Genomic DNA, 72,089 nt, shown 5'->3' with positions numbered 1-72,089 from the left:
TTACATTTGACCCCCTAAGGTTTGCAATGGTTGTCAACTTCTAGCGTGGTGGCATTGTGGGTACAACCATTGTAACATGAGGTACAAACGATTTAAGCATGATAAGTTACTATTCATAAGCTCTTTATCTTTTAGATAAAGGGTAAATCCCTCAAAAAAATTACATTTGACCCCTAACGTTTGCAATGGTTGTCAACTTCTAGTGTGGTGACATTGTGGATTTGTTGGTACAACCATTATAACGCGATTTAAGCATGAAAAGTTACTACGGAGTATTAATAAACTCTTTGTCTTTTAGATAAAGAGGTTGTATTGTGGATATAAACATTTTAATGCGAGGTACAAACGATATTTTTAGTAAAGAGGTGGTATTGTGAGTACAATCATTTTAACGCAAGGTACAAACAACTTAAGCATGAAAAGTTAGTATTCATAAGCTCTTTGTGTTTTAGATAAAGAGTAAATAAATAAATGCGTAAGCAAATGTTACAAATATGTTAAAAATGTTACAAACTAGTTGTTGAACCATTCGCTTCGCGCCGGGGGTTTGATTTTCAATGTATTTTATTGCGTTTAGTTTGTAAAATTATTTCGTGGCTAAAGAATGATGTCGTTGAAGCGCAACTCGAGTCGAATTAAAAGGTATAATTCGTGAAAGATTTAAATGTTATTTTAAATTAACAATATATGTCTATCTCCGCGTTTAGCTATGTAATTATCGACTTTTAAAAATTTAACGCAAAATCAACCTGTATGAAAAGTACCCCAAATATTTAGCGTTTTTAAAAAAAGCGTCCGTTTTGCGTATAGTTAGTGACATTGTGTTCCTAATATTATTTCGAGTTTAACGATGGTGTGAAAAAATTTAACTCGTTGCGAGCGAGAAAATATGACCCGTTGAATATTTGGGTGAAGTTTATTTAAGATTTTTTTATGAAAATGGTTATTTGACACTTTACTCCCTATTTGTAGGGTCGATTTAAATATTTGAAAAAAGTGTGAGGATCTTTGTTGGTATACTGAAATTTAATTAGAATTAAAAAAAGGTGAAAGAAAGAAAATGCCCCTAATTACTATTCACCATTTTTGTCTATTAAATAATATAGTAATATGTTAAATGTTACTATTCATATTTTTTGTGATAAAGGTTAATAATTATATTATTATTATTATTATTATTATATATTATATTATATTATATTATAATAGTAATTATAACAAGCATATGGTCGGCCGCGCGCTGCAGTGGCGGCCAACCATATAAGTGGTATGTGTAAATTCAGTCAAGTAAGGCATTCAAAAGAGAGATACGTAGGCTACATAGCTAATTTGCATCAGCCTATTATACATCAGGGGCTTACATATATGGGGAAAAAATATTTTTATGATTCATAAACAACAACATATATGGGAATAAATATTCTACCACTGATGTTAAAACATTTTCACAATACCAACCTTAAAAACAATAGACAGAAAAATGAAATACACTTAGGCAAATACATACTTACGTAACAACGTGTTGCACGGGAAATGTAGACGCACGCAACAATCACGAAGCTGAAACGTCACATGATTATAAACACACGCAAACCGTTAATAATAACTTGAAACCTCTCGCAAAATGGAAGGCGAAAATGGCAGACGAAATGAACAAATATATACTTGTGCGTTTAAGTTTCGTTGTAGAATATTATACATTAAACAACATCGTTTACAAACTACGTGATACAACACGTTAAAAGGAAAAAGTGTATAGTCAAAAATTTAGTCATTTACGTGTGTAAGTTTGTGTTTGGTAAAAAATTTAGCCAACAACCACTCCACCTGCAGTAGCACAACACCACCACTGTAGGCCTGTAGCAGTAGCAGAACGGCTCTCAGGAGCAGCTGCAAAAACATTAGCAGCAGCAGCAGCAGCAGCAGCAGCAGCAGGTAGATACAATGTGGTAGCTTGTGTATGTTGAGAAAAGTAAACAGTTAACATAAGAAACAGAGAAATCCATTTTGCCAAAAAGAAATCGGCAAACTGATAAAAGTAGAAAGTTCACGATGTTTGTTTTTTAACACCTCAATCAGTTCTACTTGTCGATTTTGCCACAACGCAGGAATAACGCCCTACTACGATTACAACAACATCATGCACTAATCCTACGTCATTGGCACAATCTGCATAAGAAAATAAATATTCGGTAAAAGTATTCCATCTTTAACTCTATATAGCTTTTACACGTCATAACATGGACTCATTAAAGCTAGAACATTAAGTAAATTTGCCACTTTTAACCTATCACGAAAATCAAAAAAATAACTAAAATCACTAAAATCACTAAAACTTGAGTAAAAGAATTTGTTGTGAATTCATCATAATAATGCAACAAAATCATTAGAAAATAAACATTAAAACTGAACAAAACCTAATAACAGAAAAATGAATATAAAAATTTTAACGCTTAATTTACCAAACATTATATATGACGAACATTTATGAATCATAAATGACGAAGCAGGGAGATATTCGGATACTTTTATGGTACTATATCCGCAATAGTTTACGCATCTCGTAATCCTCTTCTAAACCAAAATTTGACCCATCTGAAACAACCCAACCCGTATTTAATCCGGCCCATATTTTTTTTTCTTTTTAACGTATTAATATTAACAACATTTAGGTTCCAATTATGTTTCCAAAAATATATTTAATACAATAATAAGTTCAATAACTTTAAAACATTTAATACATAAGTTTAAATAGCCAAACGAGCGTACGCGACCCGACTATTTTTATTTCCAACAAAATCGAGCATGGTGATTGGGGATACGCTACCCAATCCTAATCAATACAAAAGCACGTCTTCTAAAGTAACCTATGCAAGTCCACTAGTTCTCACGCTTACCCGAGCCACCACCTCCACGCGAATCTATAAATATGTAAACAACGAGAGGGTAAGCTATGAAAGCTTAGTGAGTATAAACATACTATATACATACATATGCATAAAATGAATACGAACAACCAAACACAATAAGTAAACACATACCGCATACCGAGTGTAACTAAGCAAACTATACCTCACGTACCACCAAACCAAATACACAAGGTTAGCTACAACATACAACAAGTATATATATACATATACAATAATACAGCTGATAGTACAACAAGTTAACCCCTTAACCCTAAACCCATGAAGGTTGGCCGAACAACCCGAGCCTTAGTGAATTCGCACTACCCGAGATTCACTTCCTTCACCACTCCAACAACCGAGGTTGGCCGAACTACCCGTGTCTTAGTGAATTCGAACTACCCGAGATTCACTACCTCATCAATAAGATAACCGAACAACCCGAGTCATCATGAATCAGCACTACCCGAGATTCATCTCCTCAACATCATTAACAACGACGGGATTGGCCCGACATGCCAACGTGAATCCATATACACCAAAGATTCACTACCCCAAGGGTGGTAACCCTAAACGCACAAACATACCATCATGGACTCAAACTCCAAGAATCCATTTCCCCATCACATGTAGAGTGAATCCGAGCAAGGATCACTCTACCCACCCGCACCCATCCTATGCATACATACGCATATAATATATTTACACTCACCTTGAAGTCTTGATGGATGCCAAACCAAAATCCGAAATCATCAATGAAACGTACCTATTCCATTTATCACATAACAAACAACACAATTAGGGTGGATTACAAACCAACCCATATTGACAACTAGTGCAAATTTCGACCCAATTGCACTTCCAAGCTCAAACCACGTCCAAACCAACAAATAATCACTATCACAAGTGAGAATGATCCTAATACGCCAATTAAACCCAATCATAAGTGTTAAACACGTATCTTGCCCAAATTGACACGTAACCCTAATTTTGACCCAAATTCAAAATTAGTCAACCAAAACGCCCAAAATGGTTCCAACGCTTCCATAATCACTAGCACTAGTGAAAATTGTTCCAACAATGTCAACTTAACAAAACCATAAGTTTTAAACACTTGTCTTCACCAAAATCAACTTACAACTCTTATTTTGACCCAATATTCAAAATCTAGTTTCCAACAACACCCATTTGGGTTCTTTCAACAATATAATCACTAATCATAGTGATTACACTCAAATTAAAGCCTTAATCATGGCTAAATCACCAACCAACCCAAAATCCACCAACAACAACAATCACTTGCTACAAATAACCCATTTCATCATCCAAATGGGTTTTACAACTAACTAGCTCAAAACCCTAACATTGAATCTCAAATCAAACAATGAAACTCAGAGTTAGAACTTATCAATACCGCCAAAATGATGCCGTTGACAAGTAGAACAACTTTAATACTTGAGGTTTGACCCGAAACACCCTTCTTCTTCTCCAAATGGAGCTCTCTCTCTCTCTCTCTCTCTCTCTCTCTCTCTCCTCTCTCTCTAGGGTTTGAAGGTGAGAGTGTTGGTGTGTGAAAATGGGGATAAGATAAGCCTTGAATCAGTCTTATGGCTCCAAAACCGTCCATAGGTGAAATTACCAAACTACCTCTTTTTAAATTACAAAATAAGAAGTATGCTGAATCAGGGGTGTGCGCGTCGCGCACACTATAATACGTGCCCCGCGCACCAAGTGTAATTTGTGTGAGCCGCGCACATAAAAGCGTGCCCCTTACAAATGCGTTTGTGAGCCGCGCACATAAAAGCGCGCCCCTCACACCAAGTGCAAATTTTGACTGGTTGCTTTTTCTTCATACGTGCGCGCCTCACACCATAACTAGCGCGCCTCACACATTCCAAACTTCAATTTATGGACATTTTCTTGCACTTTTAACCAATCGAAATTATACCCACAACTTTTATAATCCACGATAACATACGAGCTTCAAAATATAGGAAAATAACACAATTTGCTCGATAAACACTTTAAACCCAAATCCTCCAACTTTAATCGTTATACAATTGCACTTTTGGATTTAGGGTCTTACAAATCTCCCCCACTTGATTCGAATTGCGTACTAAAGATTAAACACCTATCCTTGGACTCCGTATGACGCCCCGAGCGTCATGTTTAGAAAAACGGGGTGTTACACCATCAGATAGGAAAAAAATGATATGATAAGTAGTAAGCTTACCATGTTGTGAAAACACCTATTAACTTTCCTGCACTTCCATCTTTCACACACACCATCAAAGTATCCATCACCACTTCCTATATCTTCACATAGACAAATTCAATTGGCAAAAATATTCAATAAAAGCAAATAATGAAGCCAATAAATTTGAATCGTAGGTACTGGCAAAGGCAATAAATAGTCTAGAGAAACAATTAAGGTGTACGTTTTTACAGAATACTCACCACCCTTGCTAAAACAAAAGCAGATAAAATTTCAACCACCACCACAATTGGAAATCATATTCACCCGAAAATGACATTAAAATGGTGCAAGTGTATGTGTAAAGATTGAAGAAACATACCTTGTTTAACTTTTGTGGCCAAGCATAACAAATTGGGTAGGCTGAGTAATCACTAAACACAGGTTAAGCTTAAAATATAAGCAATTGAACCTAAATCATACAAACATAACCCTAAAGTGTGTCATATCCCGTCCAAATCCCTATGGACGAATACAATAACATCTGGTCCCATTGCGATGTACGACTCCAAGTAATGTCTTTAAAATGAGCAAATGCACAGCGGAAGATTTCTTTCATACCTGAGAATAAACATGCTTAAAAGTGTCAACCAAAAGGTTGGTGAGTTCATAGGTTTATCATAACAATCATTTCAATATTTTAATAGACCACAAGATTTCCGTTTATAAATATATGTACACTCGCAAGTGTATAAAAGTATTCTATAAGTTATTGAACGCTTCGGTAACCATACTTAACAATTAATGTGGCATATTTCCTTTATTATGAAATCTCCCTACACTGTACCAAGTGTAGTAAAAACGAAGTACTATGCAACCGTTTACGATACTAGAGCGACTAGCCCGGTTGAGGTGGTCAAACTCGATAGATCTATCAATATGATTCACGCTTACATGTTCTTACAACATGTAAATATTAGTTACCAAGCTATTAGGGAAGATATGTGTAGCGACCCGACAAAATCATCATTGACGGCGCCGTCTACTTAGGTCCCGTTACGTGGTCATAAGTCTTTAAAACAACGTTTGACCAAAAGTATGTCGCATTCATTTCAAAAGTAAAGATGTTTCAAGGTTTACAAAGTAGTTCGACAACTAGTTACATAACAAAGTTTAAAGTACAATTGAAACATATGCGACACAATTTGAAAGTAGCCAAAAGACGCTCCACGTATGCATGTATACTCGACATCCAAGCAAGTATCAAAAGAAATGAGCGGAAGCATGTATCACGAAACGTTCAAGGACCTGAGAAAAACATAAAAATCTGTCAACGAAAACGTTGGTGAAATCATAGGTTTAAGTAAGTAAGTACAAGTGAACCACAAGATATAACATTGATATAATAGTAATACATTCCAAAAGTTTGTTTCACGAGCACCCAATTATCAATGCTTAACATTCCTTCCATAGAACCCCATCACAATAGTGTTAGAACATACACTGTTTTTCGAAAATATATTCCATTCGTAAACGGTAGCGAACCGTTTGAATGAGGGTTTGTCAAACCCATATGGCCATATAACATAAGTTCTCGCTTACACCCGGCAAGTGTAACTAATGATAATCGAATTGAGGATTTTTTTTCAAACTCGTATGTAGAATGTTTGTTTTCCTGTACTTGTGTTCACTTAGTAAAAAGAAACGTTTATGTTTTCTCATCCCAAATGTAAGTTCAAAAGAGTAAAAGTGGGACTATGATCTCACCTTGAGTGCACGTATGTAAAAGTACTTCAACAAGTAAACGTGTGCAATAACGAATGCTAGTCTTGACCTAAACAAATAGGTTTGTATCAATAACGGTAAACACGATAGGTCAAAGATGTTCAATTAGTCCTATGGCTCGTTACGACTCGATTATGTAGCATGTGAATCAAATTGTCAAGTTTCATGCAAGATACAAGTATAGAAACAAGTTAGAAAGATTGCATAATCATTTGGTTAAGTTTGACAAAAAGTCAAACTTTGGTCGGTCAAAGTCAACGAAAAAGTCAACAAGTTCGGGTCGGGTCCCGAACTATTTTTCTGTGCTAGTTATTCATATATAAGCATATTAGAACAAGTTTCATGTGAATCGGAGGTCCCTAGCATAGCAAACATTTTTCCTCTAAATGACAAGTTGGTCAGCCCACTTTGGCGCGCCGCGCGGGGTTATGGCACGCCGCGCCATTACCTGTGCAGAAATTCTGGCAGTTTTCAAGTTTAATGCACGAACCTAACTTCAAACAATCACCATTTATGACCCGCAAACAACCAAAACATGTATCTTATATCATCGGAAAGGTAATTTGACAAGGAAAACAACTAAACACATTTCATCAATCACATTTACCTTTACAACAACCAAAATCACATTCAAAGCTCCTCATTTAATGCATTCAAGTTCATAAATGTCATTCGATGATTCGGCAACCAATTTACATGAATGATATGCCGTTTCGAAGGTAATCAAGCATACCATACAACCTAACACTTACAAATAATATTTCATGTCATTCAAAGCATCAAAAGTCCATTTCAAGTTCATCAAACCCTAACCCAATTTCACCAAAATCACTAATCAAGTTCATGAAGTTTTCTAAAGCAACCTACACATCAAATTGAAGCTAGTGATACTAGGAACACATTTAATACTTGCACTTTATCATAAGAATAACATTTAAGCAACCAAATCAATAATCAAACACACCAAACTTTCAAGTTCATGCTAGTTACTAAAAATAACAAGATCGAACATATAAATCATATATTCATGTTAGACTTGAGCCATAGACACTAATTAACAACTTTATAAGTTAAAAATATCAAGAACACGAAATCTAGTGATTTTAGAAAGTTACCCAAATGTAATGAAATCGGTATGGAATCGAAGAGGAAGTTGCAAGGATTTCAAATATGTAATTTGTTTGGATTGAAGCTTGCTAGATTTGATTTGGATGATGAATCTTTGTAATGGAGAATTGAAAGAAAATGTGGAAGTGTTAAAAGAAAATGGAAATGGAAAATAAAAATGAAAGGAGATGGGTGTTGACTAGTCAAAAGCTAGTCACATCTTTACTCCCTTGGCGAAACTAGTCCCTCGAGTTCGGTTGCGGTTGCGTGAATTACCTAAACGAGATATTTTTAAAACGCGTATTAACGAAGGATGTTATAATCATATAACGTACTTTAAATAATTAAACGGAAAAGTAAACGAAAAAAGGCGGGATGTTACATTACCTACTCCTTAAAAGAAATTTCGTCTCAAAATTTAAGTAGGCGTAGTAGTCGTTGTTTCTTCCTCGGAATCTTGTGTTTTCGGAACCGGGAATAAGTGAGGGTATTTCTTTTGCATTTGATATTGCCTTTCCCAAGTAAACTCGGGTCCTCTTTTGGCATTCCAACGAACCTTGACAATCGGGATTCGACTTTGTTTCAACGTCTTGACGGAGGTGTCCACAATTTCAACCGGTTCTTCCACAAAATGAAGTTTGTCATCAATAGTAAGTTCCTCGAGAGGGATGATGATATCGGGTTTGGCAAGACACTTTTTCAAGTTAGATACATGGAAGGTAGGATGAACGGAGCTCAATTGAGATGGAAGATCTAAACGATAAGCAACGGTTCCAATACGCTCCAAGATTTCGAAAGAACCAGTATACCGCGGATTTAGCTTCCTGCATTTCCCAAAACGGATTACACCTTTCCAAGGTGCGACTTTTAACATTACGCGATCACCGACTTGAAATTCGAGGTCGTTGTGTCGTTTGTCGCTATAGCTCTTTTGACAACTTCGGGCTGTCCTAAGCCTATCTCGGATTTGAACGATTTTCTCGGTTGTTTCATGAATGAGTTCGGGTCCGGTGATTGGTGTGTCGCCTACTTCGGCCCAACAAAGAGGTGAACGACATTTTCGGCCATATAAAGCTTCGAATGGTGCGGCGTTAATACTCGTGTGATAACTATTATTGTAGGAGAATTCGGCGAGAGGCAAGTGCTTATCCCAAGCTTTTCCAAAGTCGACAACGCAAGCTCATAGCATGTCTTCCAAGGTTTGAATTGTGCGTTCGCTTTGTCCGTCGGTTTGCGGATGGTATGCGGTGCTCATGTCTAAACGTGTTCCCAACGCTTCTTGTAAAGTACGCCAAAATCTAGAAACAAAACGGCCATCTCGGTCGGAGATAATCGATAAGGGTACACCGTGTCGGGCTACGATTTCTTTAATGTAAAGTTGTGCGAGTTTCTCCATGTTGTCGGTTTCCTTCATGGCTAGGAAATGCGCGGATTTAGTGAGACGGTCAACAATAACCCAAATAGTATCATATCCGCCAACCGTCTTTGGTAGTTTGATGATAAAATCCATCGTTATCCTTTCCCACTTCCATTGCGGGATTTCGGGTTGTTGAAGTAGTCCGGACGGTCTTTGATGTTCGGCTTTGACTTTGGAGCAAGTTAGGCACCTTCCAACATAAGTAGCAACGTCCTTTTTAATGTTCGGCCACCAATATTGTTCTTTAAGGTCATGGTACATCTTATTGGCACCGGGGTAAATCGAGTATCGTGACTTATGGGTTTCGTCTAAAATAAGGCTTCGCAAGTCCCCATAACTAGGCACCCAAATTCTTCCGGCGAAATATCGGAGTCCGGTTTCTTTAACTTCGAATCGAGAGGTGAGGACGTTCAAGTGTTCGAGAGAGATGTTTTCATCCTTGAGAGCCTCGTCTTGGGCTATACAAATTTGACTATTTAGGTTGGTGTGAATGGTGATGTTTAAAGCTCGAACACGAAGAGGCACAACTCTTTCTTTTCGACTAAAGGCATCGGCTACTACGTTTGCCTTTCCCGGATGGTAACGAAGCTCACAATCATAATCGTTTAAAGTTTCAATCCACCGTCGTTGTCTCATGTTTAGTTGCTTTTGATCGAAGATGTGTTGAAGGCTTTTGTGATCGGTGAAGATGGTACTTTTGGTTCCATAAAGATAGTGTCTCCACATTTTAAGTGCAAAGACAACGGCTCTGAGTTCGAGATCATGTGTCGTATAGTTTCGTTCATGGATTTTCAATTGTCGAGAGGCATAAGCAATGACTTTCTTTCGTTGCATCAATACACACCCAAAACCATGTTTCGAGGCATCGCAGTATACAACAAAATCGCCATTGCCTTCGGAAAGTGACAAGATAGGAGCGGTGGTTAGCTTTGTTTTCAAGATTTGAAATGCGGATTCTTGTTCGGTCGCCCAAATGAATTTCTTTACCTTGTGAGTTAACGCAGTTAGAGGATGAGAAACCAAAGAGAAATCCTTGATGAATCTACGATAGTATCCGGCGAGACCCAAAAATTGACGAATGTGAGTAGGAGTAGTAGGAGTCTCCCATTTACTAATGGCTTCGATCTTCGTTGGATCGACTTTAATACCTTGATCACTTACAACATGACCAAGAAATTGAACTTCCTTCAACAAAAATTCACACTTGGAGAATTTGGCATATAGTCGTTCTTGTCTCAAGAGTTCGAGCACAAGTCGGAGATGTTGTTCGTGCTCTTCTTCGCTTTTAGAATAGACCAAGATGTCATCGATGAACACTATGACGAATTTATCGAGATACGGTTTGCACACGCGGTTCATAAGGTCCATGAACACCGCCGGTGCGTTAGTGAGACCAAATGGCATGACAAGGAATTCATAACTACCATAACGAGTTCGAAAAGCGGTTTTGGAGACATCTTCCCCCTTAACCCTTAATTGATGATAACCCGAGCGGAGATTGATTTTTGAATATACACGTGATCCTTGTAATTGATCAAAGAGGTCATCGATGCGCGGAAGAGGATATCGGTTCTTAACCGTCAATTTGTTTAGTTCACGGTAGTCAATGCACATTCGTAGGGATCCATCTTTCTTCTTAACGAATAAAATCGGAGCACCCCAAGGTGAATGGCTAGGTTAGATAAAACCACGATCAAGTAGTTCTTGGATTTGACTTTGCAATTCTTGCATTTTAGATGGAGCGAGTCTATATGGTGTACGTGCTACGGGTGTGGCTCCCGAAACAAGATCGATTTGGAATTCAACCGGTCGATGAGGTGGAAGACCCGGTAATTCGTCGGGAAATACATCGAAAAAGTCACTAACAATTGGCACATCATCGATATGCTTCTCATCGGACTCGACTTTCTTAACATGGGCAAGGATTGCAAAACAACCCTTACGGAGTAGTTTTCTAACTTTAAGGAACGAAACAAGGTTGAGTCCGGTGCAACTCTTATCGCCATAAACAATCAAGGGTTCACCATTTTTTATAGGAATTCGGATTGCGTTAAGATCACAAAGGATGTGAGATTTCATTTTGGCTAACCAATTCATACCAATTATTACATCGAAGCTTCCTAGTTCCATGGGTATCAAGTCAATTTCAAACTCATTACCCAAAATATTTAACGTACACCCCCGGTAATATGTGTCGGCACTCAATAGTTTCCCGTTGGCCACTTCAATGGTATAAGTGGTATCTAGTGGGAGTGGTGGAGTGCTAAAAGAATGAATCAAAGTCTTAGATACAAAGCATTTATCGGCACCCGAATCGAATAAACAAGTAACATAAGTGTTGTTGAGAAGAAACGTACCCGTGACTAATTCATTGTCATCTCGGGCTTCCTCGGTGTTGATGTTGAAAGCTCGGCCGCACGTATTGGGGTTATCTTTCTTCTTCGGGCATGCATTTCTATAATGGCCCGTTTGGCCACATTCGTAACAAGTGCCCGTTTTTGGTGCATTGGGCCCCTTTCGAGCGATGGGGGCGACACTTTTACATTCGTTGGCCTTATGACCAGCTCCTTGGCACCGATGGCAAATTAGCTTGCCACATTCACCAAAGTGGTGCTTGTTGCATTTGTTGCAAAGAGGTAGGTTTCCGGCATAACCTTTCTTGCCGTCGGAGGTGTAAGGCTTCTTGGCAAAGTTGTTGTTGCTTGATTGAGGGGCTTCCCATTTTCTTTTGTTGTTATCCGACTTATCCTCGACTTTAGGTGCCGGCACTATAATTTCGTTCGCCGTTTCTATCAACTTGTGGGCCATGTTCAAAGCTTCTTGATGATTAGTGGGTGTAACGACCCGTCAAAATCGCTATTGACGCAGCACGTTAATCATTGATTCCACAGTGAGGTTTTGACCTCTATATGATACGTTTTGATAAAATATTGCATTCATTAAAAGAAGTGACTTTCTAAACATAGAAAGTTATAAACATGTGGGCGAGTGCTTAGGTATAAGCAAAACCCCAAAATACATAAGTCTTTAATTTACAGGTTGACTTCACAGTCCAATTATTTATTACACAACGCAGTTTTATTTTGAATGCAATAAACTTTGTACAAAGCATGAGAGACTCCATGCAGGCAACAAGCACATCACAGCGGAAGCATTCTAAGGACCTGAGAATAAAACATGCTAAAAAGTCAACACGAATGTTGGTGAGTTATAGGTTTAATTGCTCGAGTCATAAACATATATAAAGATAGACCACAAGGTTTCATCAAAAGTTTATCAATAGATTCTACGTAACAGAGCACCCTGGTAACTAAACTTAACGCTATAGTGATAATTACCCCATTCGTTTTAATACACGCAAACCAACGTGTCTTAAACTCAAATAACATACGTCCGTTAAAAGGCTAGCGCTCTAGCTCGGACGGGGATGTCAAGCCCTATGGATCCATATACAATTATTCGCGCCCACCAGTCCATATCCTATGTACTGGCAGCTACTAGTTACCAAAGCTAAGGGATTTTCGGTTTAACTCAGTGTAGAATTTTGTATGTACTTGTGTCTTATTGCGTTTAAAATAAATTGCATGTATTCTCAGCCCAAAAATATTTAAAGCATTTAAAAAGGGAGACTATAACTCACAGTTCAATATTGCGATTCAATATTGTAGGCAAATTGCGTAGACGTAATGATGGTAGACGACTGTATGATTGGTCTTGGATTCAAGAACAATACCCCGAACAATACCCAATATTTCCTTATTTTAAAACGGTTTGAAACCCGAATTAAAAATACCCTCGAATATACTTTATTATTATTAAACTTAAAATTAAAATTATAATTATAATTATAAATATAAAATTTACGTACTTAAATTATTATGAAAATTCGTCGAGCAAAACAGACCTTTTATAGTACTTTTCGATTTACTGTAGCTCATGCGATCGCATGAGTTTTCAGTGTTTTTGCCATGCGATCGCATGGCCGCCTTTTCTGTTTTTGTTTGCTAGTTCATCGACATCAAATAGTGCTACTGTAGCAAATAGTGTTACTGTAGCAAATAGTGTTTACTGTAGCAAATAGTGTTTACTGTAGCAAATAGTGTTTTACTGTAGCAAATCATTGTAGCAAACTCGGTTTCACTGTAGCACTGTAGCAAAATACGGTTCACTGTAGCAAATAGTGTTTTACTGTAGCAAAGTAATTTTTACTGTAGCAAATAGGGTTTTACTGTAGGAAAGTCGTTTTTACTTGTACATATATATATATATATACATACATATAATAGTTCATGAATCGTCGAGAGTAGTCAAAGGTAATTGTATATATGAAACAGTTCTAATATTTTGAGACTCAATCTAACAGACTTTGTTTAACGTGTTAAAATAATAAATCGTATAGAGAATTGGTTTAAATAAGTCAAAAATTTTCGGGTCATCACAGTACCTCCCCGTTAAAGAAAATTTCGTCCCGAAATTTTGAGTAGTACCTGTTTCATGAGCGATATCAGTGAACAAATGTGGATACTTTTGCTTCATCTGATCTTCACGTTCCCAAGTAAACTCGGGTCCTCGTCTTGCGTTCCAACGAACCCTAACTATCGGTATTTTGCTTTGTTTTAATTGTTTGACCTCACGGTCCATGATTTCAACAGGTTCTTCGATAAAATGGAGTTTATTATTGATTCGTATTTCGTCAAGAGGAATTACGACATCCTCTTCAGCTAAACATTTCTTCAAATTTGACACGTGAAATGTGTTGTGAACACTACTAAGTTCTTGCGGTAGCTTTAATCGATAAGCAATTGTTCCAATTCTTTCGGTGATTTCAAAGGGTCCTACGTACCTAGGACTTAGCTTTCCTCGTTTACCGAATCGTACAACGCCTTTCCAGGGTGACACTTTCAACATGACTTTGTCGCCCACTTGAAATTCTAGCGGTTTTCTTCTTACATCAGCATAACTCTTTTGGCGACTCATGGCCGTTTTCAATCGCTGTTGTATTTGAATGATCTTTTCGGTGGTTTCATGAATAATTTCTGGTCCAGTAAGTTGTCTTTCTCCTACTTCACTCCAACAGATAGGAGATCTGCACTTTCTACCGTAAAGTGCTTCAAATGGTGCTGCGTTGATGCTCGTATGATAGCTGTTATTGTATGAAAATTCTGCCAACGGTAAGTGTCGATCCCAACTGGTTCCAAAGTCAATCACGCATGCCCGTAACATGTCTTCCAATGTTTGTATTGTTCTTTCACTTTGACCATCTGTCTGTGGGTGATAAGCGGTGCTCATATCTAATCGAGTTCCCAATGTTTTTTGTAATGATTGCCAAAAACGTGATGTGAATCGGGTGTCGCGATCAGATATGATGGAGATGGGTACACCATGCCTGGAAACTACTTCCTTCAAATATAGGCGTGCTAATTTCTCCATACTGTCTGTCTCCTTTATTGGTAAGAAGTGAGCTGATTTAGTTAGACGATCAACTATCACCCAAATAGTATCATGACTACTTGCAGTCCTTGGCAATTTCGTAATGAAATCCATGGTTATTCTTTCCCATTTCCACTGCGGAATTTCTGGTTGTTGCAGTAATCCTGATGGCTTTTGGTGCTCAGCTTTGACCTTTGCACACGTTAAACATTTGCTTACATAAGTAGCAATTTCTGTTTTCATATTAGGCCACCAATAAAACTTCTTGAGATCGTGGTACATTTTTCCGTTTCCTGGGTGAATTGAGTACCTCGTTTTGTGTGCTTCATCCAGTACTAGTTGCCTTAGGTTACCATGTTTTGGTACCCATATCCTACCAGCAAAATACAGGGTTCCATCGGCTTTTTCTTCAAGTTGTTTTTCTAACCCTTTGCTTATTTCGCCTTTTTCGTTTTCTTCTTTTAAAGCTTCTAACTGTGCTGCTTGAATTTGCTTTGTGAGATCAGTACGAATTGTAATATTCAAAGCTCGGACCCTAAGAGGTTTTACTCTTTCTTTTCGACTTAGGGCATCAGCTACAACATTAGCTTTTCCGGGGTGGTAACGGATTTCACAATCGTAATCGTTTAACAACTCTACCCAGCGATGTTGCCTCATATTGAGTTGTTTTTGATCAAAAATATGCTGAAGACTCTTATGGTCGGTGTACACTGTACACTTGGTGCCATATAGATAGTGTCTCCATATTTTGAGTGCAAAAACTACTGCTCCAAGTTCCAAATCGTGCGTCGTATAGTTCTTTTCATGAATTTTTAGTTGTCGTGAGGCATATGCGATAACTTTTGTGCGTTGCATTAATACACATCCTAAACCTTGGCGCGAAGCGTCACAATAGATCACGAAATCATCATTTCCTTCCGGTAATGACAAAATGGGTGCAGACGTTAACTTCTTCTTTAATAACTGGAATGAGGATTCCTGTTCCGTGGACCAATCATACTTCTTTCCCTTTTGAGTCAATGCAGTTAAGGGTTTGGCGATTCTAGAGAAATCTTGAATGAATCTTCGGTAGTAACCAGCAAGACCTAAGAATTGGCGGATTTGTGTTGGAGTCTTCGGTGTTTCCCATTTACTAATGGCTTCGATCTTGGCGGGGTCAACTTTAATTCCATGTTTACTGACAACATGGCCCAAAAATTGTACTTCTTGTAACCAGAAATCACACTTCAAAAATTTTGCGTACAATTCTTCTTTCTTGAGTATCTCTAGTACCAGTCTTAAGTGTTGCTCATGTTCTTCCTTGTTCTTCGAGTAAATCAATATGTCGTCGATAAAAACAATGACAAATTTGTCTAAATACGGTCTACAGATGCGATTCATTAGATCCATGAATACTGCTGGAGCATTAGTCAATCCAAAAGGCATGACTAAAAATTCATAGTGACCGTAACGGGTTCTGAACGCTGTTTTAGGAACATCTTCTTCCTTCACTCTCAGCTGATGATACCCGGAGCGTAGATCAATCTTAGAATAAACACTTGATCCTTGCAATTGATCAAACAAATCATCAATCCTCGGTAATGGGTACCGATTCTTGATCATTAATTTATTTAATTCTCGGTAATCTATGCACATTCTCATAGATCCATCCTTCTTCTTGACGAATAGAATAGGAGCACCCCAAGGTGAAAAACTAGGACGAATAAATCCACGGTCCGATAATTCTTGCAACTGGTCTTGTAATTCTTGCATTTCTGAAGGTGCAAGTCTATATGGAGATCGGGCTACAGGTGCAGCTCCTGGTATGAGATCAATCTGGAATTCTACACATCTGTGTGGAGGTAGCCCCGGTAATTCTTCTGGAAATACTCCGGGATATTCTCTTACAACCGGCATGTCATTAATGCTTCTTTCTTCAGTATCGATCTTCTTTACGTGTGCCAGAATAGCATAACAACCTTTTCTTATAAGTTTCTGGGCCTTCATACAGCTGATAAAGTTCAGCTTTGAGTTGCTCTTCTCCCCATAAATCATTAATGACGTTTCATCCTTACGAGGGATGCGGATTGCTTTCTCAGCGCAAACAACTTCCGCTCTTGTTTTGGACATCCAGTCCATGCCAACGATTACGTCAAAACTTCCTAGTTCTACGGGTATCAAATCGATTTTGAAGGTTTCACCAGCGAGATTCATTTCGCAACCATGGCAAATTTTATCGGCTTTTATCAGTTTACCATTAGCTAATTCAATAGTATATTTATCGTCTAGAGGTAATGATGCACATTTTAGTTTAAAACTAAAGTCTTTACACATATAACTTCTATCAGCACCCGTATCAAACATAATAGAAGCTAGTTGATTATTAACGGTAAACGTACCCGTGACAAGATTAGGATCCTCACGTGCTTTACTGGCACTAACATTAAATGCCCTCCCACGTGCGGGTTCTTTGTTCTTCTCCTTATCAGGGCATTGATTTATAAAGTGACCAGACTTCCCGCATCCATAACATTTCTTGACATCGGTCAATTTTGTCTTTACTTCAGAAACGGTGGCATAACAATCTTTCGCCACATGTCCTTTCTTGTTGCACTTATCACAGACCACTTGGCAATAGCCTGCATGATGTGTGTAACACCTTTTGCAGAACGGATGAGGTCCCTTATAGTTTGGACTTGCAGTTGCCCCATCTTGTTTACCTTTAAAAGTTTCTTGTTTCTTCAGGTGAGTACTTTTGCCCTTATAGTCTTCCCATTTCCTCTTTCCTTCAGTTGTCTTGACTTCAGTAATTGGTGCCTTAATCGAACTCTCTGTGATCTGGTCCATGAGTTGGTGTGCCATTGTCATGGCTTCCTGCATCGTATTTGGTTTGGACGATGTAACATTTCCTTTGATATTGATCGATAAACCGTCAATATACATTTCTATCTTTCGTTTCTCGTTTGGCACCAATTCGGGACACAACAAGGCTAGTTCCATGAAACGCTTTTCATAGTTATTGAGATTCGCGCCGATAACCTTCAGATTACGTAACTTAGATTCCATTTTTCTGATCTCGTTTCGAGGACAGTACTCCTCGATTAGCATCTTTTTCAGTTCTTCCCAAGAGATATCATATGCCGTATCTATTCCTTCTGCTTTAGCATAATTGTTCCACCAAATAAGTGCACCGTCTTGCAACGTACACGAAGCATACTTTGACTTGTCTCCGTTCGCACAATTACTGATTTTGAAAACGGACTCCATCTTTTCAAACCATCGGGTTAAACCGACTGGTCCCTCGGTTCCACTAAACGTCTGTGGTTTGCATCCTTGAAAAGTTTTGTATGAGCATCCGTTTCGTGAGTTTGTGTTTACGGCTGCTGCTTTGGCTGCTGCTTCGGCTGTTGCTTTTGCTGCCTCGGCTGCAGCAATTCTTTCATTCACACGTTTCTCGACTAGTTGCTCAAACTCAGCATCCGACATTTGAGACATGTTTCTTCAATAAACACAACAGATATAATTTAATCATATAGAATATTATAGGTAAAATGAGTTGTCAATAGTTAATCGTAGCATATTAATAATATGAACCGATTATTATAAAAGCATTTTCTTCTTATTAGCATTTTATAATTATTTCTAGGGTGTTACCTACCCGTTAAGTTCATACATAATAGCTAGTACAAGGAATTAACTACTAAAATCCTAATAATATTCCACTATGAAAAATTATAGCGAGTTACTACATTATTATGTAATAATAATAATAAGAAGTAGTAATAATACAAATAATCATTCCATGCATTTATTATTAATAAACCAAAATAATACAATACCATACAATACTGATATTTTACATATGCTTATTTTACATAACAAGATAGAGTAGCACACATAAGCAATAAAATAGCGCATGGAAGATTTATGGTTGCGAGGTCGTTTATTCAGAACTATCAGAAATTTCTTCCCATTTGGTTCTCTCTGCCAATTGTTTGTGTGCACATGGTCCGACAGACATTCTGGCAGTGTATTTTATTTTTGGTTGGGGTTTTGAGGTACCCGTTGCCTCAGTGGGTTTAATACAATAAGGGTGGTTACGAATCGAATGGTCCTGTTCTTTTTTAATAATTAAGGACATTTTATTATTGTGGTTGTTTTTATTATCTATAGCAAGTTGGAATTTCTCCTTAGTGATCTCTTTTATTTCATTAGCGAAATCCTCCTCCTTACTGATCTCGTCTGATGACGAACTGTCTGAGTCATGTGTAGGAGAATATGATGACGAACTGCAAGAATATGTACCGGTGGTCATGAACCGAAATCTGCCAGGCGTAATCGGCACAACCCGCCCGTCGACGGTATATCTGGACCAATGTCCATATTTGTTTAGAAATGGATGATCCTCGTTTACTCCAGGGATCATGGGTCCATGCCAACAATACTGTGGCTCCGGAAAACTAAAGCTGGGTGGAGCTGGAACCTCCTCTGGGTTTAGCGGGAGTTGAGATTCCCCGGCTAACACAATTTCTTCTTTAATAGGTATTGGAACGCCCTTTTCAGTTGTGGATAGAATAGATTCAGTGTCCGATTCCGAGTCGTACAAAATGATAGGATTAGAAGAAGTCATCTATCACATAATTAAAACAACAATTACGTTAGCATATAAATATATCACATATAATGTTTTTGACCAAATGATAAGCAAAAATCAGTAAAAACAAATATGGTCATAGTCCAGACTCACTAATGCATCTTAACAATTACCAGTTAAACACACTAATGTAATTTCTGGTTCCCTATGACCTCAAGCTCTGATACCAACTGTAACGACCCGTCAAAATCGCTATTGACGCAGCACGTTAATCATTGATTCCACAGTGAGGTTTTGACCTCTATATGATACGTTTTGATAAAATATTGCATTCATTAAAAGAAGTGACTTTCTAAACATAGAAAGTTATAAACATGTGGGCGAGTGCTTAGGTATAAGCAAAACCCCAAAATACATAAGTCTTTAATTTACAGGTTGACTTCACAGTCCAATTATTTATTACACAACGCAGTTTTATTTTGAATGCAATAAACTTTGTACAAAGCATGAGAGACTCCATGCAGGCAACAAGCACATCACAGCGGAAGCATTCTAAGGACCTGAGAATAAAACATGCTAAAAAGTCAACACGAATGTTGGTGAGTTATAGGTTTAATTGCTCGAGTCATAAACATATATAAAGATAGACCACAAGGTTTCATCAAAGTTTATCAATAGATTCTACGTAACAGAGCACCCTGGTAACTAAACTTAACGCTATAGTGATAATTACCCCATTCGTTTTAATACACGCAAACCAACGTGTCTTAAACTCAAATAACATACGTCCGTTAAAAGGCTAGCGCTCTAGCTCGGACGGGGATGTCAAGCCCTATGGATCCATATACAATTATTCGCGCCCACCAGTCCATATCCTATGTACTGGCAGCTACTAGTTACCAAAGCTAAGGGATTTTCGGTTTAACTCAGTGTAGAATTTTGTATGTACTTGTGTCTTATTGCGTTTAAAATAAATTGCATGTATTCTCAGCCCAAAAATATTTAAAGCATTTAAAAAGGGAGACTATAACTCACAGTTCAATATTGCGATTCAATATTGTAGGCAAATTGCGTAGACGTAATGATGGTAGACGACTGTATGATTGGTCTTGGATTCAAGAACAATACCCCGAACAATACTCAATATTTCCTTATTTTAAAACGGTTTGAAACCCGAATTAAAAATACCCTCGAATATACTTTATTATTATTAAACTTAAAATTAAAATTATAATTATAATTATAAATATAAAATTTACGTACTTAAATTATTATGAAAATTCGTCGAGCAAAACAGACCTTTTATAGTACTTTTCGATTTACTGTAGCTCATGCGATCGCATTAGTTTTCAGTGTTTTTGCCATGCGATCGCATGGCCGCCTTTTCTGTTTTTGTTTGCTAGTTCGTCGACATCAAATAGTGCTACTGTAGCAAATAGTGTTTACTGTAGCAATAGTGTTTACTGTAGCAAATAGTGTTTGCTGTAGCAAATAGTGTTTTACTGTAGCAAATCACTGTAGCAAACTCGTTTTCACTGTAGCACTGTAGCAAAATACGGTTCACTGTAGCAAATAGTGTTTTACTGTAGCAAAGTAATTTTTACTGTAGCAAATAGGGTTTTACTGTAGGAAAGTCGTTTTTACTTGTACATATATATATATATATACATACATATAATTGTTCATGAATCGTCGAGAGTAGTCAAAGGTAATTGTATATATGAAACAGTTCTAATATTTTGAGACTCAATCTAACAGACTTTGTTTAACGTGTTAAAATAATAAATCGTATAGAGAATTGGTTTAAATAAGTCAAAAATTTTCGGGTCATCACAGTGGGTTTGGATGACATTACCCCGTGTTTGATGCTCTTTGGGAGACCATCCATGTAAAGTTCAACCCTTAAAGCTTCGGGGTTCACAAGGTTTGGGCACATCAAGGCTAGTTCGGAAAATCGTTGATTATAAGCCTTGAGATCGTTTCCGACCGCCTTCAAAGTTCTTAGCTCTTGTTCGAGCCTTCGGGTTTCTTCACGAGGGAAATATTCGACGATCATCTTTTCCCTTAAGTCAGCCCAAGAGAGGGCTTGAGCTTCATCGGTACCCACCGATTGTACATAGGTGTTCCACCATGTGAGGGCGACACCGGCGAAAGTGTGAGTGGAGTATTTGACCTTATCTTGGTCCCGACAACCGCTTATGCTAAAAACGGCTTCCGTTTGCTCAAACCATCGGGTGAGCACAACCGGTCCTCCGGTTCCATCGAAAGTGTGAGGTTTGCACCCCATGAAGGCTTTGTAGGAGCACCCTTCGCTTGAGTTACCGGCTCCTTGATTGTTGTTGTTGTGGTTGTTGTTATTGTTGTTGTTGGAGGAGTGACCGGCCATGGCGGCATCCACAGCGGTGGCTATCATTCGTTGTAGAGCTTGTTCGGGAGTCTCATGGCGTGGCACACGACGAGGAGGCATTGTTCCTTCAAAACACAAGAATACCATTGATTAGTATTCTCAATAATACTAATCATGATATGGAATTAGGATAGAGAGAAAAATTTTCCTTGACTCGCCTTAAATTCTTTATGCCAAAATGTCGGAACGTTCATATGAGTCACCGTAATATAATCCCGGAAATTATATTACCCTAATTCATATGTGCATTCGACATTATTTCACTAAGTCAAGGTGGCGTGTCAATCAAATTAAACAACGTGAGATTAAGATGAAATAAGAGTAGATATGAGTAGAAACGTTCGAGTATAAATGCACAAGTAGTCAAGTAATTCCTACTTCAAGTCTATATGCCGGTTATAGTCTAGACACACTAATGTACCCTATAACTCGGGGTTGACACCAATGAACTCTAAATCCCTACAACCATCGCTCTGATACCATCTGTAGCGACCCGACAAAATCGTCATTGACGGCGCCGTCTACTTAGGTCCCGTTACGTGGTCATAAGTCTTTAAAACAACGTTTGACCAAAAGTATGTTGCATTCATTTCAAAAGTAAAGATGTTTGAAGGTTTACAAAGTAGTTCGACAACTAGTTACATAACAAAGTTTAAAGTACAATTGAAACATATGCGCCACAATTTGAAAGTAGCCAAAAGACGCTCCATGTATGCATGTATACTCGACATCCAAGCAAGTATCAAAAGAAATGAGCGGAAGCATGTGTCACAAAACGTTCAAGGACCTGAGAAAAACATAGAAATCTGTCAACGAAAACGTTGGTGAAATCATAGGTTTAAGTAAGTAAGTACAAGTGAACCACAAGATGTAACATTGATATAATAGTAATACATTCCAAAAGTTTATTTCACGAGCACCCAATTATCAATGCTTAACATTCCTTCCATAGAACCCCATCACAATAGTGTTAGAACATATACTATTTCTCGAAAATATATTCCATTCGTAAACGGTAGCGAACCGTTTGAATGAGGGTTTGTCAAACCCATATGGCCATATAACATAAGTTCTCGCTTACACCCGGCAAGTGTAACTAATGATAATCGAATTGAGGATTTTTGTTCAAACTCGTATGTAGAATGTTTGTTTTCCTGTACTTGTGTTCACTTAGTAAAAAGAAACGTTTATATTTTCTCATCCCAAATGTAAGTTCAAAAGAGTAAAAGTGGGACTATGATCTCACCTTGAGTGCACGTATGTAAAAGTACTTCAATAAGTAAACGTGTGCAAGAATGAATGCTAGTCTTGACCTAAACAAATAGGTTTGTATCAATAACGGTAAACACGATAGGTCAAAGATGTTCAATTAGTCCTATGGCTCGTTACGACTCGATTATGTAGCATGTGAATCAAATTGTCAAGTTTCATGCAAGATACAAGTATAGAAACAAGTTAGAAAAGATTGCATAATCATTTGGTTAAGTTTGACAAAAAGTCAAACTTTGGTCGGTCAAAGTCAACGAAAAAGTCAACACGTTCGGGTTGGGTCCCGAACTATTTTTCTGTGCTAGTTATTCATATATAAGCATATTAGAACAAGTTTCATGTGAATCGGAGGTCCCTAGCATAGCAAACATTTTTTCTCTAAATGACAAGTTGGTCAGCCCACTTTGGCGCGCCGCGCGGGGTTATGGCGCGCCGCGCCATTACCTGTGCAGAAATTCTGGCAGTTTTCAAGTTTAATGCACGAACCTTAACTTCAAACAATCACCATTTATGACCCGAAAATAACCAAAACATGTATCTTATATCATCGGAAAGGTAATTTGACACGGAAAACAACTAAACACATTTCATCAATCACATTTACCTTTACAACAACCAAAATCACATTCAAAGCTCCTCATTTAATGCATTCAAGTTCATAAATGTCATTCGATGATTCGACAACCAATTTACATGAATGATATGCCGTTTCGAAGGTAATGAAGCATACAATACAACCTAACACTTACAAATAACATTTCATGTCATTCAAAGCATCAAAAGTCCATTTCAAGTTCATCAAACCCTAACCCAATTTCACCAAAATCACTAATCAAGTTCATGAAGTTTTCTAAAGCAACCTACACATCAAATTGAAGCTAGTGATACTAGGAACACATTTAATACTTGCACTTTATCATAACAACAACATTTAAGCAACCAAATCAACAATCAAACACACCAAACTTTCAAGTTCATGCTAGTTACTAAAAATAACAAGATCGAACATATAAATCATATATTCATGTTAGACTTGAGCCATAGACACTAATTAACAACTTTATAAGTTAAAAACATCAAGAACACGAAATCTAGTGATTTTAGAAAGTTACTCAAATGTAATGAAATCGGTATGGAATCGAAGAGGAAGTTGCAAGGATTCCAAATATGTAATTTGTTTGGATTGAAGCTTGCTAGATTTGATTTGGATGATGAATCTTTGTAATGGAGAATTGAAAGAAAATGTGGAAGTGTTAAAAGAAAATGGAAATGGGAAATAGAAATGAAAGGAGATGGGTGTTGACTAGTCAAAAGCTAGTCACATCTTTGCTCCCTTGGCGAAACTAGTCTCTCGAGTTCGGTTGCGGTTGCGTGAATTACCTAAACGAGATATTTTTAAAACGCGTATTAACGAAGGATGTTATAATCATATAACGGACTTTAAATAATTAAACGGATAAGTAAACGGAAAAAGGCGGGATGTTACAATATGCAAGGTGGTACAACTCAATGTAGAATATATTTTAAGTACTTATGTCTATTTCGTCAAACATAAAAGCAGCGCATGTATTCTCAGTTCCAAAAATATATATTGCAAAAACAATTAAAAAGGGAGCTAATGAAACTCACCTTGGTATGAGTGATGAAAGCTAATGGATAAACGAGACATCGATCGGAAAAGAGTATGCCCTAAATTATTTAGAATAGATTAAGTACACGACAAACTCTAAAATGATGTAACTAATCTTAGTGAATACTAGCTTTCATTTTACGTCTTATTGTTTCCGTTTTATTTTTTATTTTTATTTTTTGTATATATATTATATATATTATTATAAAGTTGTATATAGTCCATGGTGTGTTTTGTTATTATAAAATCTTTGAATCTGTTGTGTAGTAGCCTTCTTTAAATTCAGGGATTAAAACGTAATATTACATTACACAGTACCATTACGACTTCACATTTCAACTTAGAATTTTTAGAATTATTCTCAATATCTATTAAATATTATATCGATTAGTTTGTTTGTAGTATATTCGAATAAATTAAATCTTAAGCGATTTGCATGCTACTCAATCTAGAAGCTAATTCTCATTTTCCATACATTTCCATTTTAGAATTTATAAAATCCTTTACAACTGAAACGAAGTTAAGCTAAGAAAATATTTTTTTTTTTAAAGTCCGATTAAGTCACCGTACATCATGAAACTAACAAAAACTCATAAAAACTCAAAACTTATTAAAACTGTAACTCTATTTGGCATAAGTCATATATGTATATATATACGTACCTTTTTTTGGTTAGGATAGTGTGACGATTGCTCCAAATCCATATGGATGAACACGTCATTCATTGATTTTATTGCGAGGTATTTGACCTCTATATGATATATTTTGTAAACATTGCATTCTTTTGAAAAGGCACACCATAAATGAATATTTAAATCAAAAGTTTTCGACATCTGATGATTTCTACATATAGACAATCACCATAAATAATATTTTACAACAGTATTTCCGTTGACAATGCAGTCAAAATAAGATACATGGTGATGATTTGGTGAATGCAACGTCTCCTTGAAAAATATGTCATGTAAGACTCCATGCACATAGTTTGTTTAACATCTAAGCAAACAGCAGAAGACTTCTAGGAAACCTGAGAATAAACATGCTAACAAGTGTCAACACAAAGGTTGGTGAGTTCATAGTTTTAATGTTGCGCATAATCTGTATATAAAGGTGGATCACAAGATTTCAGTTGTTTCATCCAGAAACGTTTATCAAAATATTCTACGAAATTAAGCACCCTGGTAACTAAACTTAACGTATATATAATTTGTACCCTTTGTATAATCATCTTAATAATACACGCAAACCAACGTGTACGCTTCTCAAATAGCATACGTCCGTTAAAAGGCTAGTGCTCTAGCTCGGACGGGGATATCAAACCCTATGGATCCATATACTACTACTCGCGCCCACCAGTTCTTATAACTGGCAGTTAACAGTTACCAAAGCTAAGGGATTTTCGGTTCAAACTCAGTGTAGAATTTAGTATGTACTTGTATCCATTGCGTTTAAAATAAAATGCATGTATTCTCAGCCCAAAAATATAGATTGCAAAAGCAATTAAAAAGGGAGCAAATGAAACTCACCTTGGCAGCATATAAAGGCGTTCACCAAAATGTGATCGAAACACGGATTACCAAATAACCGTAGATCTCAACATATCAATATTGAGATTCAATATTGTAGAAAAGTACGTAGACGTAACGGAGATGATAACACTAGGTTTGACTTGCAAATAATACCCATGAATATTACCCATAACCTCCTTGGCAATAACCCATAATTTCCTTAGCTCTATCCCGCTTGAAAACCATTTTGAAAGTGACACGCTCATAACCTCGTCGTAGTATTTTATGTATAATACTAATTAATAATATTAATAATAATAAGATTAATAATAATATTAATCTTAATAATAATAATAATAAATAAAATAAATACGGAGTAATATATGATTTAGAGAAAGAGTGTGAAAACTGAGCAATTTATAGAACATTTTCTGAAAAAGTACCCCATGCGATCGCATGGGATTTGTGCTTCAAGGCCATGCGATCGCATGGCACCCTGGGACAGCTCACAAATTTTTAACTTCTTGTTTGTCGACATAATTTTATATTATATATATATAATATATTTAATTTATATAATTAATTATATATTATATTAAATTCACATGCATAGTTGACTTGTAATTTTTGTTCTGATAAGTCGTACGTCATCACTCGACTTATGTTCCGATTCCGGTTTTTCAAATGTCCTTTCGTACGCTGAGAAAACTTGCATTTTACGTTTCGTGTCACGTACCTTTGTCAAAATATAGCCTTAAATTATCCCTAAACTATACCACTCAAAGTATATCTTAAACTTTCGAGTGTTTTGGTCATTTACTTCTATAAATCATTGTCTCGCTATTTGTTGATATATATATAATAACAAATCGTTTTATGACCAAGTTAATATATATTTTCAACATTCATAAACACGTTTTAAATATATGTCGCAAGTTATTCATACAATTAATATTCCAACTTATCATATATATTCAAATAAATATTTAAACCAATAAGTTTAATGTACGGTATTAAAAAAATTAATACATTGTTATGTTTTCAAGTTATAGTATATATATGTATCTATATACATATAATTGTTCGCGAATCGTCGAGAACAACCGAAAGGTATTTGAATAGTTCAAAAATTTTGAGATTCAGTTTTACATACTTTGCTAATCGTGTCGGAAATGTTAATCATACAAAGATTAAGTTTAAATTTGGTCAGAAATTTTCGGTCATCACAGTACCTACCCGTTAAAGAAATTTCGTCCCGAAATTTGAGTGAGGTCGTCATGACTAGCAATAAAAATGTTTTCATGTCGTATATGTGTTGATAAATAGAGTTTTATCACCGTTAAATAATATGGATAAAACAATCCGATTTTTCGAAGCGTATGAGAGAAGTTATCGTAAAAAAGTGAAATGAAGAATAGAGATTCGTCTTAACTCTTGACATATTAACGATTGATTTCCGTAATTTATGGAATAGAAAATCTTCATAATCTAAATAAGATTTGATTCTTCGAAATTTAAGGAAATTAAGATTTCTTTTGATTAAATGCGTAATTTGCCTCGATTGCTATGTTTGATATTTCGCTATAAATTGACCTCTTCCGTTTCATTATTTTCATCACTCTTACATCTTCTTCCTCATTTCCTATTTTTAAAAGATTGTAAAAATGCTTCATCCAGTTCTGATTCTTGATATACTCCTAACTTTCATATCTGTCATTCTTCTTTTTCATCTACCACAGGAGGAAGTTATTTTCTTCTACCATTACCTTGGGGTTATAGTGTTTTTCATTCTCCCGTGTCTTTATATTGCTATACGCATTGATATACACGGTTTGTAATTTCAGGGTGGTTGTTGGGTTTTATATCTTTCCTTATATTTCGATGTCTCTGCTTCTGTATTTCCATAATCATTGACATCCACAGTTAATACTCTCTCCAATTTACTGTGATTTATACTCCCATTGATATTTTGAAGCTTCATGCTTTTGTTTTATCTTCCCGACTTTAAATCAAGCGAATAATGGTCCAGAATTCGTAGGTATGAAGTTTCAGATGAACATAACTAATGTTCTAAGAAAGAAATGGTAATAGTACAATCTGACTTGTCAAATTACCAGAATACCTCGAAAAAGACCGAATCATTAAGAAAAATTTTCTTGATATTTTTAGAGATTATATAGAATGAAAGAGTTATGTAACATGGTTCATGATGAGGGTATGATATGTGAACCTTTATCACGTTCCATTAGAAACTCAGAATGACTTACTGTAATATAATTACGTTGATCAAGTGTCATTATATTATATTAACTCATGCTTCAATTCCCAACATTACTTCAAAACATTTATATTTTAAACTTGAAAGTTTCAGAATTTAGAAACTAAAATAGTTTCTTTTATGGTGTAACACAGATATCGTGAAGAGAAAATTGATTTTCGATAAAAATGATTATGAAATTATCTCCAGAAATATGGAGGATATTTATAATGAAAGATACGATGATATCTTAGAATTTATAATATCAGAGGATGATGAAGAATATTGTCCGCAAGGGTTTAGATTCGGAAGCAAGGTATTCGTTAATGGCTTCAGCAGATACTGAATCATTTGGATTCTTTGAAGACAGGTTTCGTCCTTGTAATTTATCCACAGCCTCTTTCATACTTTGCTCAATCCGTTTTCCAGTTCCAAACTTTTTCTTTTTCTCAGCTTTACCACCATACTATTCTTTATCATCAAACTTTTGACTGTTAAGGTCGTTTACAGTTTTTGCTGCTTCATCAACATTTTTCCAAAATTCGGATAACTAGTTTCGTAGTTTGGGGTGTTTTTTGGAAACTTCACATTCGAAGTATGTAAGTCCAGGAGGTAGACGTTATATGTACACATATAACTGTTGGCGTAGACGTGCTACAAGATTTCAAAATACTGATTGCTAATTCCCGATAGTTGGTATGGCAATTGCCGTTACAAGATGTGGATGAGTACATGATACGGTTTCAATGAGTATAAAGATTTTTCGGAAGGTCAAAAATCAATGAAGTTGTTGGTAAATTTACTGCTAATGTGGTGGAACATGAAAGGTTCCCCAGTAACGAAAACGTATATGCCAAAATTACAAGTCTGAAAGGTCGTCGTTGACTGGTTGAATGGTTGATAATACTGGATACTTTGAAAAGGAATTGCAAGGTTATTTTCGGTAAAAACAATGCTAAAGGATCTTGCATAGTTTTGAAGTCAAAGTATAGCTTTGAAAGATGTAGAGATCTAAGAATGATGTCACCGGTTCAGAGTTATGGCTTGGATTCTGATCCGTCGATATCAGAATATGTGATTGAATTTGTATGAAATGATTGTATATCATTGTGAAGATAGTGAGTATAGTTAATGATTTTTGAATCAAAATTGAAGAATGTACAGTGTAACATATTAATTGTGAACTTAAATATTTCTCGAGTAGTACCTACCCGTTAAAGATTTCACAATTAATACTTTGTACAAAAGAATTTTTTTTTTTTACCGTCTTTATGAAAATATATGTATGTATATTTTTTTTTCCTTCAAATCTAATACAGATTTAATGAGTTAATATCATATTAAGCTCATTTGATTTTCGACTTGACTTAGAAATGATTAATCTCTAAAACATTAAAGATTACATAATCTTTGCGGAGTATTTCGCTAATGTAATCGATACTCCATTATTTATTCTTATTTCTCGGTGAAGGATGTTGATGCTTGTGGAATCTTTGTGAACCTTACAAGGTACAAATGATGTTTTCTGGAAAGTTTCGAGTACATCGAAAATGAAAATGTAAAATCAATTATGTAATTGAATAATACACTTGGTTTATTATGAAATGGAATTCATTAAGTTGAAACAGAGATTGTAGTTAACAATGGTTAAGTTGTTAAGGAAGGATGTACATCATTGCATATTAGTAATATGAACTAACCGAGTAGTACCTACCAGTTAAGATTCACACGTAATAGCTTAGTACGAAAAGATTTATTTTGATTTCAAAATTCATATATATTAAATATACATAAAATTTCTTCAGGGGAAATAAGTTAATACTTCATCGGTTATTGTTGCTGGTATTTCTTGGTAACTACGATGCGTATGACGTTGATGTTCAAGGTACATATTGTGATGTTGAGGCTTGCGGTGCGGATGTTGTTGGTGGTGGTAATGGTACTGTTGGTGTTGTTGTTGGTGGTACTGTTGATGCCGGAGATTCTGCTGGTGCTTGTAACCTTTGCACCATATTCTCCACAGCCACTACCTGAGCGCGAAGCTCGTTGACTTCTTCTACTACACCGGGATGATTGGCGGTTCAGACGAGCGGATGAATAAGATCCAGAATTTGAGAGAGTATATGATCATGACGAGATATTCTGGAGATGAGAGAGAAAATGGTATTACGAACAGGTTCGCCGGTAAGTGCTTCAGGTTCTTCGCCAAGAGGGCAATGTGGTGGATGGAAGGGATCGCCTTCTTCTTGTCTCCAATAATTAAGTAGGCTACGAACCCATCCCCAATTCATCCAGAATAGATGATGGCTAATTGGTTGATCCATTTCGGTTACACTGTCTTCGGAATTCAGGTGAATATCCATATCTGAATAGCTGTCAGAGTTTAAGGAATTTGAACTAGATACGGGATCCATCTTGTATAATTAGGGAGATGATTTTTTTATATATATGAATTAGATTATAGAATGTAGTTTGGTATTCTTCAATACATAATTTACATATGTATATATAATACCAAATTCCATAAATCACGGAGAAATTTTTGAAAGATGTCAGGAAAAGTTTACAGTAACAGATACGCTAAGATATGAATTTTGTCTATACGCTATTCATGCAATCAATGCAGTAAAACGTGTCTAGACTAGGAATGATAAGCAGGTAATTTCCGACAAAAAATGATAAGCAAAACTTTTGACATGCAGACACGGTCGAAGTCCAGACTTACTAATGCATCCTAACAACTATCAGTTAGACACACTCATGCAAGACCTGGTTCGCTAGGAACAATGCTCTGATACCAACTGTGACGATTGCTCCAAATCTATATGGACGAACACGTCATTCATTGATTTCATTGCGAGGTATTTGACCTCTATATGATACATTTTGTAAACATTACATTCTTTTGAAAAGGCACACCATAAATGAATATTTAAATCAAAGGTTTTCGACATTTGATGATTTCTACATATAGACAATCACCATAAATAATAGTTTACAACAGTATTTCCGTTGACAATGCAGTCAAAATAAGATACATGGTGATGATTTGGTGAATGCAACGTCTCCTTGAAAAATATGTCATGTAAGACTCCATGCACATAGCTTGTTTAACATCTAAGCAAACAGCGGAAGACTTCTAGGAAACCTGAGAATAAACATACTAACAAGTGTCAACACAAAGGTTGGTGAGTTCATAGTTTTAATGTTGCGCATAATCTGTATATAAAGGTGGATCACAAGATTTCAGTTGTTTCATCCAGAAACGTTTATCAAAATATTCTACGAAATTGAGCACCCTGGTAACTAAACTTAACGTATATATAATTTGTACCCTTTGTATAATCATCTTAATAATAGACGCAAACCAACGTGTACGCTTCTCAAATAGCATACGTCCGTTAAAAGGCTAGTGCTCTAGCTCGGACGGGGATATCAAACCCTATGGATCCATATACTACTACTCGCGCCCACCAGTTCTTATAACTGGCAGTTAAAAGTTACCAAAGCTAAGGGATTTTCGGTTCAAACTCAGTGTAGAATTTAGTATGTACTTGTATCCATTGCGTTTAAAATAAAATGCATGTATTCTCGGCCCAAAAATATAGATTACAAAAGCAATTAAAAAGGGAGCAAATGAAACTCACCTTGGCAGCATATAAAGGCGTTCACCAAAATGTGATCGAAACACGGATTACCAAATAACCGTAGATCTCAACATATCAATATTGAGATTCAATATTGTAGAAAAGTACGTAGACGTAACGGAGATGATAACACTAGGTATGACTTGCAAATAATACCCATGAATATTACCCATAACCTCCTTGGCAATAACCCATAATTTCCTTAGCTCTATCCCGCTTGAAAACTATTTTGAAAGTGACACGCTCATAACTTCGTCGTAGTATTTTATGTATAATACTAATTAATAATATTAATAATAATAAGATTAATAATAATATTAATCTTAATAATAATAATAATAATAATAATAATAATAATAATAATAATAAATAAAATAAATACGGAGTAATATATGATTTAGAGAAAGAGTGTGAAAACTGAGCAATTTATAGAACATTTTCTGAAAAAGTACCACATGCGATCGCATGGGATTTGTGCTTCAAGGCCATGCGATCGCATGGCACCCTGGGACAGCTCAAAAATTTTTAACTTCTTGTTTGTCGGCATAATTTTATATTATATATATAATATATTTAATTTATATAATTAATTATATATTATATTAAATTCACATGCATAGTTGACTTGTAATTTTTGTTCTGATAAGTCGTACGTCATCACTCGACTTATGTCCCGGTTCCGGTTTTTCAAATGTCCTTTCGTACGCTGAGAAAACTTGCATTTTACGTTTCGTGTCACGTACCTTTGTCAAAATATAGCCTTAAATTATCCCTAAACTATACCACTCAAAGTATATCTTAAACTTTCGAGTGTTTTGGTCATTTACTTCTATAAATCATTGTCTCGCTATTTGTTGATATATATATAATAACAAATCGTTTTATGACCAAGTTAATATATATTTTCAACATTCATAAACACGTTTTAAATATATGTCGCAAGTTATTCATACAATTAATATTCCAACTTATCATATATATTCAAATAAATATTTAAACCAATAAGTTTAATGTACGGTATTAAAAAAATTAATACATTGTTATGTTTTCAAGTTATAGTATATATATATGTATCTATATACATATAATTGTTCGCGAATCGTCGAGAACAACCGAAAGGTATTTGAATAGTTCAAAAATTTTGAGATTCAGTTTTACAGACTTTGCTAATCGTGTCGGAAATGTTAATCATACAAAGATTAAGTTTAAATTTGGTCAGAAATTTTTGGGTCATCACAGATAGCACGAGCAATAACCAGGCCCTTTGATTTAATCAATTTAAAGATTCAAAGAATCTATATAAGGAGTTATGAAATTATTTGATTTTGTTAATTTCTTTGCAAAGAAATTGAAAGTGAAATAGAATATAGAAATATGAATGAGGATGCGTAGTTTAAAAAGAGTAAAGAGATGCTCATGAGTTATACTTTCCAAATGAAATGGACAAAACTCAAAAGTAGTTGGTGAATTATTCAGTGTTGGTTCCCTGTGTAAATTCTATATGAAATAAAACATGACTCGACATTATTATTATATTATTATTTTTTTAGCCGCCTTTAACTTTTACTCGGGTATTATATCCATTAATTAAAACATGATGATATTATATCCGTTAAATAAAACATGATGATAAGACCATAAAACTTTCGTTGGAATATAATACTAAAGTGAAAGTGATAGGGCTTTTGAATTGTCAAGAAAAGTTAGTCCACTACCTCAATTAATAATTGATTAATGATGATATAATTTTTGGGAGTAGACTACGACACATACTACATGTATCCTTTTTATTTATTTATTTATTTATTTTTTTATATCTGACTATCCATGTCGTTATTTATCTATCATATGCTTTTTCTTTTTCTTTCGATTATACATACATATGAAAAACAAGATATGAACTTAACCATTTATTTTCTACTATTTTCGTCCCATCAGAAGTGTTCACTATTTACTTTTAAGGTCATTTAAAATTCAATTCTTTCATATAATTTTTATCAAATATTATATAACACGAATATAAATATTTTAAGTTGATAAAAAAATGATAAAACAAAGTAGACACTTGACGAATGAAGTATTATTTTATTATTTAAGTGGATTATTTATTTGTCAAATATTATGAACTAATAAAAGAATGTATAAGTAAATTAACTTTATAAGTTCTATAATTAATTACTCTGTATAACTAATTACTCCGTATAAATTAAGAACTAAACTAAAATATCATTATTACATACAAAAATACAATAATTAAAATTGACAGATAGGAAGGCAGGAGGCGCAGGTTAGGGGAGGGGTTGTTTTTAGATTTTCTCAAAAAGTGTATTATATTAGTACCTCCGTCCCAAATTAATTGTCCAGTTAATAAATTTTTCACTCACAATTTATTATTACACTTTCATATTTAAATTAAATTATAGAGTAAATATATAATTTATAAGTTATGTGTTACGTAATTTATGGGATTTCGTGAATCATCTGAAATGGTCAAAGGTTAAATGAATATGTAAAATATTTTCAAAAATTTTGAGACTCCACATAACGGGTTTTGCTTATCATGTCGGAAACATTTATATTTTTGATTCAAAATAAGTCAAAATTTTCCGGGTCGTCACAAAGTGCAATTGAAATATGGATTCACCATTTACCAAAATAGGGTATCAAACTGAGAATGAACTCATCTCCAGCAAATCGATTGGCCCAATAAAATCAAACCTCCAAATTAATGACCACTTGACTGTTAGCATTCAAATATTTAAAAGAAGTGAAGGACAAAGTAGAAGGGTAAACAATATTATAACAAATAGCAAAATGTGTTGCAATGGTATGATAGTTAACACAACTAATCAATATCTAAAGCACCTAAAGCGGCTAAAGCAGAATAGTACACAGCTAACAAACACTTTATTAAGCTAACAAACAGTTGTAATGGTATAATTATTATCTGAATAATTAGAAAAAATTACGCCGGTAGTACCTGTGGTTTGTTGTCTTTTTCACCAGAGCACCTGTGGTTTTTTTTTATCTTCAATGGTACCTGTTGTTTGATTTAGTAACGCAGATGGTACCTGATGTTAACAGCCGTCAATCTACTAACGTCAAGCCCTCACATGTGCCACGCATGTGAGGGCATATTCGTCAATTGAACCATCATAGTGTATTGTATTCGGTACCCTACAGCGTTTTTTAATTTAATACATACAGAAGGATATATACAGAAGGCATAACTGCATAGAAACCAAACCACGTAATTTGGTTTTTCTTTTTCTTCCTAAAGAAACCACCCTAAACCCTACTGTTTTTTTTTTTCAATCGTTTACAATGGAAACAAGGTTATACCAGATGCGAAGCGAATTTAGCACAATTGATCTGAACGGGATTTATGGTATGTTCTTCCCCCTTTTTCTTCCGTTTACTGTAACAGTTGAAGGTTACTGTTTCATTAAACTAATGGTGATCGAATTTTTGTGTTTTGTTAATCTATTTGCAGAAAATTATCAAGGACTATTTACAATCAAATTACATCATGGTGGCCATTTCACTTCTCCTCGACGTAGAGATTATGTTAATGGTAAGATTTCTTATTTTGACTTAGTGAATGCTGATACACTATCTGTTAATGAGGTGAACAATATGGTCGAGGATCTTGGTTATGATTGCAAAATATAGCTGGCATTCAAATTCTACTAAATATAGCACATTTTATTCGCTTTGATTGAAGTTCAGTATGCATTTTTAAGGAACTCGTGACTTGCATTTCAAGATGATTTCAACTAAAATGCATCAAAGATTACCTAGAATTGTGTCTTATGTATCCAAATTGAAAAGTTTCTAGTGTACACATATGACCTCTTTATAACTTATGCGACCATCACAATGGCAAATGATACATGTTACAAGATATATAACAGTAACAATTAAAAGTTTGACACAAACCATGAAAAAGTATAGAATCGAATTCATTCAATGAAATTTTAGATATAATCGATACAATTTTAAAATATTTCAACACAATATATGAATGAATAATTGAATATGAATATGGATATTAATGATCATACAAGATAGCTATATAAAGAGCCTACAACTAATCAATCTTGAAGTCATCAAGTTTGAAGAGAGGTGCAAGTTATCAAAAATCAGTATGTTAATTTCAACAAAATACAATTAGTAACACACATTTATATACAAATTAGATCACGAGATACAACTAAAGTTAATTGTTTACAAATATTACCTGTGAGGGCATCGATCTTCATAACATTGAATTTGACAATTACCATCACGTGAATTAGGGTTTATGTTTGGGTAATTGGGAACGTCGATGTAACACCAGCATACAACTTTTATATTGGTAAATAATAGTGATGGACGAATATGCCCTCACATGCGTGGCACATGTGAGGGCTTGACGTTAGTAGATTGACGGCTGTTAGCATCAGGTACCATCTGCGTTACTAAATCAAACCACAGGTACCATTGAAGATAAAAAAAAAACACAGGTGCTCTGGTGAAAAAGACAACAAACCACAGGTACTACCGGCGTAATTTTTTCCTAATTAAAAAACCAACAGTAAATAATACGTAGTCAATAAACAGTTTACTCAGGATAAAAAGGATGATTATCCATACCTGAAATATTCGAGGAAATCCGATCAGATCAGGCACATGGCTGTCACTAAAAGGTCCTTTAAGGTGTACCCATTTTGTCATCTATGTAAAGCAAAATGAGGTGGGTTTAAAAATTACATTTACAAACTGTTTTATATTAGTTAGATGTATAAATTTGCTTTAAAAATGATTAATCAAAAACAATATCTTCTCTAAACATCATTTCTGTGAATATAGCAAAATGATAGAATCGATCAACTTAAGCAAGCACAAATCAATACATATTAATAAAAATCATCAAAATCAAAATTATTACCAAAGCGTGGTCGTTGGTCACTCTTTCTTCGTTCGTTATCATGGGCAAATCTTGAAACCCTAACTTTTACAAAATCATAACTATGGTTGGTGGCGATGGAGATGGTCGGTGGCGATGGAAATGGTTGGTGTACCGACGGTCATCTCGTTAGAGGTAGTGGTGGCGATGGAGGCGATGGTTGGTTGCGATGGAGATGGTTGGTCGCGATGTTGGGTGACGGTGGTCGGATGAATCTGGAACAAAGTGACAACTGATTAAAAAAGTGGATGGTGAGTAGGTAAATATCTGATAAAGAAAATGACAAAAATGCCCTTTAGCAGTAAAATAATCGAGTGAATAGTAAATTGGCTAACAAATATCTGAGGGTGCAAAAAGACTAAAATACCCTTTATCAATAAAAAATTCATGTGAATAGTAAAAACATACTTTCAAATTAATATAATATAATATAATAAAATAATAATTTATTATAATTTATAATATAATAATTACAATTACAATTACAATTACAATTACAATTACAATTACAATTATAACTATAATAAATCTTAAAAATAAAATAAAAATATTGGCAGCTTCTGAGCAAAAAAAGTCAATTTCATTTCTGGTTTTCCTTTGGAGGAGGTTGGTGAATCTTTTTATCTATTTGTTTGATATAAATTATAAGATACGGAATTTGGTCGACTAAGAAGAATTGAAAGATGGGTTCTTATGGAATGTTGGCAAGAAGGGTTGTCTCTACGGAAACACCAGTTATGGTTCAGGTAAAAATTTCAATTTTTTAGCCCTAAATTTTGGTAATCCCAATTGGATTTTTAAAAGTTCTGTTTTTGGGTATTGTAAGGTGTTTTCTTTTTATGTGGGTTTGTTTTATTTCTCGTTTTGTGTTTGAAAAATTGTGTCTTTTTATATTTTTGGGGATATTTGTGATCATTCTTTAAAAGTGAAATTGTGTATGATGTTTGCAGATCCAAGAATTGCTAAGAGGTGTTGAGGGTGCTGTATCTTTAGCTCAGGTTGCTTATTTTCTACTTTTTTTTTTTTCACACTTGTTTATTATCAACACTAAATTGGTGTTTAATTTCTAGAACCTTTTTTAAAAGTTCAATTATTAAATTTACCAAGATCAATGACATATTTTGGCTCTTGGTTTTATAATTTCTTTTATTTGCAACTGGATTCTATGTTTTTTAAATAATGATGAACACATCTCCCAAGTATTCTTGAAGAACTGAATGTTTTTATCAAGAAATTAGTTTTTTGAAGCATAAAATCTCAAAATCAGAACTTAAATTGAAGCTAATTTTGTTAAATTTGTAACTTGTTTCCAAATTTGGAAGAAATTACATGTTTGACTATCTTTATTAATCGATTTGATTCTTGACATTCTTTTAATTTTTTTTAATATAGGGTGTTGTTTACTGGCAACCACCTAAACCGGCTTTAGAGAAGGTGCAAAAGCTTGTTTGGGAACCTGAAATCAGTCGTTATGGCGCAGATGAAGGTCTTCCTGAGCTTAGGGAAGCTTTGATTAAAAAGGTATCTTTTTTATAAAAAATTTGGGACATTACTCTTCATATCAAATTATAAATATATTCTTGTTGCTTTATTTGTTTTTGCAGTTGCGCGAAGAAAATAAGCTATGCAAATCTTCAGTGATGGTCACTGCAGGTGCAAATCAGGTAGCTGTGGTTGATTTTCTGGAGCAGGATTTGTAATTATGTAAATCTATATATCTGTATCTAATGACATTTTGACAAAATTATTTTTTGCAGGCATTTGTGAATATCGTTCTTACTCTGTGTGATGCAGGGGATACCGTTGTTATGTTTGCACCATACTATTTCAATGCCTACATGTCATTTCAGATGACAGGTGTCACTGACATACTGGTGGGTCCTGGTCATCCAGATACGCTTCATCCGGATGCAGGTTGAAGCTTTACTAAATTGTTTTTTCCCGTTTTGCCATTAATAGGAGTTGAGTTATTATCTATGTTATAGAAGAAAGTTGAAGATAGAACAAATAATTTCCATGTAAGTTACTAAAACACTGAAAATTGGATGGGATGAGTAACGGGTCCAGAGGGATGATGATGGTGCGTGTCAAAATGGGTTAGGTTAGGTTTGGTTGACTACGTTCACTTTTTGCTAAACGTTTAAATTAGTCTGTGTTGACTGATGAATATGACTAAAATTTAAACTACAACAGTAATTAAACAAATGATCCAAGTAGAATGATTAGCAGGTTGTAAATATTAACGATACGCTTTGGGAGACTTTCAACCTGTTTGTTCTCTTTTACCTGTTTGACCCATTTCACTTGTAGCTAGACTTGTTTGTGTTAAAATAGTTATCTGAATTGACCTTTTCTCATAAGTATACGGGTCGATATTGCCACCTCTGTGTACTCTGTACTCTATCCTATCTCCAAATTAAACCTACAGAAAATGCTGATTGCACCCAATTATAAGTCAAATTATCTTTATTATTAATCAATTTATGTAGGTTTGGCAACCTTGCGTTATGTTGCATATCTAAGAATCTAAGATTCAAGAAAGCTTTTATATCATTTAAACTGTACTATCTTCATAATTATTAATTTATGCATTGGCTTATTCGTTTCGCCAATTTATGAAATATAGATTGGCTAGAAAAAACATTACGGGAAACCAAACCAACACCAAAGCTTGTTACCGTTGTTAATCCTGGCAACCCTTCTGGAACCTACATCCCAGAAGCCCTTCTTAAGGTCTATTTTCTCTCTTTTATATTTATATTTATATTTATCTCGAGTGTCACAATGGTTCTACCGATCCTATCTGACAATATTTAACCGATTTTTTTTTTTTAATTTTTTTTTTTTTCATTTTTGCTAGAGAATCTCAGATATATGCAAAAATGCTGGATGTTGGCTTGTTGTAGATAACACATACGAGTAAGTAACTTCATTTGCTCTAATATTTATTCATATTTACCTCTGTTGCTATAAATTTCTTTGGAACTTAATTATCATTGTTAACAGGTACTTCATGTATGATGGTTTGAAGCACTCTTGTATCGAGGGAGATCACATTGTCAACATTTTTTCCTTCTCTAAAGCTTATGGGATGATGGGTTGGCGAGTTGGTTATGTAAGTATCATTTTATTATTACATGGTACTGTATATGTTAACCATCCAACTATTTGTGTTGCTTATTGTAGGCTACAAGTGGCAAAATTGGGCGGGTCTAATGGTTTTTGGTTATACGGGTCAAAGTGACCCTAGACACTCTTTGTTCAAAACTTTGAATCTTTTCAAAATCACATTATCTCAGTAACTGTAACTATTAAATAGCGTTATGCACTGATAGTACACTCCGAGCTCTTATCCTCTTGCAGCCATTTGACATGTTTCATTTTTATCTATGAAATCTTTTACTTTTTTTTGTATTGACCTTCTAAAGGGTAAAGGTAGGCCCGGAATCCACACATTTTGTAAATGATCCTGCCAAAGTTTCAACCTTTATTGTGGGGTATCAAACAATTTTCTAATTTTAGTGTCGCAAAGACAAATTATTAACTGTATATGCATATTTTACACTTCAACTTTGTTACATATACACACACTTTACGTACTCATTTACACGTAGTTGCATCTATCAAATCATTTAAACTTTATATGGGCATAATGTGTAACTGCAGATAGCATATCCATCAGAGGTTAAGGATTTTGCACCACAGCTTCTTAAAATCCAAGATAACATTCCGATATGTGCTTCGATAATATCGCAACGGCTAGCCCTTTACTCAATGGAAGTGGGTCCACAGTGGGTTACTGATCAAGTCAAAGATCTAGTCAAGAACCGAGAACTTCTTGTAGATGCATTATCACCGTTAGGTAAGGGTGCGGTCAAAGGTGGAGAAGGTGCTATTTACCTTTGGGCTAAGTTACCTGATAAGTTTATTGATGACTTTGAAGTGGTTCGTTGGCTTGCTAATAAGCATGGTGTGGTACTAATCCCGGGGACCCCATGTGGGTGCCCGGGTCACGTTAGGATCTCGTTTGGTGGTCTGGTCGAGAAAGAATGTCGACTTGCATCCGAGAGATTGAAGAAAGGGTTGGAAGAACTGGTTAAAGATGGAATGGTTTAAATTTGATCTATATTGTTGTTGTTCAAAATGTTGTTTAATATTGAAATTCAAGATTTACAAGAGGATGCATAAAGATTTGATTTTTACAATAAATGGAAAGATTATAAATTAACTTTACTTCTTTTCTGATTTTTTTTTTTTATTTATTTATTTATTTTTTCTTTTTTTTGCTAACTATTTATTGATATCTGGAAGATCAACTTATATGTGATCAGCCTCTGATTGATCATATGAATTTTGTTTTAAACCGCGAGATTTTATTAGACTAAAAACTAGCAAGGAGTTAGAACAAAAATTACAACCGGCTTAAGAGCCATACATTACAATTAAATACAAAAAGTTACCTCTATAAATAAGCTTCACAAACGAATAAAATGTAATTGAATTAAATATACTACGTTTCTTCATAGCGTTGTCATTGAATAACGAACAATTCCTGAAACAACTTAGTAACATCCATAATGGAGAAAATGTGAGTCTTCGTTACCAAAGAATTATTTCCATCCGTGATTCAGCTGAGCACTTCGTTCCATTAAGAGAATTGAGTGAAACGAATGTTCATCCACATAAAGGTTTGTTTCCAAACGTATTTTGCTATCAAGCATTGAGACTTGAGAGTACACATTATCAAAACTTCCGACCCCCTCATTACACACCGGGCAACTAATGGATGAATTTCCAACCCCTTTCGCGAAAGATTTAGACGTTGAGTAAGCTCGTCTAAGATAAAACGTCACAGATTGATCATACGAATTAATACAAGCGAAATAACATAAGGCCATTGGCCTGCCACATCGAGGTGACCCTTTCAAACTTAGAGGTTATAGGTCAAGTGGGGTGGACATGTATATATTCATGGAATATTTCATGTATGAGTGTGAGTTTACCTCAAACAAAAGAAAAGGTACAATCAAAATGTTTTGGTTCACATGTTTCTAGTGTCCGGTGAACATTTAGTACTGGAGCCTAATGATCACGAGCTAAAGAGTAACCTTGCTAATAGACCTAGTGTTTCAGTTTTTGTGCACTTTTTACAGACCAGAGCCCACAACACTTCTTTAGCCCTGTTTGACCCGTTTACTTATGAATGGATCAGTTATAGATATACCCTTTTCAACCATTGATTATATTATATTACCCTATTATTGAAATAACTTTTTCTTCATCAGTTATATATATGAGTAATACGACGATAAATATTTCTAAATTTTAACAAATTTGGATCACAAGTGCCTCGTGTCAATCCTATTTAATCATCTTGTTCTGAACCTTAAAAGAAACTACCCATTTTGACCCATAGTGTCTACCCAGCCCATTCTAGCCTGGTTCATAAACTTCCCTTTTAACTCGATTTTATTAACGAGTAGCCACTTAGTATTTAGCTTAATAACTGAGTTCACAAACATGTACGAGTAGGACTAGTCTCAGGCAATGCCTAGAACTGGGTCGGGCTATGCATGATTTGCTCCAGACCTATTTAACTATGGGGTTGAATTCACATTTTACATACCAAGGACACCATTAAGTATAACATACACACATTTTTAGGAAGCAAAAATCTTACTATCTTATATTTTGAATATATGAATATGAATCACGAGTATTATACAAGCAGTTACATAAATTGATGTATATTCATCAATTAAACAAGGAACAAAATAATTAATAAATTTATCTCTTCTGGAAGTTGAAGGATCGAATGCAGTAAGCGAAAATGAAGGCAAATAACAGAACCAAACCAACGTTGACCCCAGCAACAGCCCCGAGAAAACTATGCTTGTAACCGTAAGTGCTGTCCAAGTACTCTTTAACAGTGTAACCTTTTGGTAATTTGTCATCATAATCCCCGAACTGTGAAGCAACCATTCCGTAAATAGTCCATGCCAACGGATTTCCCCAGTAGTACCATCTCCACCATACGGGAATACTCTGTTAAAAATAAACGTTAAAAGGATTTTAGAAAAGTTAAAGGCTTTAAAAATGTTTAACTGAAAGAAAAGGTAAAAACCAAAGGGCGGGCTTCTGGCCTAGCGGTATCAAGGGCAGGGGCGATTGTACATTGTTGCTTATGGGGTCCTTTGACCCCCACTAAAATTAATTTCCTTTTTATAATTTACTAATAAAATTTTATATTACACCACTAAATTTAAAGATAGGACCTCATATATATTTAAAATCAATGGTTTTTCTTTAGTAAACAGTTATATTTGGAAGGAAAAAAATTTACAAAGTACCATTCAAATTGTATAGGACCCTTTGATTTTTAAGCCTAGATTCACCACTGATCAGGGGACTTTATCAACCTTGAGGTTGAGAGTTCGAGTCATCGACAATGCCGTTCCCCAAAAAAAAAAGAAAAAAAAGGTGAAATAGAGTGAAACTTACGGGTCGTGGAATGATGAATCCGGAAAACAGATTGAAGATTCCGTAGAACGAGGCGGCAATAATGGCGGCGATGTTGGCGTTGGGGGTGATGGCGACGGTCATCATACCGTAGAAGGTCATGTACATGAAGCAGCAGAATTGGAAAAAGACGTACCACAAGAACTTAGAAGCGGTCCACTCGAATGCAATCATGGCGTATACAATCACACTGTATACTATTGTTTGCACGAAAATATACGGAACTTCAACCAGAACCTGAAGAAAAATAACAAAAATACAAAAGAACGTTAGAACACTCTTAAATTAATGGTTAGCACTGAACGTTGAACCGCTCAGCATTCATTACATTTGTTTGTTATATCTGAATGACAAATGATGTTAAACCATTTAGCAATCTGTGATGAACCATGCAGAGTTGAAATACACTCTTAACCATTCAGCACATCTATTTCCTTTAATATTCTTCTTATTCAGAACAACTATTAAACAATGATATATAACTGTGTAGGAGATGAACACGTGGGTGGTTAAGCCCCCTGGGTGATCCTAACATCTGTCCAAAAAAAATTGTATAACAGCTATGATCTTACCTGAGAAAACGCATAAGCTAAAGCGGAATACATCCCTGCAGCTCTTTCTCTGTAGAAAACAGTACGCTCGATATCGACAACTGGTTGAACCGCAGATGCATTTTGAATTCCTAAGAAGAGACATGCTGCGTACATGGACCCCATCGCGTTTATCAGATCTCGTTCTGATTTCCTGTAATAAAAAAATATATTATATAACTCGGTTAAACATCGATAACAAACCACAAGGACTAAATTGTGATACTACATCAATGTATCATGTTTTTCTAGTTCTAGTATTTAAATGAGAGAATACTTGCCTTTTAGTGCCAAGATCCCAAAACATAGTTCCGAACACAACTCCGATAAATGTGGTAAAAACAAAACGTACGGCGGTGTACGGAGGATTTCGCCAGTAAGACCACCGTTGTTTCCATAGACATGCGATACACTGAACCAGAAACGACTGTGAGTATTGAGTTGGGTAAAACAAATCTTTCGTTCCCGGACGCGGTACGCTTAGTTCCGCAATTAATGCTTTGTTTCTCCTGCAAATTTTGATCCCGAAAAAGGTAAACAACATGATAACTTAACAAGGGTTTTTAAAAAGTTAAGATTTTGATCGGGTCTTGTAACGTGTACTCACTTGTAAAGTTCAGATTCCCTATAAATTGTAGTGAAATCGACCCCGAGCGCCACTTCTTGTGCTGCAGTACTTACTTCTAACATCCATGTCGCAGGGTTATATCCGTCCGTAATCTTACTTACACCATCAATAGCCTGTTTCATAAATAATAAACATTTGTATTATAAGTTAACCACCCATATTATTGCGAGATTATATAAGCCAGATCAACCATTTATAAGTGTTTGATGATTTTTATACCTCAAAATACTCAATTATATCGCATGAATGCCGACCTACAGGTCCAACATATAGCTCTTGTCCTCCTCTTTTCATCAAGAACAGCTGCAAATTCAATAATTCTTAAGAGATATATACATGTTTACATACACATATATGTATATTATAAGGGCAGTTTTGTAATTGTACCTCATCAAAAGCTTCAAAAATGTCGATGCTAGGTTGATGAATGGTGCAAACGACTGTTCGACCAGTGTCCACGGTGTTCCTAACCGTTCTCATCACAATGGCTGCAGCTCTTGCATCTAAACCAGACGTTGGCTCGTCCATAAATATTATAGACGGGTTAGCCACAAGCTCAACCGCTATGGTTAACCGCTTTCTCTGTTCGGTTGATAGACCGTTCACACCAGGTAAACCGACTAATGCGTCCTTTATTGGGTTAAGTTCTACAAGGTCCATAACCTCATCCACAAACATCTGTAAAAAAAATATAATTCAACATTAGAATTTGAAACAATGTAAGATACTTAGCCCATGTTTTGATGATTAAAAACGGTTATGTTTATATAACTAACCTTTCGTTTGTCTTCGTCAACGTCTGAAGCTAACCTAAGCCAGGCAGAGTAAAGTAAAGACTCGTAAACGGTAACATGAGGTGAATGGATGTCGTTTTGCTCACAGTATCCAGATATTCGAGCAAACGTTTCTTGTTTCTTTGGATACCCAGAAATTTTAACATCACCTTCGATATACCCGCCCGTTTTACGACCCGCTAACACGTCCATAAGAGTAGTTTTTCCGGCACCACTCACGCCCATTAAAGCTGTCAAAACACCCGGCCTGAAAGCTCCACTTACTCCCTTAAGTAGCAGCAATCGGTCTTCAGTCACTCCTTGTTCTTTCATTTCCTGCAATTGTTTTCATAATTATGTCATCTTTTGTCAAAATATTGAATGTTGACCATTAGATAAGTCCCTAACTTTGATTTGCAATCATTGGTTTGGATGATGATGTTATAATTGTCTCTCTCTTCAAATCAACCATTGATTTGAAACTGTTGAAATTGATTTGATTTCAACAATTGTGTTACAAACTCAATTATCTTTCTTATATTTAAAAACAAAACAAACTCAATTATCTTTTTTTTTCTCCAATATATAAAAATAAACTTATTATATTATTATATTATTAATAATACCTGTGGCATATCGACGGAGTATTTGACATCATCGAAGGTAATCGAATGTGGTTCGAACGGAAGAATCATTCCTTTGTTCTTGGTCTGACTTCTACCATCTCCGGTTTCATTCGTCATAGACGATAATTCAACGGCTGCATCACTTTCATCCTCGGCTGACACATTCGATTGCGTTTTCCCGTAACCTGTAGAAACAGAAAAGAAATATTAGTTTTTACAAAATGAGAATCGGTTTCAGTGACATCTGAACCTTAACGTAAAAAACAACGATAAAAAGTTTTTAAAAAAAAAACTCACTGTTTAGGAAAGCGAGGGACAAAGCATAACAGATGTTGAAGACAAGAATAAATCCAACTAACGCTCCAACCGCAATCCAATACCAGTACGCTTCTGCAAAGAACCCTCCTTGTGTAATAACTAATTTTCCTAACGTTGTTCCGTTCCTAGGCTGTAAATGACATGGAAAATATGGTCAAACTTGGTCAAACTCGGCAAGTACTCGGTCAAACTTGATCAAACTCGGCAGAAACTCGGGATTGTTTAGAAACTTGGTCAAAACTTGGGATTACTCGAAAAAAGGTCAAAATCGGTCAACTATCAGTAAAAGTCAAACTTGGTAAAATCCGAGTACTCCCGAATTGCCCAGTACTCCCTTAAAAGTCACGAACGAGTACTCCTCGAGTTGCGATTTTTGCAACCTTGCTAATAATACAAGCATTGTATGACTTACTTTTTTCCAACTATGCCCGAGAAACTCGTTCACGGCTAAACCGTTCATTGCGTACATCATCGGAGACGTCCAGTAACCCCATAACCACCAACCTTTGACATCATCTACAATAATGAATATAAAATGTATGTTAGTTGATAAACAGTTATAAAAAAGATTGTGTTATATGTTTCTAAACTAGTTAATATAATTATAATAATTAATAATACCTCGTGGCAGGATAAAACCACCCAACGCAAACACTAGGAGAATTGCAAATGAACCGAATGTGTTTGCAACAATCATGTTCCTACCCATTGCTCCTATGAACCGAAACAATCCAGAAGCCATTTGGTTCACAAGGAACAGTATCAAGTACTGTTTGAAGAATCTGCAAGATTTTTGAAAAAAGTTAGTATAAATGATAAATTATCAATCATTTAGGAGGTGTTTGGATATGGGTTTTTAAAAAACGGGTCATTTGCCTAAAAAGTTTCAAACTTTACTCGAATTTTATGTGCAACAATTTGAAAATTTAAACATTGGAAACTGATTACTACTAATAAGATAATTAATACCAAATTTGAAAAAAATTAAACTTTTTCATACCTTGAGATATTGGGATCAAATCCAATGACATAGTAAGTGAGAATGACCCAAACCGCAGCTTCAAGAATCGAAACGGGAATCTTGATGATCCATGATGGAAGAGCATACGACCACGAGGGGTAAAATAGGAAGTTCCGTTGTTTGTAAAAAACCGGAAGTTTTGCAATCGTCATCGAAATTTCAGACATCCCATTAAACATGACTACAGTAACACCAAAGAATACAGCACCGTTATACAACCCGCCTTCAGTTGTGTCATTTTTATGCATCTCAGTTCGTAGAAACACAGTTAAAGCAATGAACGACATGGTAATTAGCTGCAAACATGCACCAATGAAGCACGATATTAGTTACAACTTTGAACATAATTTGTAAAAAAAAAAAAAGTACAATAAAAAAAAGATGAGAACTTGAACGCTTACTTGGAACAATTTGAAGATATAAACGAACGAGTTTCTTTTCATGAGCAATATTTCTCGATCGGTGACTGCTTTCAAGACTTCTTTATTACTCAAACCGTACTTTTCGGTCGTAAGAGCCGCAGGGTGGCTTTTACTTTTGTCGTACGGGGTCGAAAGATCGCTCTGCAGTTTTCGTCCAACGTGAGACGATTGAAAGGCTTCCGAAAATTCTTTCGATGTCACAAATCTGTAAGGCTCGTCTCTTCTCATCCAATACTGTTGTTGATCTTTCTTTGATGTCACCTGTACAAACATTTCAACAGGGTCAAAATTGTAATTTAGGGTGTGTTTGTTTAGCTCTTAATTAAATGGTTAATCGTTGATTAGTGTTGAACCATTCAGAGTTGAAACATTTTCTTAACGATTAAGCACCTGAATTTTCTGTGATAGCCTCTCAAATCATATCCGGAACGCTTAACAAACAAGTATATTTAATTTTTTATTCATTTAACAAGTTAATAAGGCAATTTTACCCAATACATATCTTCATTTAAAATGACTATCAAACATCTTATTCTATGCAGAGACTTTGAATCATTAAGATTATGAACCATTCAACGCTAAATCATTCAGTTTTATCACACGTAACCTTATTGTCATTTAGATACTAATTCAGGTAGATGGATGGTAGTAATACTTACTTCTTGCAAGAAATCAGCAACACCTTTCCTTTCTGGACATTTGAATCCCATTGATTCAAAAAATGCAAGCACGTTTTCACGAGGGCCTTGATACACGATCTTACCGTCAGTCAAGAGTATGATGTCATCAAACAAGTCGTACGTTTCTGGTGCAGGCTGAAGAAGTGAAATGACAGCGGTACCCTCGAGAATGTGAAGAAACTGTTTAAGTGAATTAACAATCTGATAAGTTGTGGAACTATCCAAACCCGTTGATATCTCGTCCATAAGAAGAACTTTTGACGGTCCAACTATCATTTCACCCGTTGTTACACGTTTCTTTTGTCCACCTGAGATACCCCTTATCATTTGATCCCCGACCATCGTATCTGCACATATGTCCAACCCCAAGAGCTGCACAACAAACCATTACATTAGTTCTCAATTGGTATATATCAGTGTCAAGATGGGCAAGTCAAGAAATGGTTCAAAACGGGTCGGGGTTTCCTATTTCATGTCATATATTGTAAATTGGAAACTTTGGGGGCCTTTCAACCCGTTGAATGCATTCAACCTCTGCACCTTTATAATTACATTTATATGACCCGTTTAAGAGAAACAAACCCAATTTGACCCATTCATAAGAAAACATTTACGGCATCATACCTTGAGAGTATAATCTGTGACCACACTAGCTTCTTGACCTTTGGTTGCAGCAGCCTGGAAAAGTAAATAACAACAAAAACGATTAAAGATTTTAAATTTTGAATGTTCAGGATTCAAAATGAGTGTTTTTTTAATCAGACAAAATGATTGTTGAATGTAGATAATTTGTTACCTTCATGAAGACATCAATATCAGGATCAGGTTTAATGTTTGCATCTCTTTCTCTTCTTGACAACTCTGCTAACATATCTGTAATTTTTTTGGAAACGAATTTTGTTAAACAAAAAAAAAAATCTGTGACTTCAAAACAAACATAGAAACCGAAATGATCACAAACTAACCGTAACGTGATCCAACGCCTTGACATCTTGCAGAGAAAGCCAATGTTTCCCTAACAGTCATTTCTCCAATATGAACATCATTTTGACTGATATAAGCAGATGTTCTCTCAGGTACAAACTCATGTAGTTCATGCCCATTATATGTTACCTTACCCGAACTCTGCATTTAAATATTAAAATAATACATATATAATGGATTACTTAGAGTATTCAAATATGTGATAAAAATATGAAGTTACATTAAAAAAATAATATTAATAATTTTTTTTTTTTTGAAAAGCAAGATAGATTAAAATAATATTAATAATACCGTAAGCTCCTTAGCAAGTGACCCGGCCAAGGCTAACAAGAGTGTCGTTTTCCCAGAACTTGGAGGACCCAAAAGTAATGTCATTCTATAAAGTAAAATTAACAGAAAATCAGTACCAAGTAACTGCAAAATGAACCAAAGAAGGTAAATGTGAAAATATGAGTAGGTCTGATGGGTTGGGTAATGGGTTGTTTCGATGACGATTGATTAAAATCTAATTCCAGCATATTTTAAGACCCATTTGGCACATTTATCTACCCGTTTGACCCGTTATAGACGAAACACAATCTAAATATACAGACCCATTCATAAGTAGACAGTCGAATTGTCGCTAATAGTATTCCAGCATATAGACGAAATGGTTCAAGAGGTCTTATTGATTAAAATCTAATTCCAGCATATTTAAAATGGTTCAAGAGGTCTTATTGATTAAAATCTAATTCCAGCATATTTTAAGACCCATTTGGCACATTTATCTACCCGTTTGACCCGTTATAGACGAAACACAATCTAAATATACAGCCCCATTCATAAGTAGACAGTCGAATTGTCGCTAATAGTATTCCTTCTTACCTTTTAGGCTTAATGACACCGCTAACATCATCAAGGATAGTTATATGCCTTTTCGTATTCGGAAGTAGATGCAATAAACTCAATAGCCCCTGATAAAAGACATAAACATGAGTAAAAATTAAGAGATTTCATTATAAATATGATCAAGAACATAATAACAGGTCTGATGATTTCTGTTTCCATTCTTACCTCAAAAAGATCAATGTGAAAGTTTAGAAAACTAGGCAAGGCTCTGCTTCCTGTATTAACATCAGCCTCCACATTTAAATGCTCAAATTTGACCTCAATTGTTGGCAATTCAATCCCAACCCTATAAACATTACAAATCATAAGACTCATTTTAACATATTAACTAATGATCATGATCATAAAAACAAAATATATTACTCGTATTAGATTTAATGAAAATAACTAATAACTAATTGGTACCTATCAAGCCTGGCCCTGAGCTTTAACAAGAACTTTTCATTATCTTCATCAGCAGTTTTAACAAGTCTATCAAGTAAATGTCTTCTATCATCTACTCCAAGATTGCCTATATCAACTTCATTAGATGGTCCAGTTGATCCAAAAAGTAAACCTTTTCGCAAACGATCGAAAGTTGGTAACTTTTCAAGTGAAGCCCATTTAAGAGCTTCTTCATCATCTTCATCATGTGAAGATTTTGAAAAAGCATCCATACCAGAATTCCTCCATACAGAAGTACTTCCAGATCTTAAACTTGGTGTTCTAGTGCTACCACCTCTTAAACTCCCTAATCTTATACTATTTGCAGCTTTATATATGTCACTTCCATCCATTTTTACTTAACACACTTATCAAAACTTCACAAAATGTTGATCAAGAATTAAAAAAATTGATGGGTTTTGTTCTTTAAGTCACAAAAACCTTGAATTAGCACAAAAGAATCAAACTTTTTTCTGGGTTTTCACTGATTATTGGTGAAATGAACTGGGTTTTTTTTTTCTTGAAATTTCAAAGCAGTGTAGTTAAATAATTGAAAATTTTTGTGGGTTTTGTTCTCTATACCATGAAAACCTTGGATTAACCCAAAAGAATCAAACTTTGTTGTGGGTTTTCAATGATTAATTGTGAAATGAAATTGGTTGTTTGTTTCTTTAAGTTTTAGAACAATGCGATCTCTTTGTGAATGAATGAAAGAGAGGTAAAGTTGTATTTGACAGATATTTTATTTTTCATTGTAAAGATATGATCTTTATACTGAAGGAGCAGACGTACTTGTTTGAAATTGAAGAACGTGATACAAATCAATGGGGGTGGTCAACCAAAAGAAATTGGAAAGAACATCACACCTTCTGTTCTGGTGGCAAATTTGTTTTTTTTAATTTTTTTATTTCTAGATTCTAGTTCTAGAAGAAGAAATAAAAATTATAGAAAGCCATAAATGGTCCCTTGAGTTTACAAAGTCAAATTTGAAATCAACTTCTACATCCTTAGTCCTTACAATTATATGTTTGTTACTAGACAAAGGAATTTTAAACAAATAAAAGTATCCTTCAAAGGTTAGATATATACTGAATAGTACTATCCAATTAGTAGACTCGTTCTTTAATGCTAGTACCTTCAAATTAATGTATATCAAATATATTATACAAAATTCTTGGAGAAATTAAAAGGTGAAAAGTGGAACAAAAATAATCAAGGATCTAGAACTCAAAAAGAAAAGTAAAATATAATCTAAGTAACGTGTTCTACTGATATTCATTGACGTTAACAAAATAAATCTCAAAGTTTATGCTCGTGTATGCTTAAAAATCAACATGTGTACAATATATACCACATAGATTTAAAAAAATATATCCAAAGAGTTAATCATCTTTTTTTTTTTCGAAAGGCAATAGTAGTAATTATATTAATAAAAAACTAGCAAGATGCTAGGAGATACAAAGGTGGGTTACATATCACACGACTGCCGTACCTTCTACAATACAACGACTTCAAACTCGAATCCACAAACATGAATCTAAACACGAGTAGAACATATAAAACTTAACACGAGTAGGTTAACTGAAACCTACAATAACAACGAATATAAATTCTCACATTCGAACACAAATCTCGGAGAAACATACAGCGATCCAACCATCAAAGGAAACCAGCTTGATAACCAAAACACATCACATGACCACTTCATGGCAAACACCCGACTGAAAGCATGAAAACGGACACGACCCGAAAAACACAAATGGAATCCACGAGAATCTAAACCAACAATCCAATTACGCAATCAAATCGAGTGGTGGAAATGTAATATGTCAAGATGATTAACAAAGAACTAACCCATGATTATATGGACCGCCACATGCTGAAGTAGATACACACGACTTGAACCAAACAACACACCATGATTACAGAGCCCATGGCTTGAACCAACACACACGACTTGAACCAAACCACCGCCGCAAAACCTCCACCGTCTGCACCCACTTTTAAACCACGAGAGCTTGACTCACTCGAAACCACAAAAACTTCACCACGATTACGCACACAACTACGGCGAATAGGAAATCACAACCCGAAATCACGAACCTGCAAACACGAAACCCAACACCACGAACCAAACCTCGAAAATACCTGAAGTCAAAGGGAGAAAGACGATGGAAGATGAAAACTCGAATAGCCGGCGGCCAGAGAAAGGAATCGGCGCCGGAAAAAATGTGAGGAAAGCAACAGCCGGCCGAACCCACCACACGATACACTCAAATTGAGTAACGCACCACACGATACACACGATAACCAGACACCAAACACGATTGTTACAAGAGAAAAACAAAAGAAAAAGGTAACAGAGGAGGGAAAACAAGGAAAAGGAGTGAAGGATGTAGGTCCTCCGGACCGCCGGAGTTAAACCGACGACCGGAGGAGAGAAAATAGAGATGGCGGCTACAAGTTTAAGCTAGGGTTTTACTGTAAAGAGTTAATCATCTTGGTAGAACATGGAATGTATCGAAATGTAAATAAAGAAAAAAATGAATTAACTTAAGGCATTCCGAGTGAAAACGACTCAAATTGACAAAATATAATAATAATAATAATAATAATAATAATAATAATAATAATAATAATAATAATATGAGATATTGATGTATTCTGATATTGCGATATTAAGAGAAACTCATTGACATTGTGATTGTGAATTCGATTCCCATTATGGATAAAGAGAATGTATCTTTTTTGCTTCTAATTTTATTTCTGTTTAGACATGTGATGAAATTGTGGAGGACCTATTTGACAATTACAGTTCTACAACTATGAAGGCTGCTTAGTTTTATTATTTTTAATTATTTTTATTTTTAAATATGTATATATTTAGATATTTTAGTTTAGGGTGATGATTCGTACACCACCTATTTTTAGCCATACACCACTAAATAGGTAGTGTACGAATCACTCCCCTTTAGTTTAACTTGTGCCAATTTGTTGAGTAGGGTCAAGTCTTTTGTCTAGTGATCCTTCTAAATAGTAAAGGCGGGCGGACTATTCTTGACCTCTGTTTCAATTTTTGTCAATTTTATTCACAATCAAATCTAATTTTACTTTATCTGTTACAAATAAAATTTCTTTTACTAACATCGTTCTAACTGTTATAAACATCCATAACAGTTTTGTACAGTTTTATAATTATTACTTCTAAGTTGAATATATAACCTCTATCTACATAAAGTATTACGCACTTTTACGACTCAATGAGCAGTTGTTAATGCATCAAGTCGGCTACCGTATCAGTTTTAGTCAATGGATCCCCGAACTCGAAAATCACATTGGCGAGAGACATTAGACAAGGTGATCCGCTCTCACCATTTTTGAAACGACCTGTCCTAATTCACCTGGACGAAGTCATCAATATTTGGTCCCATTGCGATGATCGGCTCCAAGTAATGTCCTTATATTGAGCAAATGCACAGCGGAAGACTTAATTCGTACCTGAGAATAAACATGCTTTAAAGTGTCAACCAAAAGGTTGGTGAGTTCATAGGTTTATCATAACAATCATTTCAATATGTTAATAGACCACAATATTTCATAATCATAAACATAATACACTCGCAAGTGTATGTAAAGCATTCTAAGTGGTTGAGCACTTGGTAACCATACTTAACATTTAATCAACGTCGGATATTCCCTTTATTATGAAATCTTACTACACCGTACCATGTGTAGTCACCAAAACAAAGTACTGTGCAACCGTTGAATACTGGTCGTCCAGTCCGGTTGGGGTTGTCAGGCCCGATAGATCTATCAACAGGATTCGCGTTTACAATACCCATGTAAATAGTAGTTACCAAGCTACAGGAAAATATGTCAGTGGTACAACTCAACGTAGAATATATTTTTAAGTACTTGTGTCTATTTTGTAAACATTTATAAAAGCAGCGCATGTATTCTCAGCCCAAAAATATATATTGCAAAAGCAATTAAAAAGGGAGCAAATGAAACTCACTTTTGCCTTGAAGGTATTTAATTCGACTTGGTCTCCGATAGATATCACGAACCTAACCATATATATAATATATCAACATATTTTCTTTTTAAGTAATCGTTACATATATATATACTTTTAATACTTTTAATATTTTTTTAGTCCGTAGTTAGCAGTCCGATGTTAGTGGTCCACAATTAGTTGCTTAAATAAAATAAATAAAGACCCCATCGTATTCGTATTGATAAGAATTAATCTCGACCCGTGGTACCATGTTGTCAAATGACGTGTTGCGTACATAAAGTACCGTGTTGTCAAATGACGTGTTGCGTACAATCATGAGGTCTTATGATTAATCTTCTCGTGTTGTTTACGGGTGGTCCTGAAATATATAAAATCAAATCATAAGTAATTATATATAAAATATCATATTAATTAGAAAAGATATGATTAATTTACTTTTTCTCCAAATATTTTCGTAGCTAAACTAGCTTCGGATACCCAATCTTGTTTTAGTTGTAGTTTCTTCATTACAACTCCGTTTTTGTTGGTTCAACTTGCCACTTCCTTGGATCGAGTCAAATTTTAAGAATATGAACTGAAAATACCTTAGTTTGTATTCGAAATCATAGGTTATAGGTCAAACTTTGGTGAAACTTATGAAAGTGATCATTTTCCATCATAAAAACAACATTTAATGATCATTTTTCTAAAAATACTTACAATTTGAATTAAACCATGAAATTTTTATGTGTTAACATATTCATAAGAAATATCATTTTTCCAGAACATGAACTTCCAATTCAAAGTTCAAGATGTTTTTAAATTATCCAACCCAAAACAGCTCCCGGTTGCACTCCGACGACGTAGATTCAGTTTTTAAGATGTTCTTTGTAAAACCAAGTTATATCTTGTTAGGTTAGCATATCATTATGATATATTACAGGTCTTGAAGTGTTTTAAAAGTCAAGTTAGAAGGATCTATTTAGTTTGCGAACAAGTTTGAAATCATTCAAACTATGTTCTTGTTGTTAAAATTTTATACCACAAAATAAGATAGCTATATGAATATGAATTGAATAAGATTATGAACAAGGTTACTACCTCAAGTTACTTGGACAAAGTTACTGTAAAAGATAAGAAATAATCTTGGAATCAAAGAGTGGTGGAGTTAGATCAAAAGGTTGGAAGTAAACTTCTTCAAATGGGTGGTTATTTTGATATGTTCTTGAAAGAGTTTTCTTATGGTGTTTAAGGCTTGTAATTGAAGCTAAATGATGGAGAAAATGCTTGAAGATGATCAAGTATGAAGTTAGGAGTATTTTGAGAGAGAAATGAGGGTGTAGGTATGAGAAAATGTAGTGAAGAAATGGTGTTCATTTATAAAAACGTTTTTAGTTTATAAAGAAGAAAAGGATTTCTAATTTTGTTTTCTTACTAATAATTCATACTACTTGACAAATCCTAGTTACCTCATATCTAGGGCAGTAATAATGTTGATTAGGATATTGATTTGATGTGTATATACCAATAGTAAATACGTATAGAAGCTGGGTATGATACGGGTACATATACCCTAGATATGCGTATAGAAATCTCGAGGAAACGGAACGAGAATTCAAATATAGCTATCTTTTATAAATATACTTATATTGTTTTATGTATTTAAGTCCTTAAAAAGTGATTAAATACATTATATATACGATACATGTATAAGCATTATAGATTATAAGTATATATATCAAAGAATGTTACGTATAGTTATCGTTTTGAAAACTTAAGTTAGTAGTTTCAAAATATACTTATAACTCATTGTCATTAGTACACAATGAGATGTTAAACCATCCTTAGATCATGTTAAATATATATAAATACATATATATATACACAAACGTATAATTATCGTATGTTATATAGTTCGTGATATCATCGGTCATATTGGACGGTCAAACGTTGTGTAAAACTCGTTTCAAAAACACAAGTCTCAACAATTTGGATTTCTTATCATGTTGGTATGGTTTAATTTATGTAAATATTAATCTCATAAGTATAATTTGGTCGGAAAATTCCGGGTCATTACAGTACCTACCCGTTAAAGAAATTTCGTCCCCGAAATTTGATAGAGGTTGTTATGGATAACAATAAGAAGGTTTTCATGACAAATATAAGGTGATAATGAAGTTTTATCATCATTAAGTAATGTAGATAAAACGATTCGATTATGCGAAGAATATAAATGAGACTATCGTAAAAGAGTGAGATGAGTAAAATATATTCGTCTTAACCGATGACGTAGTTATGATTGATTTCCGGGATTTAAGGGATTTAAAGAGAATCTTACGTAATAAGATTTGGTTATTTGATGATTAAGGAAATCAGGATCTTCTTTGATTATATGCAATAATCTGTTTCGATTGCTCTGTCGGATATTTCACTATAAATTCACCCCTTCGTTTCCTTATTTTCCACGACTCACACATTCTATTCTTTCTCCCTTGATTCTTACTTTAAAGCATTCATCAATATGCTCCATCCAGTCCTGATTCTTGATATACTCCTAACTTTTATATCTGTCATTCTTCTTTTTCATCTACCACCAGAAGAATCTATTTACTTCTACTATACTCTTGTGTTTATAGTGTTTCTAATTCTCCCGTGTCTCTATATTGCTATCTGCATCGATATACATGGTTTGTAATTTCAGGGTTATTATCGGAGTTTATATTCTTCATTATTTTTCGGAGCTTCATGCTTTCGTTTTCTCTTCCCGACTTCGAGTCAAGCGAGTAATGGTCCGGAATTCGTAGATATGAAATTCAGAATGAACATAGCTAATGCTCTAAGAAGAAAATGGTAATAGAACGATTTTGATATGTTAAATTACCAAAATACCCTGGAGAAGACCGAGTCATCCAGAAAAATATTCTCTTGATATGTTTAGAGATTAGATAGAATGTAAGAGTCGTGTAAATGGCACATGATGACGGTACTGTGAATCATCATGCTTCATTAGAAACTCAGCATGACTTACTGTAATATAATGACGTTGATCAAGTGTCATTATATTATACTAATCCATGCTTCAGTTCCCAACACTACTTCAAAACATTCATATTTTAAACTCGAAGGTTTCAGAATTTAGAAACTAACACAGTTTCTTTTATGTTGCAGATATTACGGAGAAATAAATGATCTCAGATAAGAATAGTTGTGAAAATATCGCCAGGAATATGGAGGATATTTATAATAGAACATAGAGAATATCTTAGAATTTCTAATATCAATGGATGATGAAGAAGATTTGTCTGTGAAGGTTTAGAATGAGAAATAAGATGTTTGCTAACGATTTCAGCAGGCACAGAATCATTTGGATTCTTTGAAGGCAAACTTATTCTTTGTGATTTATCCACGGCTTTCTTCATAGTTTCGCATAATCCGCTTTTCGGTACTAAATTTTCTATCGAGCGTTCCTAACACTCCTTTCTTTATCATCAAACTTTTGGCCATTAAGATCATCTACAACATGCTGCTTCGTCAGCATTTTCAAAGTTAACTGATCTGGGTCATCGGTTATCAAACCGAGGTAGTTTCAGGAGAATTGTGTTTTTAGAATGATTAATCACTGATGGTAATATTGTGGAATATAAAAGGTTCCCCAGTAACAATAAAGAGTACGTGAAATGTCCCGTTCTTATTGATTAAAAACGTTCCATATTAATTGATTTCGTTGCGAGGTTTTGACCTCTATATGAGACGTTTTTCAAAGACTGCATTCATTTTTAAACAAACCATAACCTTTATTTCATCAAAAAAGGTTTAAAAAGCTTTACGTAGATTATCAAATAATGATAATCTAAAATATCCTGTTTACACACGACCATTACATAATGGTTTACAATACAAATATGTTACAACAAAATAAGTTTCTTGAATGCAGTTTTTACACAATATCATACAAGCATGGACTCCAAATCTTGTCCTTATTTAAGTATGCGACAGCGGAAGCTCTTAATAATCACCTGAGAATAAACATGCTTAAAACGTCAACAAAAATGTTGGTGAGTTATAGGTTTAACCTATATATATCAAATCATAATAATAGACCACAAGATTTCATATTTCAATACACATCCCATACATAGAGATAAAAATCATTCATATGGTGAACACCTGGTAACCGACATTAACAAGATGCATATATAAGAATATCCCCATCATTCCGGGACACCCTTCGGATATGATATAAATTTCGAAGTACTAAAGCATCCGGTACTTTGGATGGGGCTTGTTGGGCCCAATAGATCTATCTTTAGGATTCGCGTCAATTAGGGTGTCTGTTCCCTAATTCTTAGATTACCAGACTTAATAAAAAGGGGCATATTCGATTTCGATAATTCAACCATAGAATGTAGTTTCACGTACTTGTGTCTATTTTGTAAATCATTTATAAAACCTGCATGTATTCTCATCCCAAAAATATTAGATTTTAAAAGTGGGACTATAACTCACTTTCACAGATTTTTACTTCGTCGGGAAGTAAGACTTGGCCACTGGTTGATTCACGAACCTATAACAATATATACATATATATCAAAGTATATTCAAAATATATTTACAACACTTTTAATATATTTTGATGTTTTAAGTTTATTAAGTCAGCTGTCCTCGTTAGTAACCTACAACTAGTTGTCCACAGTTAGATGTACAGAAATAAATCGATAAATATTATCTTGAATCAATCCACGACCCAGTGTATACGTATCTCAGTATTGATCACAACTCAAACTATATATATTTTGGAATCAACCTCAACCCTGTATAGCTAACTCCGACATTCACATATAGAGTGTCTATGGTTGTTCCGAAATATATATAGATGTGTCGACATGATAGGTCGAAACATTGTATACGTGTCTATGGTATCTCAAGATTACATAATATATAATACAAGTTGATTAAGTTATGGTTGGAATAGATTTGTTACCAATTTTCACGTAGCTAAAATGAGAAAAATTATCCAATCTTGTTTTACCCATAACTTCTTCATTTTAAATCCGTTTTGAGTGAATCAAATTGCTATGGTTTCATATTGAACTCTATTTTATGAATCTAAACAGAAAAAGTATAGGTTTATAGTCGGAAAAATAAGTTACAAGTCGTTTTTGTAAAGGTAGTCATTTCAGTCGAAAGAACGACGTCTAGATGACCATTTTAGAAAACATACTTCCACTTTGAGTTTAACCATAATTTTTGGATATAGTTTCATGTTCATAATAAAAATCATTTTCTCAGAATAACAACTTTTAAATCAAAGTTTATCATAGTTTTTAATTAACTAACCCAAAACAGCCCGCGGCGTTACTACGACGGCGTAAATCCGGTTTTACGGTGTTTTTCGTGTTTCCAGGTTTTAAATCATTAAGTTAGCATATCATATAGATATAGAACATGTGTTTAGTTGATTTTAAAAGTCAAGTTAGAAGGATTAACTTTTGTTTGCGAACAAGTTTAGAATTAACTAAACTATGTTCTAGTGATTACAAGTTTAAACCTTCGAATAAGATAGCTTTATATGTATGAATCGAATGATGTTATGAACATCATTACTACCTTAAGTTCCTTGGATGAACCTACTGGAAAAGAGAAAAATGGATCTAGCTTCAATGGATCCTTGGATGGCTCGAAGTTCTTGAAGCAAAATCATGACACGAAAACAAGTTCAAGTAAGATCATCACTTGAAATAAGATTGTTATAGTTATAGAAATTGAACCAAAGGTTGAATATGATTATTACCTTGTATTAGAATGATAACCTACTGTAAGAAACAAAGATTTCTTGAGGTTGGATGATCACCTTACAAGATTGGAAGTGAGCTAGCAAACTTGAAAGTATTCTTGATTTTATGAAACTAGAACTTTTGGAATTTATGAAGAACACTTAGAACTTGAAGATAGAACTTGAGAGAGATCAATTAGATGAAGAAAATTGAAGAATTAAAGTGTTTGTAGGTGTTTTTGGTCGTTGGTGTATGGATTAGATATAAAGGATATGTAATTTTGTTTTCATGTAAATAAGTCATGAATGATTACTCATATTTTTGTAATCTTATGAGATATTTCATGCTAGTTGCCAAATGATGGTTCCCACATGTGTTAGGTGACTCACATGGGCTGCTAAGAGCTGATCATTGGAGTGTATATACCAATAGTACATACATCTAAAAGCTGTGTATTGTACGAGTACGAATACGGGTGCATACGAGTAGAATTGTTGATGAAACTGAACGAGGATGTAATTGTAAGCATTTTTGTTAAGTAGAAGTATTTTGATAAGTGTATTAAAGTCTTCCAAAAGTGTATAAATACATATTAAAACACTACATGTATATACATTTTAACTGATTCGTTAAGTCATCGTTAGTCGTTACATGTAAGTGTTGTTTTGAAACCTTTAGGTTAACGATCTTGTTAAATGTTGTTAACCCAATGTTTATAATATCAAATGAGATTTTAAATTATTATATTATCATGATATTATCATGTATGAATATCTCTTAATATGATATATATACATTAAACGTCTTTACAACGATAATCGTTACATATATGTCTCGTTTAAAAAATCATTAAGTTAGTAGTCTTGTTTTTACATATGTAGTTCATTGTTAATATACTTAATGATATGTTTACTTATCATAGTATCATGTTAACTATATATATATCCATATATATGTCATCATATAGTTTTTACAAGTTTTAACGTTCGTGAATCACCGGTCAACTTGGGTGGTCAATTGTCTATATGAAACATATTTCAATTAATCAAGTCTTAACAAGTTTGATTGCTTAACATGTCGGAAACATTTAATCATGTAAATATCAATCTCAATTAATATATATAAACATGGAAAAGTTCGGGTCACTACAGTACCTACCCGTTAAATAAATTTCGTCCCGAAATTTTAAGCTGTTGAAGGTGTTGACGAATCTTCTGGAAATAGATGCGGGTATTTCTTCTTCATCTGATCTTCACGCTCCCAGGTGAACTCGGGTCCTCTACGAGCATTCCATCGAACCTTAACAATTGGTATCTTGTTTTGCTTAAGTCTTTTAACCTCACGATCCATTATTTCGACGGGTTCTTCGATGAATTGGAGTTTTTCGTTGATTTGGATTTCATCTAACGGAATAGTGAGATCTTCTTTAGCAAAACATTTCTTCAAATTCGAGACGTGGAAAGTGTTATGTACAGCCGCGAGTTGTTGAGGTAACTCAAGTCGGTAAGCTACTGGTCCGACACGATCAATAATCTTGAATGGTCCAATATACCTTGGATTTAATTTCCCTCGTTTACCAAATCGAACAACGCCTTTCCAAGGTGAAACTTTAAGCATGACCATCTCTCCAATTTCAAATTCTATATCTTTTCTTTTAATGTCAGCGTAGCTCTTTTGTCGAATTTGGGCGGTTTTCAACCGTTGTTGAATTTGGATGATCTTCTCGGTAGTTTCTTGTATAATCTCCGGACCCGTAATCTGTCTATCCCCCACCTCACTCCAACAAATCGGAGACCTGCACTTTCTACCATAAAGTGCTTCAAACGGCGCCATCTCAATGCTTGAATGGTAGCTGTTGTTGTAGGAAAATTCTGCTAACGGTAGATGTCGATCCCAACTGTTTCCGAAATCAATAACACATGCTCGTAGCATGTCTTCAAGCGTTTGTATCGTCCTTTCGCTCTGCCCATCAGTTTGTGGATGATAGGCAGTACTCATGTCTAGACGAGTTCCTAATGCTTGCTGTAATGTCTGCCAGAATCTTGAAATAAATCTGCCATCCCTATCAGAGATAATAGAGATTGGTATTCCATGTCTGGAGACGACTTCCTTCAAATACAGTCGTGCTAACTTCTCCATCTTGTCATCTTCTCTTATTGGTAGGAAGTGTGCTGATTTGGTGAGACGATCAACTATTACCCAAATAGTATCAAAACCACTTGCAGTCCTTGGCAATTTAGTGATGAAATCCATGGTAATGTTTTCCCATTTCCATTCCGGGATTTCGGGTTGTTGAAGTAGACCTGATGGTTTCTGATGCTCAGCTTTGACCTTAGAACACGTCAAACATTCTCCTACGTATTTAGCAACATCGGCTTTCATACCCGGCCACCAAAAATGTTTCTTGAGATCCTTGTACATCTTCCCTGTTCCAGGATGTATTGAGTATCTGGTTTTATGAGCTTCTCTAAGTACCATTTCTCTCATATCTCCAAATTTTGGTACCCAAATCCTTTCAGCCCTATACCGGGTTCCGTCTTCCCGAATATTAAGATGCTTCTCCGATCCTTTGGGTATTTCATCCTTTAAATTTCCCTCTTTTAAAACTCCTTGTTGCGCCTCCTTTATTTGAGTAGTAATGTTATTATGAATCATTATATTCATAGATTTTACTCGAATGGGTTCTCTATCCTTCCTGCTCAAGGCATCGGCTACCACATTTGCCTTTCCCGGGTGGTAACGAATCTCAAAATCGTAATCATTCAATAATTCAATCCACCTACGCTGCCTCATATTTAGTTGTTTCTGATTAAATATGTGTTGAAGACTTTTGTGGTCGGTATATATAATACTTTTGACCCCATATAAGTAGTGCCTCCAAGTCTTTAATGCAAAAACAACCGCGCCTAATTCCAAATCATGCGTCGTATAATTTTGTTCGTGAATCTTCAATTGTCTAGACGCATAAGCAATCACCTTCGTTCGTTGCATTAATACACAACCGAGACCTTGCTTTGATGCGTCACAATAAATCACAAAATCATCATTCCCTTCAGGCAATGACAATATAGGTGCCGTAGTTAGCTTTTTCTTCAATAACTGAAACGCTTTCTCTTGTTCATCATTCCATTCAAATTTCTTCCCTTTATGCGTTAATGCAGTCAAGGGTTTTGCTATTCTGGAAAAGTCTTGGATGAACCTTCTGTAGTAACCAGCTAGTCCTAAAAACTGGCGTATGTGTTTCGGAGTTTTCGGGGTTTCCCACTTTTCAACAGTTTCTATCTTTGCCGGATCCACCTTAATACCTTCTTTGTTCACTATGTGACCGAGGAATTGAACTTCTTCCAACCAAAATGCACACTTTGAAAACTTAGCGTACAATTCTTCCTTCCTCAATACTTCTAACACCTTTCTCAAATGTTCACCGTGTTCTTGGTCATTCTTTGAGTAAATAAGTATGTCATCAATGAAAACAATGACAAACTTGTCAAGGTATGGTCCACACACTCGGTTCATAAGGTCCATGAACACAGCTGGTGCATTAGTTAAACCAAACGGCATGACCATAAACTCGTAATGACCGTAACGTGTTCTGAAAGCAGTCTTTGGAATATCATCTTCTTTCACCCGCATTTGATGATACCCGGAACGTAAGTCAATCTTTGAATAAACAGACGAGCCTTGTAGTTGATCAAATAAGTCGTCGATTCTCGGTAGTGGGTAGCGGTTCTTGATGGTAAGTTTGTTCAACTCTCGGTAGTCGATACACAACCTGAATGTACCATCTTTCTTCTTGACAAACAAAACAGGAGCTCCCCACGGTGATGTGCTTGGTCGAATGAAACCACGCTCTAAAAGTTCTTGTAATTGGCTTTGCAGTTCTTTCATCTCGCTGGGTGCGAGTCTGTAAGGAGCACGAGCTATTGGTGCAGCTCCTGGTACAAGATCTATTTGAAATTCAACGGATCGATGTGGGGGTAATCCCGGTAATTCTTTCGGAAATACATCGGGAAATTCTTTTGCAATGGGAACATCATTGATGCTCTTTTCTTCAGTTTGTACTTTCTCGACGTGTGCTAGAACAGCATAGCAACCTTTTCTTATTAGTTTTTGTGCCTTCAAATTACTAATAAGATGTAGCTTCGTGTTGCCCTTTTCTCCGTACACCATTAAGGGTTTTCCTTTTTCTCGTATAATGCGAATTGCATTTTTGTAACAAACGATCTCCGCTTTCACTTCTTTCAACCAGTCCATACCGATTATCACATCAAAACTCCCTAACTCTACTGGTATCAAATCAATCTTAAATGTTTCGCTAACCAGTTTAATTTCTCGATTCCGACATATATTATCTGCTGAAATTAATTTACCATTTGCTAATTCGAGTAAAAATTTACTATCCAAAGGCGTCAATGGACAACTTAATTTAGCACAAAAATCTCTACTCATATAGCTTCTATCCGCACCCGAATCAAATAAAACGTAAGCAGATTTATTGTCAATAAGAAACGTACCCGTAACAAGCTCCGGGTCTTCCTGTGCCTCTACCGCATTAATATTGAAAACTCTTCCACGGCCTTGTCCATTTGTGTTCTCCTGGTTCGGGCAATTTCTAATAATGTGGCCTGGTTTTCCACATTTATAACAAACTACATTGGCATAACTTGCTCCGACACTACTTGCTCCGCCATTACTCATTCCGACACCATTTGTTCCTTTCGTTCTATTAACCCCTGGTCCGTAGACCTCACACTTCGCCGCGCTATGACCATTTCTTTTAAACTTGTTGCAAAATTTGGTGCAGAACCCCGAGTGATTCTTTTCACACCTTTGGCATAGTTGCTTCTGATTGTTGTTGTTGTTGCGGTTATTATTGTTGTTGGGATGATTGTTGTAGTTGCTGTTGTTGTTGTTGTTGTTGTTGTTGTTGTTGTTGTTGGGCCGTTTGTTGTAGTTGCGATTGATGTTGCGATTGTTGGGATAATTGTTGCGATTATTGTTGTAATTGCTGTTGTTGTTGTATTGGTGATTCTTATCACCGTTTTCCTCCCACTTTCTTTTGACTTGCTTCACATTGGCCTCTTCAGCAGTCTGTTCTTTAATTCTTTCTTCAATCTGGTTCACTAGTTTGTGAGCCATTCTACATGCCTGTTGTATGGAGGCGGGCTCGTGTGAACTTATATCTTCTTGGATTCTTTCCGGTAATCCTTTCACAAACGCGTCGATCTTCTCTTCCTCATCTTCGAATGCTCCCGGACACAATAGGCACAATTCTGTGAATCGTCTTTCGTACGTGGTAATATCAAATCCTTGGGTTCGTAACCCTCTAAGTTCTGTCTTGAGCTTATTGACCTCGGTTCTGGGACGGTACTTCTCGTTCATCAAGTGCTTGAATGCTGACCACGGTAGTGCGTACGCATCATCTTGTCCCACTTGCTCTAGATAGGTATTCCACCATGTTAACGCAGAACCTGTGAAGGTATGCGTAGCGTACTTCACTTTGTCCTCTTCAGTACACTTACTTATGGCAAACACCGATTCAACCTTCTCGGTCCACCGTTTCAATCCGATCGGTCCTTCGGTTCCATCAAATTCCAAAGGTTTGCAGGCAGTGAATTCTTTGTAGGTGCATCCTACACGATTTCCTGTACTGCTAGATCCAAGGTTATTGTTGGTATGTAGCGCAGCCTGTACTGCGGCTATGTTTGAAGCTAGAAAAGTACGGAATTCCTCTTCATTCATATTCACGGTGTGTCGAGTAGTCGGTGCCATTTCCTTCAAAATAGTTAAATGGAACAAGTTAATCATACAGAATATTAAGAGTAGTTAATAGTATTTCGTAGCATAATATGAACTCATTTATAAAAGCTTTTTCTTCATATTAGCGTTTTATAAGTTTAAATTCGGGTAGTACCTACCCGTTAAGTTCATACTTAGTAGCTAGTATACAATTCAACTACTACAATTCTATATGAAAAACTGATTATAATAATATTTCGCGTTCAAACTTTTATACAATATTTTACAAACTTACAATACCGCTTATTTTACATAAAGCATGAAATTTAGCACACAATAACTTTGATACAAGATAGTTGTGAAGACAATTCTAGCTAGTACACAAGTCGTTCAGCAAAGGCAATAAAGACACGTAATTCATACGTCCAGAAACAAGTCATGCATTCTGGTTTTACTAGGACTACTTCCCATCCTTGGTCTTGTGCAACATAACCGTTATGGCCGTTGATAAGACAGCGTGTTGTAACGTCATCAAAGGGACGAGGGTTACGTAATGTCCAACAGTCCCGTAATAATCTAAAAACCTCATTTCTTACCCCAATTACCGACTCCGTCACTTGTGGAAACGTTTTGTTTAATAGTTGTAGCCCGATGTTCTTGTTCTCACTTTGGTGAGAAGCGAACATTACTAATCCGTAAGCATAACATGCTTCTTTATGTTGCATGTTAGCCGCTTTTTCTAAATCACGAAGTCCAATATTCGAATATATTGAGTCAAAATAATTTCTTAACCCGTTGCGTAAAATAGCATTTGGGTTCCCCGCAATATATGCGTCAAAGTAAACACATCGTAACTTATGGGTTTCCCAATGTGATATCCCCCATCTTTCAAACGAAAGTCTCTTATAAACCAAGACATTCTTGGAACGTTCTTCGAATGTCTTACAAACTGATCTCGCCTTAAATAGTTGTGCCGAAGAATTCTGGCCGACTCTAGACAAGATTTCATCAATCATGTCTCCGGGTAGGTCTCTTAAAATATTGGGTTGTCTATCCATTTTGTGTTTTTAAACTGTAAAATAGACAAGAGTTAGATTCATAAAAAAAATACTTATTAATACAAGCAATTTTTACATATATCATAAAGCATAAGAACACTATATTCCATATATTACACCACACGAATACAACTATCTTATTCCGACTCGCTCGTTTCTTCTTCTTCGGTTTTGGTTCGTTTTGCCAAGTTTCTAGGGATATATGATGTTCCCCTAATACGAGCCGTCGTTGTCCACATTGGTTTAGAAAAACCTGGTGGTTTAGAGGTTCCCGGGTCATTGTTACAACTTAAGGACTTCGGGGGTTGACGATACATATAAAGTTCATCGGGGTTGGAATTAGATTTCTCTATTTTTATGCCCTTTCCCTTATTATTTTCTTTTGCCTTTTTAAATTCAGTTGGGGTAATTTCTATAACATCATCGGAATTCTCATCGGAATCCGATTCATCGGAGAATTGGTAATCCTCCCAATATTTTGCTTCCTTGGCGGAAACACCATTGACCATAATTAACTTTGGTCGGTTGGTTGAGGATTTTCTTTTACTTAACCGTTTTATTATTTCCCCCACCGGTTCTATTTCTTCATCCGGTTCCGATTCTTCTTCCGGTTCCGATTCTTCTTCCGGTTCCGACTCTTCTTCCGGTTCCTCTTCGGGAACTTGTGAATCAGTCCACAAATCATTCCAATTTACATTTGACTCTTCATTATTATTAGGTGAGTCAATGGGACTTGTTCTAGAGGTAGACATCTATCACATAATATCAAACACGTTAAGAGATTAATATATCACATAATATTCATATGTTAAAAATATATAGTTTCCAACAAAAATGTTAAGCAATCATTTTTAAAGAAAACACGGTCGAAGTCCAGACTCACTAATGCATCCTAACAAACTCGATAAGACACACTAATGCAAATTTTCTGGTTCTCTAAGACCAACGCTCGGATACCAACTGAAATGTCCCGTTCTTATTGATTAAAAACGTTCCATATTAATTGATTTCGTTGCGAGGTTTTGACCTCTATATGAGACGTTTTTCAAAGACTGCATTCATTTTTAAACAAACCATAACCTTTATTTCATCAAAAAAGGTTTAAAAAGCTTTACGTAGATTATCAAATAATGATAATCTAAAATATCCTGTTTACACACGACCATTACATAATGGTTTACAATACAAATATGTTACAACAAAATAAGTTTCTTGAATGCAGTTTTTACACAATATCATACAAGCATGGACTCCAAATCTTGTCCTTATTTAAGTATGCGACAGCGGAAGCTCTTAATAATCACCTGAGAATAAACATGCTTAAAACGTCAACAAAAATGTTGGTGAGTTATAGGTTTAACCTATATATATCAAATCATAATAATAGACCACAAGATTTCATATTTCAATACACATCCCATACATAGAGATAAAAATCATTCATATGGTGAACACCTGGTAACCGACATTAACAAGATGCATATATAAGAATATCCCCATCATTCCGGGACACCCTTCGGATATGATATAAATTTCGAAGTACTAAAGCATCCGGTACTTTGGATGGGGCTTGTTGGGCCCAATAGATCTATCTTTAGGATTCGCGTCAATTAGGGTGTCTGTTCCCTAATTCTTAGATTACCAGACTTAATAAAAAGGGGCATATTCGATTTTGATAATTCAACCATAGAATGTAGTTTCACGTACTTGTGTCTATTTTGTAAATCATTTATAAAACCTGCATGTATTCTCATCCCAAAAATATTAGATTTTAAAAGTGGGACTATAACTCACTTTCACAGATTTTTACTTCGTCGGGAAGTAAGACTTGGCCACTGGTTGATTCACGAACCTATAACAATATATACATATATATCAAAGTATGTTCAAAATATATTTACAACACTTTTAATATATTTTGATGTTTTAAGTTTATTAAGTCAGCTGTCCTCGTTAGTAACCTACAACTAGTTGTCCACAGTTAGATGTACAGAAATAAATCGATAAATATTATCTTGAATCAATCCACGACCCAGTGTATACGTATCTCAGTATTGATCACAACTCAAACTATATATATTTTGGAATCAACCTCAACCCTGTATAGCTAACTCCGACATTCACATATAGAGTGTCTATGGTTGTTCCGAAATATATATAGATGTGTCGACATGATAGGTCGAAACATTGTATACGTGTCTATGGTATCTCAAGATTACATAATATATAATACAAGTTGATTAAGTTATGGTTGGAATAGATTTGTTACCAATTTTCACGTAGCTAAAATGAGAAAAATTATCCAATCTTGTTTTACCCATAACTTCTTCATTTTAAATCCGTTTTGAGTGAATCAAATTGCTATGGTTTCATATTGAACTCTATTTTATGAATCTAAACAGAAAAAGTATAGGTTTATAGTCGGAAAAATAAGTTACAAGTCGTTTTTGTAAAGGTAGTCATTTCAGTCGAAAGAACGACGTCTAGATGACCATTTTAGAAAACATACTTCCACTTTGAGTTTAACCATAATTTTTGGATATAGTTTCATGTTCATAATAAAAATCATTTTCTCAGAATAACAACTTTTAAATCAAAGTTTATCATAGTTTTTAATTAACTAACCCAAAACAGCCCGCGGCGTTACTACGACGGCGTAAATCCGGTTTTACGGTGTTTTTCGTGTTTCCAGGTTTTAAATCATTAAGTTAGCATATCATATAGATATAGAACATGTGTTTAGTTGATTTTAAAAGTCAAGTTAGAAGGATTAACTTTTGTTTGCGAACAAGTTTAGAATTAACTAAACTATGTTCTAGTGATTACAAGTTTAAACCTTCGAATAAGATAGCTTTATATGTATGAATCGAATGATGTTATGAACATCATTACTACCTTAAGTTCCTTGGATGAACCTACTGGAAAAGAGAAAAATGGATCTAGCTTCAATGGATCCTTGGATGGCTCGAAGTTCTTGAAGCAAAATCATGACACGAAAACAAGTTCAAGTAAGATCATCACTTGAAATAAGATTGTTATAGTTATAGAAATTGAACCAAAGGTTGAATATGATTATTACCTTGTATTAGAATGATAACCTACTGTAAGAAACAAAGATTTCTTGAGGTTGGATGATCACCTTACAAGATTGGAAGTGAGCTAGCAAACTTGAAAGTATTCTTGATTTTATGAAACTAGAACTTTTGGAATTTATGAAGAACACTTAGAACTTGAAGATAGAACTTGAGAGAGATCAATTAGATGAAGAAAATTGAAGAATTAAAGTGTTTGTAGGTGTTTTTGGTCGTTGGTGTATGGATTAGATATAAAGGATATGTAATTTTGTTTTCATGTAAATAAGTCATGAATGATTACTCATATTTTTGTAATCTTATGAGATATTTCATGCTAGTTGCCAAATGATGGTTCCCACATGTGTTAGGTGACTCACATGGGCTGCTAAGAGCTGATCATTGGAGTGTATATACCAATAGTACATACATCTAAAAGCTGTGTATTGTACGAGTACGAATACGGGTGCATACGAGTAGAATTGTTGATGAAACTGAACGAGGATGTAATTGTAAGCATTTTTGTTAAGTAGAAGTATTTTGATAAGTGTATTGAAGTCTTCCAAAAGTGTATAAATACATATTAAAACACTACATGTATATACATTTTAACTGATTCGTTAAGTCATCGTTAGTCGTTACATGTAAGTGTTGTTTTGAAACCTTTAGGTTAACGATCTTGTTAAATGTTGTTAACCCAATGTTTATAATATCAAATGAGATTTTAAATTATTATATTATCATGATATTATCATGTATGAATATCTCTTAATATGATATATATACATTAAACGTCTTTACAACGATAATCGTTACATATATGTCTCGTTTAAAAAATCATTAAGTTAGTAGTCTTGTTTTTACATATGTAGTTCATTGTTAATATACTTAATGATATGTTTACTTATCATAGTATCATGTTAACTATATATATATCCATATATATGTCATCATATAGTTTTTACAAGTTTTAACGTTCGTGAATCACCGGTCAACTTGGGTGGTCAATTGTCTATATGAAACATATTTCAATTAATCAAGTCTTAACAAGTTTGATTGCTTAACATGTCGGAAACATTTAATCATGTAAATATCAATCTCAATTAATATATATAAACATGGAAAAGTTCGGGTCACTACAGTACGCATATATATCGCGGTTATAATAAAGTTGTTTCGGATGAAAAGTCGGAGTTGACTTGCTGGAGCTGTGACAAAATTAGCTACTTTAGAAAGGGATTGCAAAACGATCTTCGGTAATAACAATGTCAAAGGAACTAGAACAGATACGTGTCAAACGTTTACTCAGTTTCCGAGAGTTTTTCAGGTACATAACTAAATGCATCAATCTTTTCTTCCGTAGATGAAGTGCGGTTGGTTTATCCTCTCGATTGAGGTGTTTTTAAGAATCATGATAGATTTGAACGCTGATTGTAATCGTCGAGATACAATGAGGTTTAAGATGAAATCAAGTGGCAATCTTGAAGAAATGTTTAGTTT

General features: G+C 35.0%; 2 protein-coding genes across 2 annotated transcripts; one reads left to right on the top strand and one right to left on the bottom strand.

The window, feature by feature from the left end:
* The first annotated feature begins 37,646 nt into the window (after positions 1-37,646).
* On the top strand, positions 37,647-41,311 carry LOC139892663 (aromatic aminotransferase ISS1-like). Its single transcript, XM_071875778.1, has 9 exons — positions 37,647-37,824; positions 38,029-38,076; positions 38,471-38,599; positions 38,683-38,742; positions 38,836-38,992; positions 39,705-39,811; positions 39,939-39,997; positions 40,085-40,193; positions 40,745-41,311. Exons 1-9 carry the CDS (start codon positions 37,762-37,764, stop codon positions 41,192-41,194), a joined length of 1,182 nt encoding a protein of 393 aa, XP_071731879.1. The 5' UTR covers positions 37,647-37,761; the 3' UTR covers positions 41,195-41,311.
* A 1,418-nt stretch (positions 41,312-42,729) lies between these two features.
* Positions 42,730-51,643, bottom strand: LOC139894519 (pleiotropic drug resistance protein 1-like). The gene is made up of 22 exons (XM_071877850.1): positions 50,933-51,643; positions 50,693-50,813; positions 50,504-50,592; positions 49,931-50,015; positions 49,621-49,780; positions 49,452-49,528; positions 49,280-49,333; positions 48,635-49,027; positions 47,955-48,236; positions 47,533-47,849; positions 47,154-47,314; positions 46,945-47,048; positions 46,512-46,662; positions 46,215-46,399; positions 45,592-45,924; positions 45,203-45,493; positions 45,035-45,118; positions 44,795-44,928; positions 44,469-44,696; positions 44,170-44,341; positions 43,580-43,834; positions 42,730-43,123 (listed from the first exon to the last, which is right to left on the bottom strand). Exons 1-22 carry the CDS (start codon positions 51,301-51,303, stop codon positions 42,866-42,868), a joined length of 4,305 nt encoding a protein of 1,434 aa, XP_071733951.1. The 5' UTR covers positions 51,304-51,643; the 3' UTR covers positions 42,730-42,865.
* Positions 51,644-72,089: the final 20,446 nt, after the last annotated feature.

Source organism: Rutidosis leptorrhynchoides, chromosome 2, assembly GCF_046630445.1.
Source record: "Rutidosis leptorrhynchoides isolate AG116_Rl617_1_P2 chromosome 2, CSIRO_AGI_Rlap_v1, whole genome shotgun sequence".
In the NCBI taxonomy this organism is placed as follows: domain Eukaryota; kingdom Viridiplantae; phylum Streptophyta; class Magnoliopsida; order Asterales; family Asteraceae; genus Rutidosis; species Rutidosis leptorrhynchoides.
This window is presented reverse-complemented; position numbering and strand designations above follow the sequence as displayed.

Bases quoted from the DNA above. Each gene is read 5' to 3' on its own strand.
- LOC139892663 (XM_071875778.1), top strand. From the start codon at position 37,762: ATGGGTTCTTATGGAATGTTGGCAAGAAGGGTTGTCTCTACGGAAACA. The intron at 38,993-39,704 runs GTTGAAGCTTTA...TATGAAATATAG, and splicing joins TACGCTTCATCCGGATGCAG to ATTGGCTAGAAAAAACATTA. The intron at 39,998-40,084 runs GTAAGTAACTTC...CATTGTTAACAG, and splicing joins GTTGTAGATAACACATACGA to GTACTTCATGTATGATGGTT.
- LOC139894519 (XM_071877850.1), bottom strand. From the start codon at position 51,303: ATGGATGGAAGTGACATATATAAAGCTGCAAATAGTATAAGATTAGGG. The intron at 50,593-50,692 runs GTAAGAATGGAA...GTCTTTTATCAG, and splicing joins TTCACATTGATCTTTTTGAG to GGGCTATTGAGTTTATTGCA. The intron at 43,835-44,169 runs GTAAGATCATAG...ATTTTTCTTCAG, and splicing joins TAGCTTATGCGTTTTCTCAG to GTTCTGGTTGAAGTTCCGTA.